We start from the raw sequence: 72,089 nt of genomic DNA, 5'->3' as shown, positions 1-72,089 counted from the left end.
ATCTCAGTCCTACACTAATGTTCTTCTGATGGTGAAAAGTAAAGTAATGAACCAACCAAACACATTTTGAAGGACTTGTTATGTAAAAAGATGACCAGTAGACTTGTGCACAGTGAAAAGAGAAATATTTTGTCCAAACCACTTAATCTGAAAATAAAAATGATTTTGTTCAAGAAATGTTTGTCCATTTGGCAGTTCAAATTTATTTTGTTAACAACAAAATAAAAACTGGGAATAGTAATCAGATGAACCAAAATATAAACATAATATAATAAATATGATGTATATATTTTGTAATATATTCATAGGTATATTTTCCCAATATTTAGTTCACAGATCAAGTTAGAAAAAGTAGCCAACATAAGAAAAGAAAGTGGAGGAGAAATAAAAAAAACAACAAAAAGAAAAAAAACAACAACCTATATTTATATACTTACTTGACCTGCCCAAATGCAGACAAATTGCAAAAAAGCTAATTTCCAAGTCTGGTGATCAACTCAACAATGAGTAATCAATTTTCATTCAGTTACTTGTAGCGCTTTCATTTTGGATTATACACTTTATTTTAGACTAAATATTTAGGCTGGTTAGAATTGTAGGAATTGATTCAGTGACTGAATGATTTAGATTTTTTTTTTTTTTTAATTAATAAAGTCAATACATGTAGAGGCTTAATGAGTTCTTTATTAGGATACCAGTGTAACATTCTTACATTTGATCAGAAACAGTGGCCTGCCATCATTTAAGAGCTAAGATTCATTAAGCTTATGCTGCATTAAGACCAGTTTATTTAGATCAGTGTAGCCCTACTGATTACTGGCAGAAAAAATAGTTAGTATGTCTTTGCTATGTATTTTATACCTCATAACATGCAAATCTTGCAAGGATTAGAGGTATTCAATTATTTATTTTAAAAAATTAAAAGAAATTATGCAACAATACTTGATCTTTCTAGATATCAACTTGAGTATGTGATTAACTCCCGGGGGTCTCTGTGCATAAAACCTGTCCCTAAGCCATGGCTCAGCTAATACAGAAGAAAACATGGACTTCCACGTTACTCTGTTCCAAGAATTCATCCCAGAGGGCCTCATGCTGTGTGGCCCTCAGGATAAAATCATTTACCCTGCTTAATATCCCCTTAGGGCTGCCATGTATGTTTTTATGCTTTTGACTCTTAAAGGAACACTCCATAGAAATGATATCAGTTTAGTACATATACCCCTAAAGAAAATTAGTATGTCATTTGTTTTGTATGGCTTACAATAATCACAGATATAAAATGAAATAAATTGCAAGCCCTCCCCTTCTCAGGGCCAACGCTACCATAAGGCAGCCCAGGCAAACACATTACGTCTCACCATCCCTGGGGGCGCAATGTCAGGCTGTCCGGCAGTAGGGAAGTGCTCTGCTCTCCCCTCCAGCTGGTTACTTTACTAAAGCATGGCTGAGTGCAAGCACCTCCCCTCAGCGCAGCCTAGCCTCTTACTGCCCTCCCAGTTTACTGCCACCAGAGGGGCCTCCTATACTGGTGTCCGGCACAGGCTGTGTGGAGGGGTGGGGATATGAATGACATCATATCCCTGCTCCCTGTGTACCACACAGCGTGGCTGGCACCCTGTGATGAGGTTGGGCTGCAAGACAGGACTTCACAGAGATAGCATGCACCCCAGGGATCTGTATGTACAGTGGGTATGTAATTGTGACTGTCTCTGTGTGCATGTATGTCTCTGTGTTCATGTATGTATACCTCTGTACGCATTTATGCCTCTGTACACATGTATGTTTCTGTATGTATGTATGTTTCTGTATGCATGTATATGTATGCCTGTATGTCTCTGCATGCCTTTATGTCTTTGTATGTATATTTCTGTATGCCTGTATGTTTTGATATGCATGTATGTATGCATGTGTCTATATGACTGTATGCTTGCATGTCTCTGTATTTGTGTATGCCTCTGTATGGTGTATGTCTCTGCTTGTATATCTCCATGTGACTGTGTCTGTATGTCTCTGTGTGACTGACTCTGTATGTCTGTATGCCTGTGCCTGCATGTATCTGTATGATGATGTCTGTGTTTGTATGACAGTGTACCTGTATGGCTTTGTTTGATAATGTGCCTGAAAAACAATGCCTGTGTGCCTCTATGATTGTGTAAGTATGTATGTATGTATTTTTGCCTGCATGTCTATATCTAAATGGCTTGGGAGAAAAGACAAACTAAGGGATCTGGAGGGGAGGGACACACAAAATGGACTAAGGGGAGAAAGAGCCACACAGAGGGACTGTGGTTGAGAAATAGACAAAGAAAGGGGCTGGGGGCAAGAGACTCCGAAAGCAGCTGGGTGTAAGATACATACAAAGGGGGTTGTAAGATATACTAAAGAGGGAATAATATACACTAAAGCACAAAAGGGGTAATACATTCAGAAGAGGGGATCTGAAACACTAAAAAGGGTAAGAAAGTAAGAAATTCAAAAGGGGGGGAGGAGGTTCCAAGACACGCCGGTGAAGATGTACTTTTTTTGCAGGGGAGGTGGGGGAGGAGAGGGCAGCAACATGCATCTTTGCCTGTGTAGCTAAAAATGCTTGCACTGGCCCTGCCCCTTCTCCCCCAGCACAGACTTTCAATGACTGTCCAATCACCGACATATCAATGAACTGCATTACTTGAACTAACAGGACCAGTTGTCTGACTAGTGGAGGTTCATTTACATATCTATTGAATCAGCGCTTTTATAAAATGAAATAAACAAAAACATAAAACACTTTAGCAAACTGAAGAGTTTTATGTATTTGGAGTACACCGTTATTTTAAATGTTGATTGCATTGTAATATTTGGTTTAGCAGATATTGCCTATGCTCGGTCAGAGCAATTTAGATTGCATTGTAATATTTGGTTTAGCAGATACTGTCTATGAAAAAAGCAACAACAATAACAAAAAAGCATTAATTTGATAAAGTTCCATTTCATGACAGTAAGGACCTATCAAAAGAGCCTTCTTAAAAAATGTATTCCTGAATTACTTCACTTTTAAAAAATGGCTATTGAGGGAACAGGAACAAAAAAATGCCAACGTACCAGCAATTACAAAATAATTGCTATATAAATATCATTCCCCTTATATTCATTCTTCATTTTGACATCAACAGTAACTTTTTAATTTCAAGAGCATTTAATTATCTTGCCTGCTGGATTCCACAAGTTAGTTATTTTTAATCACCCAGAGTTAAACCTAACTAAGCAAGAATAGAAGCGTATAAGTGAGAGAAGCCAATGTCTTAATTATTTACTAAGATTTCCTGGAAATCTTTCTGTCTGTATGTCTTTCATTCATGTCTATCCATTTAAAAGTAAGTAAAATGACAAAAGAACCACATGGAATGTTTCTACTTCTCTCCCTGCATTTCATTCACTTCTGTCTACCTGCCTGGGTTAGTAAAAGAGTTAATAGACAAACAAACAGACACAAATGCTGTCACATTATTTTGGTCCAAATAACAAGCAACAATTTTAAAAGACTCCAAGAAAGATTGCCTGTCGCATCAGCGCTTCAAAGGCACATGTATTTAAAAGACACATTATAACATTTGGATGTAAGAAGAGATTGCACTTACATTAAAGGGAAACTATAGTGCTGAGGACGTCCAGCATCAAAGTTGTATTCCTAGCACTATAGTACTCTAGTGCCCCCTTGCTCATGTGTCCACCTACCCCACAGTGCAGAATCCCTTGTGTCAAATACTTGCAACCAGCGCCGATGTCCGGTGGTGCTGTGTTAGGCTCCGTCTCTGCTCCTCCTCACCCAACTTCAACCAACATTGGCGACCTAATGCACGTGCGCAGCAAGTATCGAACTCAAATTAGGACGATCCCACAGGAAAGTACTGAGTCAATGATTTCCTATGTGGTTTTAGCTGACTCTGAATGTCCTTATCCAGAGCATGAGGACGTCCAGCATCAGTTAGGCAACCAAAAGTTAATCAATAGCTGCAATACTTACAATTGCATGGTTAAAGGGAGATAGGCACTGCACTCAGATCACTTTAATGAGATGGAGTGGTCTGGGTGACTACAATGTCCATTTAAGCTTACAGCTTTCGTCTGTCTCTTCATACATTATTTTGGCAACATGAAGTCCAAGCATAAGCAGAGTATTTCAAAACACAGGTCTATTTAAACTAAGTGTGGACCAAGGAATGGAATGTTACCTCTAGCTCAGAGAAGGTAGAGACTATTAAAAGGAAAACTTCAATTTGTCTAGAAATTTATAGTACATTAAATAAAACCACCTATAAATATTATTAGCAACTTTTTCTGTTTTCTTTTAAATGTATATGGTATGATTTTGCAAATTACATTATAATCCAGATCCACAGCCAGGACACACACTGCCTATGAGACGAATTACAAACTGTATTTTATTTCTTTTCTTTTCTGTATACATTCTCTATGCGGACTGTCACATACAAAGAATAGAGCTTATATCAATAACTGACTTGATCTAAGATGAAAGCAGGCTGTTCCCCTTTATTAAATTAGTAAAAAAATATATATATATTTGTAGATTACCAAATGCATTATTTTTCTTAAAGTGTCCTCCAGGCAGAAAACAGGTGATCAATCACAGACTAGGTTGTAAATCAATCTCCAAAGGAACAACTAAAGCTCTACATTATCCACTTTAAAAAGAGACAACAAATACAACTCAAAATTCAGATCTTTCTTTAAGAGAACACCAGGGATAATCACTAACCAACAAAAATAAATTAGCAGATTGGAAGGAATTTAAAGATTTTGGTTTTAATTCAATTGGTGGTAGTTCTGTATTTTCAGTGATGTACATTTTCTTCCGCTTCAATACTTGATTTTTAAATCTAATTGGAGTCAGGACCATGATGATGTATAGTACATTTTTGGCATACACAGGAGATTTATTGACAGTGATTGGACTTTATTTTTTGTATACTTTAATAGATTGCACTTGTAGCAATACTTAGGGAACTTTCGATAGGTCCGGTCTTGATATTTTCTTGCATGATTAGTCTCTCCAGATATAATGTATTCAAGATATGAATAGATGATCTAATATAATCAGCAGAATGTTTTGAATCTATATTTAACTACAGTGGAATGGAGTCTTCACCGCAGAGTAACTTGGAAATTTTAGTCTGTGAATAGATTACTATTATTTTGAACCAGACGGACCTGATAGGTTAAACCTCCACAGAGGCGTCACTAGTTGGGAATAGAAATTAACCAATTGATTAGAGAACTGAGCTCTTTAAATGGATGCATATGGCAATTCATAATTGACCCCTGGTGAGCATAGTGTGACTATGTTGGGGTACTTAGATTGCGCTCTACAGTTTAGAGCTTCATAAAAAGTGGTTTGGTCAGGGAGGAATCTTCAATATTTACATATTTATAACTTTATTTAGAATTATACACTCCGCTTATGGAATTGTTATTGTTAATGTCAATAATTTTTAATTGGCAACATTGATTATGTTATGAGTTTGTTATGATAAAAATATATGAAGAGTTGAGAGCTTTTGTTTCCCTTCTCTAATTTTACTCAAGCTATTTCCTTAATTCTGTATGGAAGCTCCGCCTGTTATCCCAGTCTGACAATATAATCATCCCTTTGATGTAGGTTTATTGTTTAAGGGGATATTATCAAAGCCACCCACTTTTTTTTGTTATTTGTTATTTGAATCTGATTTTAATATTAGGCTAACTATATGGAGGAGTTATCTCCCAAATTTTACATAGTTACATAGTTACATAGCTGAAAAGAGACTTGCGTCCATCAAGTTCAGCCTTCCTCACATATGCTTTTGCTGTTGATCCAAAAGAAGGCAAAAAACCCAGTCTAAAGCGCTTCCAATTTTGCAACAAACTAGGAAAAAATTCCTTCTTGGCCCCAAAATAGCAGTCAGATGTCTCCTTGGATCAAGCAGCTATTGATGTAGAATTATTAAAAATCTTTATTGAACTTGTACTGAATTATTGTACTAACTCCATTTTAACCTCACACTGTGACAAACCCTCCATTTTGTCCTCATTACCTGACAGATTCTCCATCTTAAACTACATTACATGACATAATTTCCCAGTACATTTAATACAATGAACAGAGACTGTATTTTCTATAAAGACATAGCTGACTCCGGAATTATTGAATCTCCTGTAACATGCAACAAAGTATAACCAAGGCCAGAGCCAAGGCCATGAGAACACTGTACTAATGAAATGTTCTATTCATAAAAGAACCTTGCACCTGACCACAAGACCTGACATCACTGACTGTGTAAAATGACGCTCAAGCCCCCCTTTCCACCGAGTAAACCTCATGCTGGGAAAGATGGCGCCTGAGCCTTCTGTCCACACCCTTGTCCAGAACAATATCACCTCCCGGTGGGAGGACACCTAGCTAGTCACTCAAACCCCTGAGCCAATTAATAATATTGATGGGTGGACACTGATATAGTCACATAACATTTAATCCAATTAATGATGTTTATTTGTTATTATCTGATATTCAATGATGATGTCATTTTGCCTTTAAAAAGGTCTGCATAACTGTTTTCCAACCGGAATGCCATTAAATTTTCTGAAGTGCTTTTAACCTGAACTCCATGTGTCAGTGTGAGCTTACTTCTGCGTATACGCAATTTAATCATCTCAGATTTGGACAGGAACAGATAGACATTTAAACATATTTGTTTATTTCTAAATTAATCTACATCAATTTGGCGCATCCAACGTGGGGCATCGGGCTATGTCTGGCCGGTGAGCCGTCCTAAGGAAGATGCTGTTGGACGGGGGAATCCTGGGGGTAGGAAAGGAGACTGATCACCTCCAGGTACACGGTAGAGACTTCTGCAGAGCCACCGGTATGTTCCGGCCCCTTTGATTGACCCGTCCACGTGTCTGTGACTGCTCCCCGGGAGGACATCAAAGACAGGTAATATCTTGCCCGGTGTCTCGTTACTCACTTGTTTACCTTCATTTAGTCTATCTGTTGCCTGGGTGTGTTTGAATTGGCCTGTTTTAGTTAAGTGCCCGGGTTGAGTGTTTATTTGGGATAAAAGGGGGGTGGACCTGTGGTAGTTTGCCTGGGGGTCCTGTGTTTGTCTGTTTGTCTTTTTACCCCTTTTGGGATAAAGGGGGTGGACCTGAGGGGACTTGCCTGGGTCTTCTGTTTGTCTGTTTGTCTTTTTACCCCTTTTGGGATAAAGGGGGGTGGACCTGAGGGGACTTGCCTGGGTCTTCTGTTTGTCTGTTTGTCTTTTTACCCCTTTTGGGATAAAGGGGGGTGGACCTGAGGGGACTTGCCTGGGTCTTCTGTTTGTCTGTTTGTCTTTTTACCCCTTTTGGGATAAAGGGGGGTGGACCTGAGGGGACTTGCCTGGGTCTTCTGTTTGTCTGTTTGTCTTTTTACCCCTTTTGGGATAAAGGGGGGTGGACCTGAGGGGACTTGCCTGGGTCTTCTGTTTGTCTGTTTGTCTTTTTACCCCTTTTGGGATAAAGGGGGGTGGACCTGAGGGGATTTGCCTGGGTCTTCTGTTGCCTGTTTACTCATTTTAGGAACCACGTGGCTGTGGTTGTAGGGAAAAAGGGTGGTTGACCTGTGGAAGTTTTCCTGGGGGTCTTCTTTGCCTGTTTACCTCTTTTAGGAGCCTCGTGGCTGTGGCTGTATGGAAAAAGAGGTGTGTTGGAACTGTGGAATTTGTGTAGACTCATAATTTCCTGTGATCCTTCTTGTGTCACTTTGATAGCCTAGCTAGCCTCATTGTGCACGTAACTCTGCTTGCAGAGAGGTGGTAACCCACAGCTTCGAGCGCTGAGGCTGGTGGAATTCCAATTTCTTTATTTGTGGCGGGGGGATTCAGGCAGGCATTGCTTGTCTCCCGCACCACGTGGTAGTGAGACCTATAAGTGGGTTTTATAGGGGCACTACGGGAGTGAGGATAGAGGTGGCCACTCTTTGTGGACTGCTGTAACGAGGGAGGCTAGACAGGATTCGGGTCGGAGAGGATTGCTGTTTCCTGTGGCCGCTGGTAGTGAGACTTGAGGAAGTCGTTCTCCGAGCGGGGACACTACGAGGTTGAGGGAGGTGACTTGGGTCACATGAGTAAAGGAAAGGAATTACTGTTGATTTCATTTGAACTGTGATGCATGCACTGTATTTCAACTGTATTGTTGTTTTGTTTGTCTAAATAGGAGTCATTCAAACTCCTGTGTCTGTCTCTAAGGATTTTTCCTTACCTTTTTACCTTTTCTACACTTCCTGTACTATTACACTATCCACTCCCATTCCTCTTAATAGAGAAGTGATTGGTCACACACTTCTCACCTCGCTCCAATCCGTGTCTACCACCCCGGGTAGGCGGATTCAGTGACTAGTCTACGTTTTGGGAAGACGCACTTGAGTAGGACCCACCATTCTCAAGTGGCAGTTGAGCATTGTAGACGCTCTTGTTCAATTTTCCTTATCTTTCCCTATATCTAGGACGCTGGTGTAGGGGAGGGGGGAATATGGGACAGGAATTGAGTAAGCCCAGTAAGGGCTGGCTAGCATGTGATTTAGTTGAAGACAGAGAGGGTGAGGAGATGGTTAAAGGTGTTGAAAAGATTGCTAGAGTATGTAAAATTGCTGTGCCTACATGTGGTAGATTGCAGCCAGAAAGCTGGCGTAGATTACTGACAGAGTAGCAATGCTATTCAGCAGGAAGGTTGGGCTGAGGAAGAACTAGATCACAAAGGGTTAAGAATATATGTATATTATAATAATTGTTTTTGTATTTTGTGTTAGCCATTACCCTGGTAGAGGGTGGGGGTTTTGTATTGAGTTTCACTGAGAGTATTATTAAATGTTGTGTGTTTGTGTCTCTTTGCTTTTGCAATAATTGTAACGTAACTGTCTTTCCAGCACTGACATGGTTAAAATGTCATGCTTGCTGTCCCTCTTGTTTCTTCCCCTCCCTTTTTGCCTTCTGTGAGACAAGGGAGGGAGGAGGAGGGGGGGGGGCGTGGTTGCGACTCAGTGCGATTCAGATTTGTGTTCCGTAGAGTTATTCAGAACTTAGCAATGGAATTTTTGCTAGAAAATATTCTAATTGTGTATTTTGTTATTTCAATTGAAGTTGATAGGATTGTGTGGGAGACTAGCTCACAAGATTACATTCCACCTTTCTGAGGCTGTATTTCCTTTCGCGGTGCAAAGTATTTTCTCCAAGACTGGTGTATAAGATAGGGAGTCGGGGATGTAGCTCAGTGTTGATTACGAAGGTTAGGAAATTGAATCTGATGCAGGAATAGAGAATTATTTGGACGAGTTAAAAATGTAAAGGCAAGTGTGATTTGTTGCAATACTATGCAATGTGGATAGAGGGAATATGCAAAGTTGTTAAGTGAGATTGTGAAGAGGAAAAGTGATTAATGGCTGTAGGTAAATTGTTTGAATCCCGTGAGTTTTTTTTTTGCACCATGTTATTTCAAAGCTTCACGGGCTGTTAAATGTATAATGCTTTCATTTGCCAGCTGAAATGCCCTAAAAGAAAATGGCCCCTAGAACAAAAGAAGGTTGTCCTTAAAGAGACACGTCAGTCCTGGCTCCTGCCCTCACTCTGCCCTTAGTGAGGTCATATCCGCCCATATATCGTGAATCCTACTATTAGTTTCCCTATATCAGGAAAGTGTCTGTGACAAGTAATGGTTAATATATATATATATATATATATATATATATATATAGATAGATAGAATATATATATGTCTATCGATTCACGTATAAGTAACAAGTGTGTTTTAACTTTGTATACAAAATTGATAACATGCTGGAAGAGGGGTTATTTTAAAGAACATTTACTAAAAGAAAGTTCTAATAAACAAAGATTTCATGAACAAATGGTAATACAATTAGGGATTGGTTTCAAAATGTTTTGATCTAATTGAAAAGGAACCAGTTAACATTCTAAGCATAACTATTAACAAATGAATAAGGTGGGAGTGTGTTCCAATCTGTTTTTTTTTACTGGATAATGTTTGCCTCCAGATTAAAAGACTGACTAACATAATTTTTGTTGTAAGTCCAGATATTTTATTATTGCATATGCATAGGAATTGAGACTTTGGGCATTATAGTATATTAATTCTAGATCTGTTACTAGCAGCAAGTGCTTAGCCTTATGCCTATCCCACGCATGCTTAAACACTTTTACTGAGTTAACCTCTACCACTACAGTTGGAAGGCTATTCCATGCATCCACTACCCTCTCAATAATGTAATACTGACTGATATTAGTTTTAAACCTTTGTCCCTCTATTTTTGAGACTATGTCCTCTTGTTATGGTAGTTTTCCTTCTTTTAAATGTAGTCTCCATTTTTACTGTGTTGTTTCCCTGTATGTATTTAAAATGCTTTTATCATATTTCCCCTGTCTCGTCTTTTCACCAAGCTATACCTGTCAAGATCCTTTAACCTTTCCTGGTGAATTTTACCCTGCAATCCATGAACCAGTTTAGTAGCCCTTCTTTGAACTCTCTCTAAGGTATCCATGTCCTGAAGATATGGTCTCCAGTACTGTATCCAGTACTCCAAGTGAGGTCTCACCAGTGTTCTGTACAATGGCATGAGCATTTCCCTCTTCCTACTGCTAATACCTCTCCCTATGCAACCAAGCATTCTGCTAGCATTCCCTGCTGCTCTATTACATTGTACATTGTCATTAACAGCCAGAAACTGGAGAACAAGAAATGTGGATTAATGTATAGCCATTTATAAGCTTAACAAAATTTCCATTATCTTTTCCATTTATTTTGCAGAAGACAATGTTATTTGTCTATTTTGTATGTTTTAAGTATACATTATCAGTGAAGAGTAGAATAAATTTTATCCCGTTTGCGAGACATAAAAATTATGATAATGTATATTTGTGATATAAGTAGGAATTACATTTTGAGATGTTAGATATAAATTAATAAAATAAAGAACGAGAGTCAGGGATAGCGTCTGTCTCCACGGGCACAAGTCTGGTGTGGGAGATGTGGTGGGCTAGCCGCTGCGGGACACCCACGGAGTGAAACGTTCAAGGCTTGTGGAGACAAGATGAGCATGTTAGCCTTTTATTATTTTTCTCTAGGGAAAGCATAGGGCCAGTTAATAGTTGTTGTACATGGGCTATTTGCAGCCTCCATTGCATTTCTACCTAGTCTTGATTTCTGATGTATCCTCCATTGCTACATCACCTGTCTGCTCCCTTACCTGCCCACCCCCGCTTACTCCTCCCACCGATCCCTCCCCTTCATCTACAGTCCCCCACTTTCTCCTACTACCCCTCCCTCTACTCCACCTTCTCCTCTCTCCTCCTACTTCTCCTCTTCTCCTCCTCCTACTCCTCCCTCTACTCCACCTTCTCCTCCTCCTACTCCTTCTTCGTGCTCTTACTCCTCCTTCCTCTTCCTACTCCTCCCTCTACTCCACTTTCTCCTCCTACTCCTCCCTCTACTCCACCTTCTCCTCTCTCCTCCTACTTCTCCTCTACTCCTCCTCCTACTCCTCCCTCTACTCCACCTTCTCCTCTTTCCTCCTACTTCTCCTCTACTCCTCCTAGTCCTTCCTCCTGCTCTTACTCCTCCCTCCTCTTCCTACTCCTCCCTCTATTTCTCCTTCTCCTCCTCCTACTCCTCCCTCTACTCCACGTTCTCCTTCTACTCCACCTTCTCCTCTCTCCTCCTACTTCTCCTCTATTCCTCCTTCTCCTCCTCCTACTCCTCCCTCTACTCCACCTTCTCCTCCTCCTACTTCACCTTCTTCCCTCTCACTCTATCCACTACTCATTCTTCCATCTCCCCACCACCATATCTATATCCTTTATATGCTTCCTCCCTTCTTATTCCTTACCAATTTCCTCCGCTCATAGACAACTCTGCCTCTACCTGACAACATTATATTTTGAAGAAAAGTTGCTCTGGCCACTCTTCCGCCACTTCCCAGGGGGGAATACCACACTAACGAAAAATTATTCAGACATGAAAGAACTGTTTTGGGCACTCTCAAGGAAATAGTGCGGTCCTGACCCAGATTCCCATGGAAGTAAGACACCTGTAAGGGAGGTGGCTGTCCCTCATGTTTTTTATTCACTAAGTCCCCAGAAATCTCATGAAAGGAACCTGACTCATTAGAACAAAACATGAACAATCAATTCACAACTCTCTACAGAGGGGGGTCAGCAAGAGAACTGTAAATAGAAAGACAAATACCCCCCAATCTCACACAGAAATAGGTGAGGAAACCTCTTCTACTGCTCCTCATGGTTGTTTTGAACAGATGAAAGAAGAAACAAGACACCTTTCAACAGAGCATGCAGTAGCTTTACCAGATCCTGACTCCACTCTGTTTGCGGATAAAGAGGAAAGGTACCATACTGGATTTGCTGTTGCTACAGAAGATCAGGTACGTCAAGCATCTTCACTTTCCTCACCCACATCTGCTCAAGACGCTGAATTGACAGCCTTCTCAGTGGCATACAAAATGCCTGAAGGAAGACATGCCAATACCTACACTGACTCAAGATATGCCCTGGGTGCAGCACATTATTTTGGATCAATCTAGAAAATAAGAAGCACCACTCAGCTGACTAAAAGCTGCCAACCAAGCCACAAGTGCACCAAGGCAAGTGGACAGAATGGTGTCCGCTAAAGAAACTTCTATACTCACCATGTAGATCCTACCTACAGATCTCAAGCTTCTGAAAGAATGACAAGCAGCTGCTGACCCTGAAGAAATACAAAGCTGGAAAAACAGAAAGGGGCAACCCTTGAAGACGGGCTGTACTCCAACACTCTCAAGCTCTGTTTACCCAAAAACATGTACTGGGCAGTGAGCCCATGGAACTTTATACCTATCCAAGACCCTCATGAACTCTTTGATCTCTAAATACTCCTAAGCACCTAGCTAACTCTCAATATCCCTTTCAAGAATCCAGGTGACAAAGAGCTACTGGGTCAAATATGCACTAGTTATAATAGACATTTTGTCAGGATGGCCAGAAGCCTAGCCGGTCATCAATGTGACAACCAAGACCATATACCCAATAGTGCATTGTGAAAGTTACAGAGATCACTCAGTGTATTCATTGTTCCAGATTCAAGACTCTCTCTCTCTCTCTGCAACATGAGAAGTAACATTTGTTGATTTTGACACACTTTTGACTCTAAAGAAAAAAATGACTTGTTAAATAAAAAAATAAAAAGATACCAACAAGTAGGTGTTTGATGGCCATAATAATGCCTGACCACCTGCCATCGATGGAAAGCCGAGGACCCCAAAAGGAGACCTCGTGAAGCTAAAGAGATCCAAACGCCAAGCTTCCTCAGGATTATTTGCCCATCCTGAGTTTGTGGTGATATTAATATTGACTAAATGATCCGAGTCCACCTACGCTGATGTAGCGTGGGACAGGTTTAATACTACAATGCATAAGCAAATGCGCCCTAGCCAAGGTTATTATGTCCATACACATAATACATGACAAGGTACTCTTGACACACCACATCCATGCTTCAGAACATAAAGAGGAGCACCCCTCTAAAGGGAAAGTTTGACATATATATATATATATATTGATGCCATAGGTGTGCCAAGGGGGGTACCAGATGATTTTGCAGTACAAGGAAAGTTTGAGTCCATTTTCCCAACCGTCACTGCTAATAATAATAATAATATTTTGATTTGCATTTATTATATCTATTGCAACCAACAACGTTTACCTGTCACCATGACTTGTTGTGCCTAATTCCAGATAACACAGGTCCATATGGTAATGTAAGCTTGTCTATTTATGATGTCCCTCTGAAGAACTAAGAAGACTTTAAGAACCGTTACTTCATAGGGTTTTGTGCCTTTGGGCTAACCTGTCTTCTGAAACTAACCAATAAAGTTTATCTTTTAGAATTTAACATTTCATAGGGGGGACTGATGTAGAATTATTAAAAATCTTTATTGAACATGTACTGAATTATTGTACTAACTCCATTTTAACCTCACACTGTGACAAACCCTCCATTTTGTCCTCATTACCTGCCAGATTCTCCATCTTAAACTACATTACATGACAGAATTTCCCAGTACATTTAATACAATGAACAGAGACTGTATTTTCTATAAAGACATAGCTGACTCCGGAATTATTGAATCTCCTGTAACATGCAACAAAGTATAACCAAGGCCAGAGCCAAGGCCATGAGAACACTGTACTAATGAAATGTTCTATTCATAAAAGAACCTTGCACCTGACCACAAGACCTGACATCACTGACTGTGTAAAATGACGCTCAAGCCCCCCTTTCCACCGAGTAAACCTCATGCTGGGAAAGATGGCGCCTGAGCCTTCTGTCCACACCCTTGTCCAGAACAATACCACCTCCCGGTGGGAGGACACCTAGCTAGTCACTCAAACCCCTGAGCCAATTAATAATATTGATGGGTGGACACTGATATAGTCACATAACATTTAATCCAATTAATGATGTTTATTTGTTATTATCTGATATTCAATGATGATGTCATTTTGCCTTTAAAAAGGTCTGCATAACTGTTTTCCAACCGGAATGCCATTAAATTTTCTGAAGTGCTTTTAACCTGAACTCCATGTGTCAGTGTGAGCTTACTTCTGCGTATACGCAATTTAATCATCTCAGATTTGGACAGGAACAGATAGACATTTAAACATATTTGTTTATTTCTAAATTAATCTACATCAATTTGGCGCATCCAACGTGGGGCATCGGGCTATGTCTGGCCGGTGAGCCGTCCTAAGGAAGATGCTGTTGGACGGGGGAATCCTGGGGGTAGGAAAGGAGACTGATCACCTCCAGGTACACGGTAGAGACTTCTGCAGAGCCACCGGTATGTTCCGGCCCCTTTGATTGACCCGTCCACGTGTCTGTGACTGCTCCCCGGGAGGACATCAAAGACAGGTAATATCTTGCCCGGTGTCTCGTTACTCACTTGTTTACCTTCATTTAGTCTATCTGTTGCCTGGGTGTGTTTGAATTGGCCTGTTTTAGTTAAGTGCCCGGGTTGAGTGTTTATTTGGGATAAAAGGGGGGTGGACCTGTGGTAGTTTGCCTGGGGGTCCTGTGTTTGTCTGTTTGTCTTTTTACCCCTTTTGGGATAAAGGGGGTGGACCTGAGGGGACTTGCCTGGGTCTTCTGTTTGTCTGTTTGTCTTTTTACCCCTTTTGGGATAAAGGGGGGTGGACCTGAGGGGACTTGCCTGGGTCTTCTGTTTGTCTGTTTGTCTTTTTACCCCTTTTGGGATAAAGGGGGGTGGACCTGAGGGGACTTGCCTGGGTCTTCTGTTTGTCTGTTTGTCTTTTTACCCCTTTTGGGATAAAGGGGGGTGGACCTGAGGGGACTTGCCTGGGTCTTCTGTTTGTCTGTTTTTCTTTTTACCCCTTTTGGGATAAAGGGGGGTGGACCTGAGGGGACTTGCCTGGGTCTTCTGTTTGTCTGTTTGTCTTTTTACCCCTTTTGGGATAAAGGGGGGTGGACCTGAGGGGATTTGCCTGGGTCTTCTGTTGCCTGTTTACTCCTTTTAGGAACCACGTGGCTGTGGTTGTAGGGAAAAAGGGTGGTTGACCTGTGGAAGTTTTCCTGGGGGTCTTCTTTGCCTGTTTACCTCTTTTAGGAGCCTCGTGGCTGTGGCTGTATGGAAAAAGAGGTGTGTTGGAACTGTGGAATTTGTGTAGACTCATAATTTCCTGTGATCCTTCTTGTGTCACTTTGATAGCCTAGCTAGCCTCATTGTGCACGTAACTCTGCTTGCAGAGAGGTGGTAACCCACAGCTTCGAGCGCTGAGGCTGGTGGAATTCCAATTTCTTTATTTGTGGCGGGGGGATTCAGGCAGGCATTGCTTGTCTCCCGCACCACGTGGTAGTGAGACCTATAAGTGGGTTTTATAGGGGCACTACGGGAGTGAGGATAGAGGTGGCCACTCTTTGTGGACTGCTGTAACGAGGGAGGCTAGACAGGATTCGGGTCGGAGAGGATTGCTGTTTCCTGTGGCCGCTGGTAGTGAGACTTGAGGAAGTCGTTCTCCGAGCGGGGACACTACGAGGTTGAGGGAGGTGACTTGGGTCACATGAGTAAAGGAAAGGAATTACTGTTGATTTCATTTGAACTGTGATGCATGCACTGTATTTCAACTGTATTGTTGTTTTGTTTGTCTAAATAGGAGTCATTCAAACTCCTGTGTCTGTCTCTAAGGATTTTTCCTTACCTTTTTACCTTTTCTACACTTCCTGTACTATTACACTATCCACTCCCATTCCTCTTAATAGAGAAGTGATTGGTCACACACTTCTCACCTCGCTCCAATCCGTGTCTACCACCCCGGGTAGGCGGATTCAGTGACTAGTCTACGTTTTGGGAAGACGCACTTGAGTAGGACCCACCATTCTCAAGTGGCAGTTGAGCATTGTAGACGCTCTTGTTCAATTTTCCTTATCTTTCCCTATATCTAGGACGCTGGTGTAGGGGAGGGGGGAATATGGGACAGGAATTGAGTAAGCCCAGTAAGGGCTGGCTAGCATGTGATTTAGTTGAAGACAGAGAGGGTGAGGAGATGGTTAAAGGTGTTGAAAAGATTGCTAGAGTATGTAAAATTGCTGTGCCTACATGTGGTAGATTGCAGCCAGAAAGCTGGCGTAGATTACTGACAGAGTAGCAATGCTATTCAGCAGGAAGGTTGGGCTGAGGAAGAACTAGATCACAAAGGGTTAAGAATATATGTATATTATAATAATTGTTTTTGTATTTTGTGTTAGCCATTACCCTGGTAGAGGGTGGGGGTTTTGTATTGAGTTTCACTGAGAGTATTATTAAATGTTGTGTGTTTGTGTCTCTTTGCTTTTGCAATAATTGTAACGTAACTGTCTTTCCAGCACTGACATGGTTAAAATGTCATGCTTGCTGTCCCTCTTGTTTCTTCCCCTCCCTTTTTGCCTTCTGTGAGACAAGGGAGGGAGGAGGAGGGGGGGGGGGCGTGGTTGCGACTCAGTGCGATTCAGATTTGTGTTCCGTAGAGTTATTCAGAACTTAGCAATGGAATTTTTGCTAGAAAATATTCTAATTGTGTATTTTGTTATTTCAATTGAAGTTGATAGGATTGTGTGGGAGACTAGCTCACAAGATTACATTCCACCTTTCTGAGGCTGTATTTCCTTTCGCGGTGCAAAGTATTTTCTCCAAGACTGGTGTATAAGATAGGGAGTCGGGGATGTAGCTCAGTGTTGATTACGAAGGTTAGGAAATTGAATCTGATGCAGGAATAGAGAATTATTTGGACGAGTTAAAAATGTAAAGGCAAGTGTGATTTGTTGCAATACTATGCAATGTGGATAGAGGGAATATGCAAAGTTGTTAAGTGAGATTGTGAAGAGGAAAAGTGATTAATGGCTGTAGGTAAATTGTTTGAATCCCGTGAGTTTTTTTTTTGCACCATGTTATTTCAAAGCTTCACGGGCTGTTAAATGTATAATGCTTTCATTTGCCAGCTGAAATGCCCTAAAAGAAAATGGCCCCTAGAACAAAAGAAGGTTGTCCTTAAAGAGACACGTCAGTCCTGGCTCCTGCCCTCACTCTGCCCTTAGTGAGGTCATATCCGCCCATATATCGTGAATCCTACTATTAGTTTCCCTATATCAGGAAAGTGTCTGTGACAAGTAATGGTTAATATATATATATATATATATATATATATATATAGATAGATAGAATATATATATGTCTATCGATTCACGTATAAGTAACAAGTGTGTTTTAACTTTGTATACAAAATTGATAACATGCTGGAAGAGGGGTTATTTTAAAGAACATTTACTAAAAGAAAGTTCTAATAAACAAAGATTTCATGAACAAATGGTAATACAATTAGGGATTGGTTTCAAAATGTTTTGATCTAATTGAAAAGGAACCAGTTAACATTCTAAGCATAACTATTAACAAATGAATAAGGTGGGAGTGTGTTCCAATCTGTTTTTTTTTACTGGATAATGTTTGCCTCCAGATTAAAAGACTGACTAACATAATTTTTGTTGTAAGTCCAGATATTTTATTATTGCATATGCATAGGAATTGAGACTTTGGGCATTATAGTATATTAATTCTAGATCTGTTACTAGCAGCAAGTGCTTAGCCTTATGCCTATCCCACGCATGCTTAAACACTTTTACTGAGTTAACCTCTACCACTACAGTTGGAAGGCTATTCCATGCATCCACTACCCTCTCAATAATGTAATACTGACTGATATTAGTTTTAAACCTTTGTCCCTCTATTTTTGAGACTATGTCCTCTTGTTATGGTAGTTTTCCTTCTTTTAAATGTAGTCTCCATTTTTACTGTGTTGTTTCCCTGTATGTATTTAAAATGCTTTTATCATATTTCCCCTGTCTCGTCTTTTCACCAAGCTATACCTGTCAAGATCCTTTAACCTTTCCTGGTGAATTTTACCCTGCAATCCATGAACCAGTTTAGTAGCCCTTCTTTGAACTCTCTCTAAGGTATCCATGTCCTGAAGATATGGTCTCCAGTACTGTATCCAGTACTCCAAGTGAGGTCTCACCAGTGTTCTGTACAATGGCATGAGCATTTCCCTCTTCCTACTGCTAATACCTCTCCCTATGCAACCAAGCATTCTGCTAGCATTCCCTGCTGCTCTATTACATTGTACATTGTCATTAACAGCCAGAAACTGGAGAACAAGAAATGTGGATTAATGTATAGCCATTTATAAGCTTAACAAAATTTCCATTATCTTTTCCATTTATTTTGCAGAAGACAATGTTATTTGTCTATTTTGTATGTTTTAAGTATACATTATCAGTGAAGAGTAGAATAAATTTTATCCCGTTTGCGAGACATAAAAATTATGATAATGTATATTTGTGATATAAGTAGGAATTACATTTTGAGATGTTAGATATAAATTAATAAAATAAAGAACGAGAGTCAGGGATAGCGTCTGTCTCCACGGGCACAAGTCTGGTGTGGGAGATGTGGTGGGCTAGCCGCTGCGGGACACCCACGGAGTGAAACGTTCAAGGCTTGTGGAGACAAGATGAGCATGTTAGCCTTTTATTATTTTTCTCTAGGGAAAGCATAGGGCCAGTTAATAGTTGTTGTACATGGGCTATTTGCAGCCTCCATTGCATTTCTACCTAGTCTTGATTTCTGATGTATCCTCCATTGCTACATCACCTGTCTGCTCCCTTACCTGCCCACCCCCGCTTACTCCTCCCACCGATCCCTCCCCTTCATCTACAGTCCCCCACTTTCTCCTACTACCCCTCCCTCTACTCCACCTTCTCCTCTCTCCTCCTACTTCTCCTCTTCTCCTCCTCCTACTCCTCCCTCTACTCCACCTTCTCCTCCTCCTACTCCTTCTTCGTGCTCTTACTCCTCCTTCCTCTTCCTACTCCTCCCTCTACTCCACTTTCTCCTCCTACTCCTCCCTCTACTCCACCTTCTCCTCTCTCCTCCTACTTCTCCTCTACTCCTCCTCCTACTCCTCCCTCTACTCCACCTTCTCCTCTTTCCTCCTACTTCTCCTCTACTCCTCCTAGTCCTTCCTCCTGCTCTTACTCCTCCCTCCTCTTCCTACTCCTCCCTCTATTTCTCCTTCTCCTCCTCCTACTCCTCCCTCTACTCCACGTTCTCCTTCTACTCCACCTTCTCCTCTCTCCTCCTACTTCTCCTCTATTCCTCCTTCTCCTCCTCCTACTCCTCCCTCTACTCCACCTTCTCCTCCTCCTACTTCACCTTCTTCCCTCTCACTCTATCCACTACTCATTCTTCCATCTCCCCACCACCATATCTATATCCTTTATATGCTTCCTCCCTTCTTATTCCTTACCAATTTCCTCCGCTCATAGACAACTCTGCCTCTACCTGACAACATTATATTTTGAAGAAAAGTTGCTCTGGCCACTCTTCCGCCACTTCCCAGGGGGGAATACCACACTAACGAAAAATTATTCAGACATGAAAGAACTGTTTTGGGCACTCTCAAGGAAATAGTGCGGTCCTGACCCAGATTCCCATGGAAGTAAGACACCTGTAAGGGAGGTGGCTGTCCCTCATGTTTTTTATTCACTAAGTCCCCAGAAATCTCATGAAAGGAACCTGACTCATTAGAACAAAACATGAACAATCAATTCACAACTCTCTACAGAGGGGGGTCAGCAAGAGAACTGTAAATAGAAAGACAAATACCCCCCAATCTCACACAGAAATAGGTGAGGAAACCTCTTCTACTGCTCCTCATGGTTGTTTTGAACAGATGAAAGAAGAAACAAGACACCTTTCAACAGAGCATGCAGTAGCTTTACCAGATCCTGACTCCACTCTGTTTGCGGATAAAGAGGAAAGGTACCATACTGGATTTGCTGTTGCTACAGAAGATCAGGTACGTCAAGCATCTTCACTTTCCTCACCCACATCTGCTCAAGACGCTGAATTGACAGCCTTCTCAGTGGCATACAAAATGCCTGAAGGAAGACATGCCAATACCTACACTGACTCAAGATATGCCCTGGGTGCAGCACATTATTTTGGATCAATCTGGAAAATAAGAAGCACCACTCAGCTGACTAAAAGCTGCCAACCAAGCCACAAGTGCACCAAGGGAAGTGGACAGAATGGTGTCCGCTAAAGAAACTTCTATACTCACCATGTAGATCCTACCTACAGATCTCAAGCTTCTGAAAGAATGACAAGCAGCTGCTGACCCTGAAGAAATACAAAGCTGGAAAAACAGAAAGGGGCAACCCTTGAAGACGGGCTGTACTCCAACACTCTCAAGCTCTGTTTACCCAAAAACATGTACTGGGCAGTGAGCCCATGGAACTTTATACCTATCCAAGACCCTCATGAACTCTTTGATCTCTAAATACTCCTAAGCACCTAGCTAACTCTCAATATCCCTTTCAAGAATCCAGGTGACAAAGAGCTACTGGGTCAAATATGCACTAGTTATAATAGACATTTTGTCAGGATGGCCAGAAGCCTAGCCGGTCATCAATGTGACAACCAAGACCATATACCCAATAGTGCATTGTGAAAGTTACAGAGATCACTCAGTGTATTCATTGTTCCAGATTCAAGACTCTCTCTCTCTCTCTGCAACATGAGAAGTAACATTTGTTGATTTTGACACACTTTTGACTCTAAAGAAAAAAATGACTTGTTAAATAAAAAAATAAAAAGATACCAACAAGTAGGTGTTTGATGGCCATAATAATGCCTGACCACCTGCCATCGATGGAAAGCCGAGGACCCCAAAAGGAGACCTCGTGAAGCTAAAGAGATCCAAACGCCAAGCTTCCTCAGGATTATTTGCCCATCCTGAGTTTGTGGTGATATTAATATTGACTAAATGATCCGAGTCCACCTACGCTGATGTAGCGTGGGACAGGTTTAATACTACAATGCATAAGCAAATGCGCCCTAGCCAAGGTTATTATGTCCATACACATAATACATGACAAGGTACTCTTGACACACCACATCCATGCTTCAGAACATAAAGAGGAGCACCCCTCTAAAGGGAAAGTTTGACATATATATATATATATATTGATGCCATAGGTGTGCCAAGGGGGGTACCAGATGATTTTGCAGTACAAGGAAAGTTTGAGTCCATTTTCCCAACCGTCACTGCTAATAATAATAATAATATTTTGATTTGCATTTATTATATCTATTGCAACCAACAACGTTTACCTGTCACCATGACTTGTTGTGCCTAATTCCAGATAACACAGGTCCATATGGTAATGTAAGCTTGTCTATTTATGATGTCCCTCTGAAGAACTAAGAAGACTTTAAGAACCGTTACTTCATAGGGTTTTGTGCCTTTGGGCTAACCTGTCTTCTGAAACTAACCAATAAAGTTTATCTTTTAGAATTTAACATTTCATAGGGGGGACTGATGTAGAATTATTAAAAATCTTTATTGAACATGTACTGAATTATTGTACTAACTCCATTTTAACCTCACACTGTGACAAACCCTCCATTTTGTCCTCATTACCTGCCAGATTCTCCATCTTAAACTACATTACATGACAGAATTTCCCAGTACATTTAATACAATGAACAGAGACTGTATTTTCTATAAAGACATAGCTGACTCCGGAATTATTGAATCTCCTGTAACATGCAACAAAGTATAACCAAGGCCAGAGCCAAGGCCATGAGAACACTGTACTAATGAAATGTTCTATTCATAAAAGAACCTTGCACCTGACCACAAGACCTGACATCACTGACTGTGTAAAATGACGCTCAAGCCCCCCTTTCCACCGAGTAAACCTCATGCTGGGAAAGATGGCGCCTGAGCCTTCTGTCCACACCCTTGTCCAGAACAATACCACCTCCCGGTGGGAGGACACCTAGCTAGTCACTCAAACCCCTGAGCCAATTAATAATATTGATGGGTGGACACTGATATAGTCACATAACATTTAATCCAATTAATGATGTTTATTTGTTATTATCTGATATTCAATGATGATGTCATTTTGCCTTTAAAAAGGTCTGCATAACTGTTTTCCAACCGGAATGCCATTAAATTTTCTGAAGTGCTTTTAACCTGAACTCCATGTGTCAGTGTGAGCTTACTTCTGCGTATACGCAATTTAATCATCTCAGATTTGGACAGGAACAGATAGACATTTAAACATATTTGTTTATTTCTAAATTAATCTACATCAATTTGGCGCATCCAACGTGGGGCATCGGGCTATGTCTGGCCGGTGAGCCGTCCTAAGGAAGATGCTGTTGGACGGGGGAATCCTGGGGGTAGGAAAGGAGACTGATCACCTCCAGGTACACGGTAGAGACTTCTGCAGAGCCACCGGTATGTTCCGGCCCCTTTGATTGACCCGTCCACGTGTCTGTGACTGCTCCCCGGGAGGACATCAAAGACAGGTAATATCTTGCCCGGTGTCTCGTTACTCACTTGTTTACCTTCATTTAGTCTATCTGTTGCCTGGGTGTGTTTGAATTGGCCTGTTTTAGTTAAGTGCCCGGGTTGAGTGTTTATTTGGGATAAAAGGGGGGTGGACCTGTGGTAGTTTGCCTGGGGGTCCTGTGTTTGTCTGTTTGTCTTTTTACCCCTTTTGGGATAAAGGGGGTGGACCTGAGGGGACTTGCCTGGGTCTTCTGTTTGTCTGTTTGTCTTTTTACCCCTTTTGGGATAAAGGGGGGTGGACCTGAGGGGACTTGCCTGGGTCTTCTGTTTGTCTGTTTGTCTTTTTACCCCTTTTGGGATAAAGGGGGGTGGACCTGAGGGGACTTGCCTGGGTCTTCTGTTTGTCTGTTTGTCTTTTTACCCCTTTTGGGATAAAGGGGGGTGGACCTGAGGGGACTTGCCTGGGTCTTCTGTTTGTCTGTTTGTCTTTTTACCCCTTTTGGGATAAAGGGGGTGGACCTGAGGGGACTTGCCTGGGTCTTCTGTTTGTCTGTTTGTCTTTTTACCCCTTTTGGGATAAAGGGGGGTGGACCTGAGGGGATTTGCCTGGGTCTTCTGTTGCCTGTTTACTCCTTTTAGGAACCACGTGGCTGTGGTTGTAGGGAAAAAGGGTGGTTGACCTGTGGAAGTTTTCCTGGGGGTCTTCTTTGCCTGTTTACCTCTTTTAGGAGCCTCGTGGCTGTGGCTGTATGGAAAAAGAGGTGTGTTGGAACTGTGGAATTTGTGTAGACTCATAATTTCCTGTGATCCTTCTTGTGTCACTTTGATAGCCTAGCTAGCCTCATTGTGCACGTAACTCTGCTTGCAGAGAGGTGGTAACCCACAGCTTCGAGCGCTGAGGCTGGTGGAATTCCAATTTCTTTATTTGTGGCGGGGGGATTCAGGCAGGCATTGCTTGTCTCCCGCACCACGTGGTAGTGAGACCTATAAGTGGGTTTTATAGGGGCACTACGGGAGTGAGGATAGAGGTGGCCACTCTTTGTGGACTGCTGTAACGAGGGAGGCTAGACAGGATTCGGGTCGGAGAGGATTGCTGTTTCCTGTGGCCGCTGGTAGTGAGACTTGAGGAAGTCGTTCTCCGAGCGGGGACACTACGAGGTTGAGGGAGGTGACTTGGGTCACATGAGTAAAGGAAAGGAATTACTGTTGATTTCATTTGAACTGTGATGCATGCACTGTATTTCAACTGTATTGTTGTTTTGTTTGTCTAAATAGGAGTCATTCAAACTCCTGTGTCTGTCTCTAAGGATTTTTCCTTACCTTTTTACCTTTTCTACACTTCCTGTACTATTACACTATCCACTCCCATTCCTCTTAATAGAGAAGTGATTGGTCACACACTTCTCACCTCGCTCCAATCCGTGTCTACCACCCCGGGTAGGCGGATTCAGTGACTAGTCTACGTTTTGGGAAGACGCACTTGAGTAGGACCCACCATTCTCAAGTGGCAGTTGAGCATTGTAGACGCTCTTGTTCAATTTTCCTTATCTTTCCCTATATCTAGGACGCTGGTGTAGGGGAGGGGGGAATATGGGACAGGAATTGAGTAAGCCCAGTAAGGGCTGGCTAGCATGTGATTTAGTTGAAGACAGAGAGGGTGAGGAGATGGTTAAAGGTGTTGAAAAGATTGCTAGAGTATGTAAAATTGCTGTGCCTACATGTGGTAGATTGCAGCCAGAAAGCTGGCGTAGATTACTGACAGAGTAGCAATGCTATTCAGCAGGAAGGTTGGGCTGAGGAAGAACTAGATCACAAAGGGTTAAGAATATATGTATATTATAATAATTGTTTTTGTATTTTGTGTTAGCCATTACCCTGGTAGAGGGTGGGGGTTTTGTATTGAGTTTCACTGAGAGTATTATTAAATGTTGTGTGTTTGTGTCTCTTTGCTTTTGCAATAATTGTAACGTAACTGTCTTTCCAGCACTGACATGGTTAAAATGTCATGCTTGCTGTCCCTCTTGTTTCTTCCCCTCCCTTTTTGCCTTCTGTGAGACAAGGGAGGGAGGAGGAGGGGGGGGGGCGTGGTTGCGACTCAGTGCGATTCAGATTTGTGTTCCGTAGAGTTATTCAGAACTTAGCAATGGAATTTTTGCTAGAAAATATTCTAATTGTGTATTTTGTTATTTCAATTGAAGTTGATAGGATTGTGTGGGAGACTAGCTCACAAGATTACATTCCACCTTTCTGAGGCTGTATTTCCTTTCGCGGTGCAAAGTATTTTCTCCAAGACTGGTGTATAAGATAGGGAGTCGGGGATGTAGCTCAGTGTTGATTACGAAGGTTAGGAAATTGAATCTGATGCAGGAATAGAGAATTATTTGGACGAGTTAAAAATGTAAAGGCAAGTGTGATTTGTTGCAATACTATGCAATGTGGATAGAGGGAATATGCAAAGTTGTTAAGTGAGATTGTGAAGAGGAAAAGTGATTAATGGCTGTAGGTAAATTGTTTGAATCCCGTGAGTTTTTTTTTTGCACCATGTTATTTCAAAGCTTCACGGGCTGTTAAATGTATAATGCTTTCATTTGCCAGCTGAAATGCCCTAAAAGAAAATGGCCCCTAGAACAAAAGAAGGTTGTCCTTAAAGAGACACGTCAGTCCTGGCTCCTGCCCTCACTCTGCCCTTAGTGAGGTCATATCCGCCCATATATCGTGAATCCTACTATTAGTTTCCCTATATCAGGAAAGTGTCTGTGACAAGTAATGGTTAATATATATATATATATATATATATATATAGATAGATAGAATATATATATGTCTATCGATTCACGTATAAGTAACAAGTGTGTTTTAACTTTGTATACAAAATTGATAACATGCTGGAAGAGGGGTTATCTTAAAGAACATTTACTAAAAGAAAGTTCTAATAAACAAAGATTTCATGAACAAATGGTAATACAATTAGGGATTGGTTTCAAAATGTTTTGATCTAATTGAAAAGGAACCAGTTAACATTCTAAGCATAACTATTAACAAATGAATAAGGTGGGAGTGTGTTCCAATCTGTTTTTTTTTACTGGATAATGTTTGCCTCCAGATTAAAAGACTGACTAACATAATTTTTGTTGTAAGTCCAGATATTTTATTATTGCATATGCATAGGAATTGAGACTTTGGGCATTATAGTATATTAATTCTAGATCTGTTACTAGCAGCAAGTGCTTAGCCTTATGCCTATCCCACGCATGCTTAAACACTTTTACTGAGTTAACCTCTACCACTACAGTTGGAAGGCTATTCCATGCATCCACTACCCTCTCAATAATGTAATACTGACTGATATTAGTTTTAAACCTTTGTCCCTCTATTTTTGAGACTATGTCCTCTTGTTATGGTAGTTTTCCTTCTTTTAAATGTAGTCTCCATTTTTACTGTGTTGTTTCCCTGTATGTATTTAAAATGCTTTTATCATATTTCCCCTGTCTCGTCTTTTCACCAAGCTATACCTGTCAAGATCCTTTAACCTTTCCTGGTGAATTTTACCCTGCAATCCATGAACCAGTTTAGTAGCCCTTCTTTGAACTCTCTCTAAGGTATCCATGTCCTGAAGATATGGTCTCCAGTACTGTATCCAGTACTCCAAGTGAGGTCTCACCAGTGTTCTGTACAATGGCATGAGCATTTCCCTCTTCCTACTGCTAATACCTCTCCCTATGCAACCAAGCATTCTGCTAGCATTCCCTGCTGCTCTATTACATTGTACATTGTCATTAACAGCCAGAAACTGGAGAACAAGAAATGTGGATTAATGTATAGCCATTTATAAGCTTAACAAAATTTCCATTATCTTTTCCATTTATTTTGCAGAAGACAATGTTATTTGTCTATTTTGTATGTTTTAAGTATACATTATCAGTGAAGAGTAGAATAAATTTTATCCCGTTTGCGAGACATAAAAATTATGATAATGTATATTTGTGATATAAGTAGGAATTACATTTTGAGATGTTAGATATAAATTAATAAAATAAAGAACGAGAGTCAGGGATAGCGTCTGTCTCCACGGGCACAAGTCTGGTGTGGGAGATGTGGTGGGCTAGCCGCTGCGGGACACCCACGGAGTGAAACGTTCAAGGCTTGTGGAGACAAGATGAGCATGTTAGCCTTTTATTATTTTTCTCTAGGGAAAGCATAGGGCCAGTTAATAGTTGTTGTACATGGGCTATTTGCAGCCTCCATTGCATTTCTACCTAGTCTTGATTTCTGATGTATCCTCCATTGCTACATCACCTGTCTGCTCCCTTACCTGCCCACCCCCGCTTACTCCTCCCACCGATCCCTCCCCTTCATCTACAGTCCCCCACTTTCTCCTACTACCCCTCCCTCTACTCCACCTTCTCCTCTCTCCTCCTACTTCTCCTCTTCTCCTCCTCCTACTCCTCCCTCTACTCCACCTTCTCCTCCTCCTACTCCTTCTTCGTGCTCTTACTCCTCCTTCCTCTTCCTACTCCTCCCTCTACTCCACTTTCTCCTCCTACTCCTCCCTCTACTCCACCTTCTCCTCTCTCCTCCTACTTCTCCTCTACTCCTCCTCCTACTCCTCCCTCTACTCCACCTTCTCCTCTTTCCTCCTACTTCTCCTCTACTCCTCCTAGTCCTTCCTCCTGCTCTTACTCCTCCCTCCTCTTCCTACTCCTCCCTCTATTTCTCCTTCTCCTCCTCCTACTCCTCCCTCTACTCCACGTTCTCCTTCTACTCCACCTTCTCCTCTCTCCTCCTACTTCTCCTCTATTCCTCCTTCTCCTCCTCCTACTCCTCCCTCTACTCCACCTTCTCCTCCTCCTACTTCACCTTCTTCCCTCTCACTCTATCCACTACTCATTCTTCCATCTCCCCACCACCATATCTATATCCTTTATATGCTTCCTCCCTTCTTATTCCTTACCAATTTCCTCCGCTCATAGACAACTCTGCCTCTACCTGACAACATTATATTTTGAAGAAAAGTTGCTCTGGCCACTCTTCCGCCACTTCCCAGGGGGGAATACCACACTAACGAAAAATTATTCAGACATGAAAGAACTGTTTTGGGCACTCTCAAGGAAATAGTGCGGTCCTGACCCAGATTCCCATGGAAGTAAGACACCTGTAAGGGAGGTGGCTGTCCCTCATGTTTTTTATTCACTAAGTCCCCAGAAATCTCATGAAAGGAACCTGACTCATTAGAACAAAACATGAACAATCAATTCACAACTCTCTACAGAGGGGGGTCAGCAAGAGAACTGTAAATAGAAAGACAAATACCCCCCAATCTCACACAGAAATAGGTGAGGAAACCTCTTCTACTGCTCCTCATGGTTGTTTTGAACAGATGAAAGAAGAAACAAGACACCTTTCAACAGAGCATGCAGTAGCTTTACCAGATCCTGACTCCACTCTGTTTGCGGATAAAGAGGAAAGGTACCATACTGGATTTGCTGTTGCTACAGAAGATCAGGTACGTCAAGCATCTTCACTTTCCTCACCCACATCTGCTCAAGACGCTGAATTGACAGCCTTCTCAGTGGCATACAAAATGCCTGAAGGAAGACATGCCAATACCTACACTGACTCAAGATATGCCCTGGGTGCAGCACATTATTTTGGATCAATCTGGAAAATAAGAAGCACCACTCAGCTGACTAAAAGCTGCCAACCAAGCCACAAGTGCACCAAGGGAAGTGGACAGAATGGTGTCCGCTAAAGAAACTTCTATACTCACCATGTAGATCCTACCTACAGATCTCAAGCTTCTGAAAGAATGACAAGCAGCTGCTGACCCTGAAGAAATACAAAGCTGGAAAAACAGAAAGGGGCAACCCTTGAAGACGGGCTGTACTCCAACACTCTCAAGCTCTGTTTACCCAAAAACATGTACTGGGCAGTGAGCCCATGGAACTTTATACCTATCCAAGACCCTCATGAACTCTTTGATCTCTAAATACTCCTAAGCACCTAGCTAACTCTCAATATCCCTTTCAAGAATCCAGGTGACAAAGAGCTACTGGGTCAAATATGCACTAGTTATAATAGACATTTTGTCAGGATGGCCAGAAGCCTAGCCGGTCATCAATGTGACAACCAAGACCATATACCCAATAGTGCATTGTGAAAGTTACAGAGATCACTCAGTGTATTCATTGTTCCAGATTCAAGACTCTCTCTCTCTCTCTGCAACATGAGAAGTAACATTTGTTGATTTTGACACACTTTTGACTCTAAAGAAAAAAATGACTTGTTAAATAAAAAAATAAAAAGATACCAACAAGTAGGTGTTTGATGGCCATAATAATGCCTGACCACCTGCCATCGATGGAAAGCCGAGGACCCCAAAAGGAGACCTCGTGAAGCTAAAGAGATCCAAACGCCAAGCTTCCTCAGGATTATTTGCCCATCCTGAGTTTGTGGTGATATTAATATTGACTAAATGATCCGAGTCCACCTACGCTGATGTAGCGTGGGACAGGTTTAATACTACAATGCATAAGCAAATGCGCCCTAGCCAAGGTTATTATGTCCATACACATAATACATGACAAGGTACTCTTGACACACCACATCCATGCTTCAGAACATAAAGAGGAGCACCCCTCTAAAGGGAAAGTTTGACATATATATATATATATATTGATGCCATAGGTGTGCCAAGGGGGGTACCAGATGATTTTGCAGTACAAGGAAAGTTTGAGTCCATTTTCCCAACCGTCACTGCTAATAATAATAATAATATTTTGATTTGCATTTATTATATCTATTGCAACCAACAACGTTTACCTGTCACCATGACTTGTTGTGCCTAATTCCAGATAACACAGGTCCATATGGTAATGTAAGCTTGTCTATTTATGATGTCCCTCTGAAGAACTAAGAAGACTTTAAGAACCGTTACTTCATAGGGTTTTGTGCCTTTGGGCTAACCTGTCTTCTGAAACTAACCAATAAAGTTTATCTTTTAGAATTTGACATTTCATAGGGGGGACTGATGTAGAATTATTAAAAATCTTTATTGAACATGTACTGAATTATTGTACTAACTCCATTTTAACCTCACACTGTGACAAACCCTCCATTTTGTCCTCATTACCTGCCAGATTCTCCATCTTAAACTACATTACATGACAGAATTTCCCAGTACATTTAATACAATGAACAGAGACTGTATTTTCTATAAAGACATAGCTGACTCCGGAATTATTGAATCTCCTGTAACATGCAACAAAGTATAACCAAGGCCAGAGCCAAGGCCATGAGAACACTGTACTAATGAAATGTTCTATTCATAAAAGAACCTTGCACCTGACCACAAGACCTGACATCACTGACTGTGTAAAATGACGCTCAAGCCCCCCTTTCCACCGAGTAAACCTCATGCTGGGAAAGATGGCGCCTGAGCCTTCTGTCCACACCCTTGTCCAGAACAATACCACCTCCCGGTGGGAGGACACCTAGCTAGTCACTCAAACCCCTGAGCCAATTAATAATATTGATGGGTGGACACTGATATAGACACATAACATTTAATCCAATTAATGATGTTTATTTGTTATTATCTGATATTCAATGATGATGTCATTTTGCCTTTAAAAAGGTCTGCATAACTGTTTTCCAACCGGAATGCCATTAAATTTTCTGAAGTGCTTTTAACCTGAACTCCATGTGTCAGTGTGAGCTTACTTCTGCGTATACGCAATTTAATCATCTCAGATTTGGACAGGAACAGATAGACATTTAAACATATTTCTTTATTTCTAAATTAATCTACATCACTATTATCCCACTAATTAGAAATTATATCCCTGTATGTTATGTTTGTGCAAGTATTTATTCAATTGCAGTTTAAACATCTGTAATGACTCTGACAAAATCACCTCTTCAGGCAAAGAATTCCATATCCTTATTGTTCTTACTGTAAAAAAAACTTTTCTTTGCCTTAGATGAAATCTCCTTTCTTCAAGCCTAAATGTGTGACCTCGTGTCCTATGTATAGCCCTGTTTATGAATAGATTTCCAGATAATGGTTTGCATTGACCGAATATATTTGTATTATGTTATCATATCCCCTCTCAGGCGCCATTTTTCCAAACTGAAGAGATTTACATTTTTTAACCTTTCTTCATAACTAAAATGCTCCATTCCTTTTATCAATTTTGTAGCTCGTCTCTGCACTTGTTCTAGTGCTATAATATCTTTCTTTAGAACAGGTGCCAAAATTGCACAGCATATTCAAGGTGTGGTCTTACCAGCGATTTATAAAGAGGCAAAATTATATTTTCATCGAGAATTTATGCCCCTATTTATATATGACAAAACCTTACAGGCCTTAGCAACGGCAGATTGACATTGCATATTGCTACCTAATTTGTTGTTTATAACAATTCCCAAATCCTTCTCGTGTGTGGTTATCCCTAGTTCACTACCATTTAGGGTGTAAATTGCTTGTGCATTCTTAACCCCGAAGTGCATAACTTTGCATTTTTCTACGTTAAATTTCATCTGCCATTTTAGTGCCCAGTCCCCCAATCTATCCAAATCCCTGTGCAGCAAGGCAATATCCTGCTCACATTTTATTACTTTACAAAGTTTTGTGTCATCCTCAAACACTGATACATGGCTTTCAATGCTCATTTCAAGATCATTTATAAATATGTTAAATAGAAGCGGTCCCAAAACAGAACCCTGAGGGACACCACTTACCACTTTTGTCCAACTTGAAAATTTACCATTTATGACAACTCGTTGTACTCTATCCTTAAAGGGACACTCCAGGCACCCAGACCACTTCTGCTCATTGGAGTGGTCTGGGTGCCAACTCCCACTATCCTTAACCCTGCAAGTGTAATTATTGCAGTTTTTCATAAATTGCAATAATTACATTGCAGGGTTAACTCCACCTCTAGTGGCTGTCTGTTAGACAGCCACTAGAGGTCACTTCCTAGTTTCTAGCACAGGTTTCCTGTGCTAGAGCATCGCTGGACGTCCTTACGCTGTGTGAGGACCTCCAGCGTTGCTCAAAACCCCATAGGAAAGCATTGAAATGATTTTTCAAGGCTTTCCTATGGGGAGACGTAATGCGCATGCGCGGCATTTCCGCGCATGCGCATTAGGTCTCCTCGGCCGGTGGGCGAGATTAGTCTCGCCCACCGGCCGACGTAATCACAAGGAGGAGCGTCGCGGAGGCGGAGACAGCGGCGAGGGACATCGCCGCTGTCCCAGGTAAGTCACTGAAGGGGTTTTTCTTCAGTAACCGGGGATTGGGGGGTGGGAGGCAGAGGGACCCTCCAGTGCCAGAAAAACAGATCGTTTTTCTGGTACTGGAGTTTCCCTTTAAGCCAATGTTCTACCCAAGAACAAGAATATTCATCTAGACCAATTTCTTTTAGTTTGAAGACTAACTTATTGTGAGAAACCGTATCAAATGCCTTGGCAAAATCCAAGTAGATCACTTCCACTGCAACACCCTGATCTATATTTCTACTTACTTCTTCGTAGAATGCCATTAGGTTAGTTTGACATGACCTATGTTTCTTAAAACCATGCAGATTATTGCTAATTAGTGATGTACCGAACTGTTCGCTGGCAAATAGTTCCCGGCGAACATAGCGTGTTCGCGTTCGCCACGGCGGGCGAACACATGCGCGGTTCGATCCGCCCCCTATTCGTCATCATTGACTAAACTTTGACCCTGTGCCTCACAGTCAGCAGACACATTCCAGTCAATCAGCAGCAGACCCTCCCTTCCAGACCCTCCCACCTCCTGTACAGCATCCATTTTAGATTCATTCTGAATCTGCATTCTTAGTGAGAGGAGGGACAGTGTAGCTGCTGCTGATTTAATAGGGAAATCGATAGCCAGGCTCGTGTATTCAGTGTCCACTACAGTCCTGAAGGACTCACCTGATCTCTGCTGTAAGGACAGCACCCCAAAAGGCCTTTTTAGGGCTATAACATCAGTCTGCTTTTTGTGCCAGCGTGTGTGTCAGGCTCACAGCGTATACTGTGCCCACTTGCCCAGTGCCACCACTCATATCTGGTGTCACAATGCATTTAAAAACAAAAAAATGTTTTTCACTGTAATAGATTGAATAGCAGTTAGTTGTCTGCAAGCGTCTGTGTGTCAGGCCAACAGCGTGTACTCTCCCAACCTCTGCCAGTGCACATTGCCACTCATATCTGGTGTCACAATAGCGTGCATTTAAAACCAAAAAACTTTTTCCACTGTTATAGATTGAATAGCAGTTAGTTGTCTTCAAGCGGGTGTGTCAGGCCTACAGCGTGTACTCTGACAACCTCTGCCAGTGCACATTGCCACTCATATCTGGTGTCACAATGGCGTGCATTTAAAAACCCAAAAACTTTTATTTCACTATTATAGATTGAATAGCAGTTAGTTGTCTTCAAGCGGGTGTGTCAGGCCTACAGCGTGTACTCTGCCAACCTCTGCAAGTGCACATTGCCACTCATATCTGGTGTCACAATAGTGTGCATTTAAAACCCCAAAACTTTTTCCACTGTTATAGATTGAATAGCAGTTAGTTGTCTTCAAGCGGGTGTGTCAGGCCTACAGCGTGTACTCTGCCAACCTCTGCCAGTGCACATTGCCACTCATATCTGGTGTCACAATAGCGTGCATTTAAAACCCAAAAACTTTTTTCACTGTTATAGATTGAATAGCAGTTACTTGTCTTCAAGCGGGTGTGTCAGGCCTACAGCGTGTACTCTGCCAACCTCTGCAAGTGCGCATTGCCACTCATATCTGGTGTCACAATAGCGTGCATTTAAAACCCAAAAACTTTTTTCACTGTTATAGATTGAATAGCAGTTAGTTGTCTTCAAGCGGGTGTGTCAGGCCTACAGCATGAACTCTTCCAACCTCTGCCAGTGCACATTGCCACTCATATCTGGTGTCACAATAGCGTGCATTTAAAAACCCAAAAACTTTTATTTCACTATTATAGATTGAATAGCAGTTAGTTGTCTTCAAGCGGGTGTGTCAGGCCTACAGCGTGTACTCTGCCAACCTCTGCAAGTGCACATTGCCACTCATATCTGGTGTCACAATAGTGTGCATTTAAAACCCCAAAACTTTTTTCACTGTTACAGATTGAATAGCAGTTAGTTGTCTTCAAGCGGGTGTGTCAGGCCTACAGCGTGTACTCTGCCAACCTCTGCCAGTGCACATTGCCACTCATATCTGGTGTCACAATAGCGTGCATTTAAAACCCAAAAACTTTTTTCACTGTTATAGATTGAATAGCAGTTACTTGTCTTCAAGCGGGTGTGTCAGGCCTACAGCGTGTACTCTGCCAACCTCTGCAAGTGCGCATTGCCACTCATAGCTGGTGTCACAATAGTGTGCATTTAAAACCAAAAAACTTTTTTCACTGTTATAGATTGAATAGCAGTTACTTGTCTTCAAGCGGGTGTGTCAGGCCTACAGCGTGTACTCTGCCAACCTCTGCCAGTGCACATTGCCACTCATATCTGGTCTCACAGTAGCTTGCACGCATAGTACCACTAATCAAAAAAAAATGACAGGCAGAGGCAGGCCACCCCGCAGGGGCCGTCGTGGTCGTGGTGCTGTGATTCCTTTTTGCCCTAGAATAATGCCCAATTTTCAGAGGCCACGTACCCTGAACTTGAAAAGTTCTGAGGACATAGTTGACTGGCTAACACAGGACACCCGATCTTCTACAGCTTCCGCTCGGAACCTTGACGCACCATCCTCCTCCAGCTTAGCTTCGGTCACCTCTCAAGACACCACTTACCCGCCTGCCGCCACCACCAACACTAGCACCACAGCCGCTTCACTTTATCTGTCAGAGGAGTTATTTACACATCCGTTTGAAGAAATGAGTGATGCGCAACCATTATTGCCAGAGGATGTAGATAACAGGGATATGTCTCAGGCAGGCAGCATTACACACATGGACGTACGGTGTGATGATGATGATGTTGTACCCGCTGCTGCTTCCTTTGCTGAGTTGTCAGATACAAGTGAAGCGGTTGATGATGATGATGCGTTCATGGATGTCACGTGGGTGCCCGCTCGGCAAGAAGAAGAACAGGGCGAAAGTTCAGATGGGGAGACAGAGAGGAGGAGGAGACGAGTTGGAAGCAGGGGGAGGTCGTCGCAAGGAGCTAGTGGCACAGTCAGCCAGCATGCATCGGCACCCGGGGTCAGCCCGACAGCACGCCAATCAACGCATGCTGTGTCCACCACCAGAATGCCGTCATTGCAGAGCTCAGCAGTGTGGCATTTTTTTTGTGTGTCTGCCTCTGACAACAGCGATGCCATTTGCAACCTGTGCCAAAAGAAACTGAGTTGTGGATAGTCCAACACCCACCTAGGTATAACTGCTTTGCGTAGGCACATGATCAACCATCCGCCACTCAATCTCTCGCCTTGAGCAGTTCCCGCTTATCTGACCACAGTCAGGTGTCTGTCAAGGACATGTTTGAGCGTAAGAAGCCAATGTCAGAAAGTCACCCCCTTGCCCAGCGTCTGACAGCTGGCTTGTCTGAACTATTAGCCCGCTAGCTTTTACCATACAAGCTGGTGGAGTCTGAGGCTGTATTGGTTATGGGCAATGATAAATGTTCTATTATTGTGTTCCCATTCATGTGCAATAACTTATGATACCTATGTGACGTTGAGTGAATAAAGATGGCTGCCGCATAGTCAATGAGACATGTGCTTTAGGGAGGAAGTGACCTATAGGTGGCCTAGTGAGCACTGTGACGTCGAGTGAATAAAGATGGCTGCCGCATAGTCAATGAGACATGTGCTTTAGGAAGGTATTGAGAATTCTTAAGTCACTTCCTTTCACAAATGACCACATGTAGTATCCGCCTCCTAGAGATGACCATTAGGTATTGGTTATGTTACCTCTGTGGGCGGATACTAGATGGGAGGTTATTCAAGGGGTTACCAGAAACCTGAGAGCAGTTTCATGACTGGGTCGGAAGAAGCCAGGTGTCTTTAGAGGTGCCCATGTAAATCCATTTAACATGTGGCAAGGAACTCACCTCATTGTTCTGTGTGTTATGCTGATTCAATTATCCTGTGTAAGCTGCTGAATCTCCATGAATAGAGCTAAATAGATTTCTTACCTGCATGTATTGTTTATAGCAGTGTGTGTTTTTTAAAAGTATTTTTTTTTGTGTGCTTGATAATTGTATTCCCAGTAAAGTTTTGTTTATACTTTCATCAAAACTTTGCCTCTTGTCTGTTCATTCAAGATATTCACTAATATTTATGTGATTGACCAGTATACCTTTTATTATTTTATTTGTGGTATTATTTCATATTTATGAAATTCAGAACTTCATAAATATAAAGAAATTACTTAATTTACCATTACAACTGGTGCTGTGAACAGGATACTGCACAATCACTAAATATAGAATATTTGAATGTGTGTATAGATTGAATAAGCCTATAGCACAGTCACGTTGCACAGTGAAAAGAGATATAGTTAACAAGCATTGTCTTTGATTGGTATATTTGCATTTTTGTGTTCCCCCTGAGAGTAAAGATGCTTACTCTGTTTAAAAAAAGTAATAGAGCAGGAGGGAAGGAGGCGTCTAAGTATGGGACAATTCCATTGTGGGCCAGTTTAGAAAACTGGAAACCCATTGCTGAGGAGCTGATCAAGTATGCAGCTCCTGTCTATCCTGATGCTGGTACTGAACTTGGTGCTCAAGCATTACGGTTAGACCTCGGAGTATACTCCAAAAAAGTGCGGAAAGCCGCTGCCACCACAGGGTGGATAGTTGTGCAGGCCCTTAGCCGCGAGGTGCAAAGAAATAAAGTGCTCGAGGAAGAGTTGCAGGATGTAAAAGATTTATTAGTTATGACTAAAGAATGTATGCGTAGTAATGCATGCCAGGTGGCTGCCCTAGAAGAAAAGTGTACTACTTTAGTGGTAAGCAAGATTAACCGCAGGAGGTCACAGAAAGGAAAAAAGCCAGTGCCTGTAAGTAAAGTGCGAGCAATGGTTGCAAACCCCATATGGGATCCTGAAGCACCGCTACAGTCATCTGATGATGAGTATGTATCCTTTTCTGATGATGATAATGATGTGGACAGGCGACAAGCCCGTCCTATCATTACACAGCAGCGGAAAAGGAGACTACAAGATAGAGCGCATGTTTTGAGAAATGGTGTACATGAAGAGATGAATGAAGTGGTAAAAAGTTACACACAAACAGAGCTCATGGAGCTGGCAAAGGTGTATAAGCATGAAGTTGGTGAAAATGTGGGAGAATGGTTATTGCGCATGTGGGATGGAGGAGCTGACAGTGTGCAGTTGAATGCAAGGGAAGCATTATGTATGGGGCAGCTGACGCTGCATCCACAGTTCATGCAGGTATTACGGAGGGTGAGGGAGATTGGAGGTAATTTTTCATTATTTGATATGGTGCGGCATGCCATAATTGTGGCCTTCCCATCTAGCAATGACATTGAGCCCATTTTACCCTGGTCAAAACCGAGGGATGCTATTACCCGCATTAGAGTTATGGGTTGTGTGGTGGGATTAAACAAGGATAACTGGGAAGGTCCAGACATGGAGGAATTCACAGCCAGCATGCGGTCTCGGTTTTTAAAAAGTGCACCCCAGGAAATGAAGGCATCTTTATTGTCTTTGCTGGGCAGTTTGGGGAATAATGTAAAGGTACATCAGCTCACCACTTATTTAGCTGAAATTGGGGAATTAGAGTCAGAATCTAACCCTAGGAAAGGTGTTTTTGCCGCTAACAGGACAAGGGAGGAGATGGTGGAACCAATAGAGGGAAAAAATCAGGGAAAGTTTAGGAATAAAACAAGGCTGAGAGTTAATCGTTTTCAAATGTGGAATGATTTGATTGAGGCTGGTGTACCTAGAGAACAAATTAATGGAATTTCAACACCTGCCATGTTTAAAAAATGGTTAGAACTAAAAAAAGAGTCTAATAAAAAGGTACAGGTGCATTTGGCATGCAAGGATCAGGCAGACAATACCATGCCCTCTGCCCCATTTGTCCCAAAGTCTCCTCCCCCTAGTTATTTAAAAAACACTCCTCTTATGCCTACAGACACACCTCCTCTGTCCATACCTCTATTCCAACATTGTGCTCCTTATGCTGTGCCCCCACCCTCACTTCAAGCCCAAGATAACACCCCCCCACATTCATACCCACATATGTCCTCACTGTTTCCAACAGAATATCGTGCTAGGACTTACTCTCATACTAAACCTAGTGAGAAACAAGCACTGCCAGAGAGTGATGGTAAAGTCAGATCCTTGTATCCTGTAAAAGATCTGATGACACATGATTTGATGGATTGGGACAGTGCTGTAGTACAATGACAGAATGGTGGGCCTCCGGCGGTACATGTGTCCCCTTTAACCGCCGGGGACCGACGCCCTTATGTACCTTTGACTGTGTGGTGGGGGACAAGACCAGGACCAACAAAGATTTTAGCTTTAGTTGACACAGGAGCAGAAGTCACAGTACTGCATGGTAATCCATCAAGGCTATCAGGACCCTGTGTGAGAATAGAAGGTTTAGGAGGTAGAATTACCAAAGCAGTACAAACTGTTGTGGCTATGTCAATTAACAAAGGACCAAGATTCAGTGCTAAAGTTTTGATTTCAGAATTGCCAGACAATATCTTGGGAATAGATGTGTTACTAGGGCAGAGTATTGAGACACAGTGGGGGGTGTTCACGTTTGGATTCCCTCATAAGCCATACTATCTCAGACCAGTAAAAGACATTGTGCGAGGGAATACAAATTGGACACCTGTCATTGTTCCTCCTCCATGCAACCCGGTAAGACTGAAGCAATACCGTTTGCCCGGAGGATGTCAAGAAATTAGTGAGACTATCGACAAGCTTTTAAAGTCAGGTGTAATTCGTCCAGCTGTCAGTCCGTTCAATGCTCCAGTATTCCCTGTAAAGAAGATGGATGGTTCATGGCGAATGACGGTGGATTACCGGGGACTCAACAAGGTAGCACCACCATTGAGTGCTGCTGTCCCTGATATTATAACCATTGTGGGAAACATTGCCAAACAGGCCGGGGAGTGGCATGCGGTAATAGATTTAGCTAATGCGTTCTTTTCAATTCCTATTGCACCTGAGTCGCAAGATCAATTTGCTTTCACTTGGGAAGGACGCCAATATACCTTCCAAGTTGTGCCCCAGGGATATATACACTCACCTACGATTTGCCATGGACTAGTTGCACGGGATTTAAGCCACCTCACTCTACATCTTCCAGTATTTCACTACATTGATGACATCATGATCTCTGGATCTAAAGAGGAAGTGAAAGAAGCATTACCTGTTCTAGTGAATTACATGACTGGACGGGGATGGGCAATAAATAAAGACAAAATTCAAGGTCCAACCCAAGAAGTTAAATTCCTAGGAATGATGTGGTCTGGGCCTGTTCGGAAGATACCTCAGCCTGTGCTGGATACAATCCAGAATTCTCCAGAACCTAAGACGTTAACAGAAGCCCAAAAGTTTTTAGGTGCAGTTGGTTACTGGAGAGCATTTATACCGCATCTAGGATTGCTGCTACGCCCCATATACAATGTTACCAGAAAGAAATCAGCATTTGTATGGGGAATTGATCAAGCTACAGCATCCCAAGCAGCAAAGGAAGCAGTATTACAGCATCAGGGCTTGGGCCCGATTCAAATTGGAGCTCCGTTCATATTGGATGTGATGGTGAACGACAATGTAGCATCATGGGGACTATGGCAACCGAGCGAAGACAAAGGCAAGCGGGCAGTACCAATTGGGTTTTGGTCCAAGCAATTGACTGGGGCTCAGCAAAGGTACACACCTTTGGAGAAGAATCTTCTGGCAGCATACCTCGCACTGCAGCATGTGGAGACAATGACTGAGAAAAGCATAGTATCAGTGAAAACAGATTTACCAATAGCAGGATGGGTACGAGATGAAGGATTATCTGCAAAGACAACAGTGGCACAAAGTCAGACATTATTAAAATGGAAGTGGTACCTGCAGGAAAGAGGAGGGATCCAAGCAGGTGAAATGAAGGAACTGACCAAACTCCTTACTGGGTTAGTGACATATGATACACTTTCACATCCCAATGTACAAGAAGTCCCAATTTTACAGCCCTCACCCATCAAGACAGCTCCTTCATTTGGAGAACTGGGTGAAGAACAAAAGAAAAACGCATGGTTCACAGATGGGTCTGCAATCATGACCCACAAAGGACGACATTGGACTGCAGTAGCTTACAACCCTCAGCAACAAATTGTGATTCAAGAGAAGGGAATAGGAGGATCTAGTCAATATGCTGAATTGACTGCCATAGTCATACTGATGAAGGAACCACAGATCCAGAGCTCTACATCTATACAGATAGCTGGGCTGTGTACAAGGCTTGTGTTACATGGATGCCTACATGGAGAAACAACAGGTGGCAAATACATGGCAAGACAGTATGGGGAGGAGAAGATTTATGGGAAAATATATGGAAAACAGCCCAATCAAGATTAATACACCTCGGACATGTTAATGCCCATGTGAAAGACAGTACTGGAGAAGAGAACGCGAATAAGATAGCCGATGAATTGACCCGAATACGAGAAGCAAAAATAACACCAGAACCTGTTGATCCAGTATTACTTAGGATGGCAGACTGGGCCCATGAGACCGCGGGTCATAAAGGAAAAGCAGCTACGCTGGAGTGGGCGCGAGCCCGAGGACTACCAATAACTCTCCAGATGATTGTCCAAGCTCAAGAAGTATGCGAGACCTGCAACGAGGTGAAGAAATGGCCCCTCACGAAGCAAGCCCGTGGACATTTAAATAAAGGAACAATAGCAGGACAGATCTGGCAGATGGACTACATTGGTCCCATGCCTAAAGGAAGAGGGGGGCTGATGTATTGTTGTACTGCTGTAGACACCTTTTCCGGAATTCTGAAAGTATTACCCTGCAAACATGCAAACCAGGCCTCAACACTTCAGATGCTACAGACTCTTGTGATTGCTTATGGACTGCCATCTGAGATTCAGACAGACAATGGAACCCACTTCACTGGACAGCTCGTACAGCAGTGGGCAAATGACTCAGGGATAAAGTGGATCTTCCACATCCCCTATCATCCTCAAGCTTCGGGGTTGATTGAAAGGTGCAATGGGCTTTTAAAAGAACAGATTTGGAAGCTATCCCCAAGTAGGACATTGAGGGGGTGGGACCGGGTGATCACGCAGGCAGTTATGATACTAAATAGTAGACCAATAGGACAGTTTTCACCATATGAAAGATTGACTGGACAGGTAGGGACACCAACTGTGTCAGTTCGATTAAGGTTCAAGGGATCTTTCCCCCAACAGGTGGGGAAGAACAAATTGAAAGTGGTCAGCCAGAACCTAGTTGAGATTGTACAGGGTGATGAATGGATGACATACATCCTTCCCATGGGTGGGATATTACCAGAAGGGACTGAAGTGACCTTCGCCCTAACAGAGGAGCTAAGAGATGATAAATGGTTGACCACAGGGATGGTAAATGTGTTATCAGATTTGTGGGAAATCCCATTGACCAGGGGGTGTCCAGGCCAGATTTTCTCACACACTGTATTAGGCGTGGTATCCATTTGGATCCCACGGAAAGTATTAGTGACATGGGAGGAAAGCAATACCTTACAGACAGGTTCCAAAGTATGGGTGCTACCACGAGCAGGTGAGCAGGTCAAACAGAAGGGAGAAATACTGTCCAATGGACCTGGTGACACTAAAGTTGTATTACTAAGTGGAGGTACTCACCCTATTTTCTTTCCTTCCAACAGATTGGTGCCTATATAGACAAGTCGGATCCCTGGTCCTCCAACTCATACCTGAATCTATTAGCAAGTTATTCGAGAGTGTCAAACAGCACGGATTGCTGGATTTGTGGGGCCATATCATTCAGCGAGGAGAGCAGTTACCCATATGTTGGTGTTCCATGGACATTGGAGGAGTTAAAACAATATAATAATACAGGATTCGGCTGGTACCGAGAAGAAGGAAAGCCACAATCATTGGACAGATTGCATATTATAAACCACCCCCAGGAAGGTGCTATTTGTATCAGTTCACATAACAACGGAGGCAATGCCACTAAAATGGGATATTCTAACTGTACATCTGCCTGGGTAAAGGGCTATGGTAATGAACAACATTGGGCAATGACTGTCAAAGACTCCAGCCCAGTGGTGAGAGTAATAAGTATGACCTCTCATGGTGCAATAAAAAGACTGAGCTTTCCCTTTATTTCTATACTCCTGGACACTTGTTTTAGTGGGGCCCCAGATAATAGTTACAGTGTCCTTCCCAGAGGTGTGTATTTTCTGTGTGGTAATTGGGCCTATAGATGGTTACCTAGTCAATGGGAAGGAGAATGTTACATTGGATCAATCATCCCCGCCATAAGGCATAGAAATAGCTTTCCAGAAGGCATGATTAGAAATAAACGGTGGAGTTCATTTATCGGAGAACATGAAGCTAATTCTGGAATTGTATTTCCCGGCTGGGGAGTATATTGGTCATTAACTCGAATAGAAGCTTTAAAAAAGCTAGTGGATGAAGCTTTAGATGCAACCGTGGATGCTATTAACAAACTATCCCAAGAGCAGGTACAAATGAGAGCAGTGGTGTTGCAAAATAGACTGGCATTAGATTATGTCTTGGCCGCCAAAGGAGGCGTTTGTGCGTTGGTAGGGACAGAGTGCTGCTCATATATTGTCAATAACTCTGGCACAATAACACATGATATTTCAAAGATAAATGATACCAGGAAGAAGCTCCAGAATCCACCGGATAGTGGACCTTTTGGGTGGTTGGGTAATTTAGGGTTTAAAGTAATGCAATGGGTAGTAGTGGGTGTTGTTTTATGTATAATATTGTATTTTTTTGTAAATTTGATTATATGTGTGGGAAAGCAAGCTATGAAGAAAGTAAGACCTATCCGGGAAATATATGAGTTATAGTTATTACTCATGTAATGGGATCAACAGGTGGATTGTATTGGTTATGGGCAATGATAAATGTTCTATTATTGTGTTCCCATTCATGTGCAATAACTTATGATACCTATAGGGGGTGTAGTGAGCACTGTGACGTTGAGTGAATAAAGATGGCTGCCGCATAGTCAATGAGACATGTGCTTTAGGGAGGAAGTGACCTATAGGTGGCCTAGTGAGCACTGTGACGTCGAGTGAATAAAGATGGCTGCCGCATAGTCAATGAGGAATGTGCTTTAGGAAGGTATTGAGAATTCTTAAGACACTTCCTTTCACAAATGACCACATGTAGTATCCGCCTCCTAGAGATGACCATTAGGTATTGGTTATGTTACCTCTGTGGGCGGATACTAGATGGGAGGTTATTCAAGGGGTTACCAGAAACCTGAGAGCAGTTTCATGACTGGGTCGGAAGAAGCCAGGTGTCTTTAGAGGTGCCCATGTAAATCCATTTAACATGTGGCAAGGAACTCACCTCATTGTTCTGTGTGTTATGCTGATTCAATTATCCTGTGTAAGCTGCTGAATCTCCATGAATAGAGCTAAGTAGATTTCTTACCTGAATGTATTGTTTATAGCAGTGTGTGTTTTTTAAAAGTATTTGTTTTTTTGTGTGCTTGATAATTGTATTCCCAGTAAAGTTTTGTTTATACTTTCATCAAAACTTTGCCTCTTGTCTGTTCATTCAAGATATTCACTAATATTTATGTGATTGACCAGTATACCTTTTATTATTTTATTTGTGGTATTATTTCATATTTATGAAATTCAGAACTTCATAAATATAAAGAAATTACTTAATTTACCATTACAGAGGCGTTCACAAAATTTGTGGCTATTGGGATACCGCAGTGGAAGGTACCCGGACGAAATTTCTTTGCACAAAAGGCAATCCCCAACCTGTACTCAATTGTGCAAAAGGAAGTAATGGCATGTCTGGCACACAGTGTTGGGGCAAGGGTCCATCTGACCACGGATACGTGGTCTGCAAAGCATGGTCAGGGCAGGTATATCACCTACACTGCGCATTGGGTAAACCTGCTGACGGCTGCCAAGCATGGAATGTGTGGCTCTGCAGTGGAGTTGGTGACACCGCCACGACTTGCAGGCAGGCCTGCTGCCACCTTCTCTACTCCTCCTACTCCATCCTCTTCCACAACCTCCTCGGCTGAGTCCTCTTCTGCTGCTGCGTCTTGCTCCACATCAACGGCACCCCTTCAGCTACCCAGGTACTATTCCACATCCTGGATACGGCAGTGTCACGCCGTCTTGGGGTTGACTTGCCTGAAAGCAGAGAGTCACACTGGACCAGCACTCCTGTCTCCTGACTCCGCACCAACTGGAGATTGGCAAAGTGGTTTGTGACAACGGACGAAATTTGTTGGCGGCATTGAATTTGGGCAAGTTGACACATGTGCCGTGCATGGCACATGTGTGTAATCTGATCGTACAACGCTTTGTGCATCAGTACCCAGGCCAGTAAGGTGTGTGGCCATTTCAGGTGTTGCTACACGGCCATGGCGCACTTTTTTTTTTGTTCAATATTTTTGATTTAGTTTTCAAGTATATAATACCGTTTATACAACTGAACCTTGACAATGCATGCGGTACATTCCATTCAACATTTAGGATATTATTTCACAGATATTTAAACTTTAAACATATAGAGATTGAATATGTAAATTAGTAATGGATTTCACAGAGGAGATCAACACAAGTCTATAGTATTTTACACCATAGCCATACTAACGAAGTTATTTAATACATTAACCAAAAATTTTGTTACTATTATGTTTAGCTGCCGAGTTTCCGAATGCTAGACATTTGCCGCTCTGCATTAATGAGGTAGGTTCAGTTAGCACCTGTTATTAACTTTAACCAACTGGTGGGAAAGGGGAAGGGTAGAGGGTTGAGGAGGGGGGGGAGGGGAAGGAAAGGAGTTTTAAGACCGGTCTGTGCTGAGGAATCAACTTTACTCAGGATTCCCTGAGTGCACATTCTATTGGGCTGGTTTTCTCCAAATATCCCACTTTTCCCATGCTATTTGCCAAAATGGATTCTTTGTTTGTATCTGCCGTGCTGCTATTTCATATGATTTAGTGGTCTCTACTGAATCTAGACACTTATCAATGTCCGGGGAGTTTGTTGTTAGCCACAATCTACCTATGCACATAAGAGCTGCAACAATGACATGGTACATGAGATACCGGTCTATTTTCTGTAAGCCCTGAGGAAATGCTAGTAACAGGTACGTTTCTGGTGTGAATGGTATGTTCCTGCCAGTAAGGCCTTCAATGGCTCTCGAGGTATTTTCCCAGAAAGGTTTCAGATTGGGGCATGTCCACCATATGTGGAGCATCGTGCCCAGTTCACTGTTGCACCTCCAGCAGAGTTTAGACTTCCCCCTGTCGTATTTGTGTATTATAGTTGGTACTACATACCAACGATATAGTACTTTTCTACTTGTTTCTACGTGGGATGCGTTCAATGTTAGTTGTTTGTGGGCTAGTAGTATTCTTGACCAATCTTCGTTTGATATATCTACCCGTAACTCTTGTTCCCACGCCCGTACAAATTGTAGAGTTTTGGGTGGGGTATTAGTACTAAGCATTTTGTACATAATAGACAGTAGTTTTTGTGGTTGTGTGGTAGTGACACATACTTTCTCTAATAATGATAGGGTACCGCTTTGGCCACATGTCCTATCTGCCGTAACATGTTTCTGCACCCATGAGTGTAGTTGTAAGTAAGCGTAGTATGTTTTATGGGGCAAGTTAAACGTTTTGGAAAGTGAGTCATAAGTAAGCAATTGGCTTCCCGACATTAATTGGGATAGGCATCTGACCCCATGGTTTTGCCATAGGCCATGGTCAAATCCAGGTATCAGAATGCCAAATGCTTGGATTGGTAGTGCTGGGGAAAAATAGGCAGCTGGATAATGTTTTGTAATAAACTTGTCCCAGACGGCCAATGTAGCCGTTATAGTTGGGCTGACATTCCTGTATTTTGGCCTTTTGTCTTTGGGAATCCAGGCCAGTGTGGACATCGCTATGCCGCCCACCTGTGCCTTTTCGATCTGGTGCCATGGTGGTGTCTTTACATGGTGGAATGTCGCTACGAGCGTACTCGTGAGAGCTGCCGTGTAGTACCTCCTAATCTCTGGTACCCCCATCCCCCCTTCTCTGAAGGGTTTGTACATAGTGGTTGCGGCCACTCTGGAGCGCTTTCCTCCCCAGATATATCTATTTAGTAAGCGTTGTGTGTCAACAAAAAAGTTATTCGGTACATGGATTTGAAGCGTCCTGAATAGGTATTGCAGCTTGGGTAGGATCATCATCTTTATTGCTGCTATCCTGCCCATCCAGGAGACATATTTGCCCTTCCAACTGCATATCTGTTGCTTAATATTATTGAGTAATGGTAGGTAGTTTGCTTTATATAACTGCCCTGTCAAGGGTGTGAGGTGAATTCCCAAGAAAGTTAAGTGGTCTCGTCTCCAGTCAAATGAGTGTTTTTTTTGTAGGCTAGCAATTTGGGTAGCCGAGAGATTGAGGCCCAGGGCTTGGGTTTTGCTAACATTAAGTTTGTAATAGGAGAAGTTCCCAAACTTTGTTAGTATATCTTGTAATTTTGGCAATGATTTATCTGGTTGTGATACGGTCAACATTACATCGTCGGCAAACAGGGTGATCTTGTGCGTTTTCCCCCCTATGGTTATCCCTTCAATAGCAGTGGAGTCTCTAATATGCTGGGCCAGCGGTTCCAATGCCAGGATGTACAACAGTGGGGATAGTGGACATCCCTGTCTAGATCCATTTGAGATCCTAAAAGGTTTGGAGGTAAAACCCCCATTAGCTATCTTTGCTGACGGGTTGTCATATAGCGCCGATATTAGTCTAATTAAACTCTCCGGGAAAGCGAATTTCTGTAGTACTGCCGTCAGATATCCCCAGTGTAGCCTGTCAAACGCTTTCTCCGCATCTAATGACAGTGCCACACTGGGTACCCCAGACAGCTGGATACTGTGGAGGATGTTGACCAGTTTCCTGGTCCCATCTGAGCCCAGTCGGCCCCGTACAAACCCCACTTGGTCGTCTTGGATTAGCTTGGGCAGGAGCGTCCCTATTCTATTGGCATATATTTTAGTTAATATTTTTAAATCCGTGTTTAGGAGCGATATAGGTCTTAGATTTTGGCTTTTGTGTGGTGGTTTCCCAGGTTTAGGGAGAGTGGTAATATGCGCTAACAACATTTCTTGCGGTATTTTACCTGTCTGGATGATCGTGTTATAAAGTTTCTCTAGCATAGGGGTTAGTGCGTGAGAGAAGCTTTTGTAATAAGCGTTAGTAAACCCATCAGGGCCTGGGGATTTCCCTTTCGGGAGTGCCTTAATTGTAGTTGCTATTTCATTTTGGGTAATGGGTTCTTCTAATAAAGATCTCTCTTGTTGTGTGAGTTGTGGTGTGCGTATACCTTCTAAGAAGGAGTCAATGTCCGAGGGAGTTGGCTGGTGCGTATGGACATCTTTTTTTAGGTTATATAATGTATCATAATAATCAGCTAGTAGGTTATTAATATCACAGGGGTCGTATACTCTATTTCCTTGTGGATTAAGTAAAAACGGTATTTTGGAATTTTGTCTTTTGTGACGCAAAAGAGTTGCTAAAGCTTTCCCCGCCATATTGCCCTGTGTGTATGTTCGGAGCTGAAGTCTATTGGCAATAGTGGATGATGTGTGGAGGTGAATTTCGTTCAATTGTTGTTTAATTTGATCTATATTTTGTTGGGTGGCCATGGACGGGTTGGATGTCTGTATGAGCGTTTCGTTTCTAAGCTGTCTCACAAGGGAAACATAATTTGCTTTTGCTTGTTTATGGAGGTAGGACGCCTGGCTAATCAGGAGGCCACGGATGAACGCTTTGTGCGTTAACCATGCCGTGGCCGAGGAGACATCTGGTGTGTCATTGATATCAAAAAATGTGGTAATCTCTTCTGTGAGTTTAGCTGTGAATTTAGGGTCTCGCAGGAGGGCCTCATTCAGACGCCACTGGGATGTTGCACGTGATTTGAATTTATCTAGTAGTGTTAGCGTGATGGGTGCGTGATCAGACCAAACTATATTGCCTACGTCACTTTGTAAGGCTGTCGGTAGTAGGTCCCCTGATACGAATATAAAATCAATTCGAGTGTACGTTTTATGTACGGAGGAGTAATAGGTAAACTCCCGATCATTCGGATGGTGTGTTCTCCACACATCATATAAATTATATTCCATAAGGAGTTTTGTTAAGGCCGTGGCCTGTTTGCATAGTGATTTACATCGTAAGGGACCTGCTGTCTGTGTGGAGTCTAGTTTAGGCTGTAGAATGTGGTTTAAATCACCACATACAATTGTGGAGGATGGGTATGTAGTGGGAATTTTGTGTAATACTCTCTGAAGGAAATTCTTCTGATTAGTATTTGGGCCATATATCCCAACCAAAGTATATAAATCATTGTTAATACTACAGTGCAGTATTAGATATCGGCCTTGTGCGTCTTTTCTGAGGCTCAAAAGTTCGAATGTGACCGAAGCGTGGATAAGAAAGGACACCCCCCTGGATTTTGAGGAATATGTGGAGTGGTATTGTATTGGATACTCTTTGCCTGCAAATGTAGGAACCTTATTGTGTATAAAATGAGTCTCCTGTAAGCACAGTATATCAGCTTCAGTATGTTTTGCTTCCTCTATAAGGAGTCTCCTTTTATGCGGCGTATTCAGGCCTCGTGTGTTAATAGACATTATTTTCACCATTTATGAATAACAAGTGAGCTCTGCTGCAGAATGGTCTAATATTAAAATACCTCCACCTCCATGTGGAGGGGAGGTCTGTTGCACCTCGTGCAACGACTTTTTAGGCAGATAATAGTGAAGTACTTGGCAATGTAGCACTGCATTTTTAAGGTGGTAAAGGAAAAGATTGGGTATAGGATTCGGCCCTGTATGGGTTGGTTGCCGGTCTATGGCATCTTGGGGTGGGGTGGATAAACTGGGGTAAAAACTGAGAACTATGTACAGAACGTCTCGCGTGGAGACAGTAAGTGGTGTTACCACTAACGAGGGATGGAAGAAATAGTTTTCAACCATATACGTGGCTATTGGGCGCCTATGAGTATTTTGATAGGTGCATCCACTGGGTGTAGGGTGTGCCGTGTGAATGGCTTAAGCGCCTCATTGTATATTGGGTTCTGGGGACTTCCGTCCGAGTTTGGGCCTACTTTCCGCCCCTGTCTAGAGGCCTGTAGTTTGTTAATTGTCCTCGGTCACCAGAGGAGACTAATTATGGGTGGTGTGGGGATGATTTGCCATAGTATGGGGTTACCTTGTTATGCATTACCCCCTCTTAACCTAACACATGAGCGATTTTCTAGTTTACATAACACAACATAACCGACTATCACTCCTATCGCTAGTTTCCCCCTCTATGCTTCAAAAGCCCTACATAACAAATCCCAATACACTGAAGTGCAGGTCTCCGTTACCTCGGGGTCACCCACGACCCAGGTGAGCCCCAATTATTGGAGTGTGTCCTTTAGCAGGAGTCTCCTGCTCAGTCCGTTTAGCAGGCCGTTCACTCTGCAGTTTGCATGCTCGCAACATCCGAGCGTGAGTGGGTTCAGGGTGCTCGCCTTCCGAAGGTTTGCTTCTTTAAAGGTAGTGTCGGGTCGGAACGAAGGTATTCCTCCACTACTGGCAGACGGCCCGACCAGGCCCCCCCGCGATTGCCACTGCTCTGCGTACGCTTCGTCACAGGGATGGCGGGAGAACCTGGTCCGACCTCCCCTGGCCGCCAAGACCCCCTGAGGGATCCCGCGCCCGGGACACTCCAAGCCCGTCGCTGGAAGCCATAAAAAAAGAAAAGTCTAAGAAAGGAGGAAAAGTCACAGTGTCTCTATAAAGTTTTTTAGTCCTTGTTATAAGGCCATAAACATTTGTAGACCAGGCCTTCAACTGGTATCAAATTAGCGCTTAGGTTTGTCCCAGTCCCGTTTTAATGTACCTGCTTGACTCGTAGAGTTGGTCACTGGTTCCATCGGTATATTCCATGCGAGTAATTTCGTTGTACCTTCTGCAGGGGTGTTCATCACCGTCGTGCCGCCATCTTTAGTAACAATCAGTTTAGTGGGGAAACCCCAGCGGTATCGGATGCCTCGCGACCGCAGTGTGTTAGTGACTTGGGAGAACTCCCTCCGTTTTTTGAGGGTAGCAGCTGACAGGTCCGCATAGATTTTGATATCGGGGTAATCCGTTGGAGGCTGTTCCCGCATTCTGCTGCTTCTGAGTACATGCTCCTTAATGTGGAAATAGTGTGCCCGAAGTAGTATGTCTCTGGGCGTCGTCTGTGGGAGATGCCGGGGCTTTGGAATACGGTGTACTCTATCTACCAGTAGCATGTCTGCCGGTATTTCTGGAACATAAGCGTGCAATAGCTTCCTCACATAGGCCTGCAGTTCGTCGGTGGCAACATCTTCGGGGACTCCCCTTAATCGGAGGTTGTTCCGGCGTGACCTATCCTCCAAGTCGGCTATTTTGTCCTCCAGTCTAATAATTTCTGTCGCCATGCGTTCCACATTTGTGGCCAGATCATTGTGCGCGGTAGCGAACTCGTCGCACTTGTCTTCCATGTGCGACGTCCGCTTGCCAAGTTCTTGGATGTCCTTGCGCATAGAGTCCGCCGTGTGCTGCCATGTGGTGATGAGCTTAGTGGAGAGTATCTCCAGGGCTGCTGTTAGATCTGCTTTCGTGATCGGTGACTTGTCTGGTGATTGTGATGGGTTAGTGACCTGGTCGTCATCCTCCATCTCAGGATCCGTGGGGTCCGTCGAGGCCTGTGCCGCCAGAGACGCATGGGCGCTTTTCTGGCTAAAAAAATTGAGCTTGTCCGGTTTTGCCGAGCTCCTCTTATTCCTGTGGTGCGACATCGTTGATTAATTTCAGTGGATGCTGCTTAGTTCGCTAGGATAGCATTGGATTAGGCGCCCTGTTGGTGGAGCAAAGGGTTCATGCGACCATCTTGCTCCGTGGTTAGCCACGCCCCCCCATGGCGCACTTTTAAGATATCCAGCGGCGAAACAAACAGTGAGGCGCTTGATTTGCGACAGCCCGACACTTTGGAATTCAACACTCCTAATGTTTGACCGCCTGCTCCAACAAGAAAAAGCCGTTAACGACTATTTGTATGACCGGGTTGCTAGGACAGTCTCTGCGGAGCTGGGAATTTTTTTTGCCACATTACTGGACGCTCATGCGCAATGCCTGTAGGCTCATGCGTCCTTTTGAGGAGGTGACAAACCTAGTCAGTCGCACCGAAGGCACCATCAGCGACATCATACCATTTGTTTTCTTCCTGGAGCGTGCCCTGTGAAGAGTGCTGGATCAGGCCATAGATAAGCGTGTAGAGGAAGAGTTGTGGTCACCATCACTACCAGAAACAGCCTTATCAGCATTGCTTGCTGGACCTGCGGCAACGCTGGAAGAGGATTGTGAGGAAGAGGAGTCAGAGGAGGAATGTGGCTTTGGGGAGGAGGAGGAAGACCAACCACAAAAGGCATCCCAGGGTGCTTGTTGTCACCTATCTGGTAGCCGTGGTGTTGTACGTGGCTCGGGGGAAGAACATACCTTCAGTGAGATCACTGAGGACGAGGAACGGGACATGAGTAGCTCGGCATCCAACCTTGTGCAAATGGGGTCTTTCATGCTGTCGTGCCTGTTGAGGGACCCTCGTATAAAAAGGCTGAAGGAGAACGACCTGTACTGGGTGTCCACGCTACTAGACCCCCAGTATAAGCAGAAAGTGCCTGAAATGCTACCGAATTACCGCAAGTCGGAAAGAATGCAGCAGTTCCAAAATAAATTAAAAAGTATGCTTTACACAGCGTATAAGGGTGATGTCACAGCACAATGGGTATTTACTGGTATTTACTGGTATTTTATTACCGCAGAACAGTTTTCCCTTGTAAGTGACTGACCAGGAGAGAGTGTTATATCTGTCTCTAGGACTCTCAGAGAAGAAGTTATATGTGTAGCCACCAGAAAAGAGAGGACGCTTCCATCACACAGCTTTTTAATAGCTTAGTTAAATCCTATCGTTGAATTCTTTCATTCATCTTCCACTCCACTATTTGATTTTGTAGGCTGCCAGTTCCATAATCTAATTTTTTTACACCAGTGCCTAAATTTGCATCACATATTAAAGTAAGGATCTTACAACTGATTTATATAAAGACACATTTATTATGTCATCATGTGAATCATTTCCCATATTTTTATGGATGACAGAATCTTACCAGCCTTTGTAGCTGCTGACTGACATTGCATATTGCTGTCCAGCTTTGCTTCACTTTAATGGTGAATTTTAAAAGTGGCCGATTTAGACATTATCGAATTACCATATTCTGTGCATTCCAATTAATAGGTAAAATTGCCAAAGGGACCAGAGTATAATCAAGTGACTACCTTTTGCAAAGAGACATAGAAATTGCAGTTTAATCACATAATCACTTCACTTTGACACTCTCTTACTAGATAATTTCTTCTCTTGCCTCATTTCACCAAGTCGGCAGGATGAATCCTAATGAATAATGTTCTATGAATATTAAACAATTTGATCAATCAGTTTCCCTTCACATGCTCCCTGCGAATCTAAATCATTTATTTTGCAGAACAATATCTAGTGGTTTCTCCTTTTGTTTTTAAAGCATATCCCCTTGTGGTTAAGTATGCCTTATGAGTCTTTAGATATGTATTAATATTATAATACAAAAATCTAAATATTGTATAATAATTTACTGGGAAAATGAGAAATGTAAAAAACATGTATTTTCTTCAGCAATGCATTCATCACTTAGTTGTAGACTTTCAATTATATGCAATACATAATTGTGTCTTAATTGTCTTTAAATTGGAACTGTCATGGAAAACTATTAATATGGTGAAGACCCTACCAAGCCTGTCCCTATATATGCTGGCTAGCTTTGTAATTCAAAGTAGGAAAATTAGCCTATAAAGCTCCTGCATTGGTCTTGCCTTGGCAGAAAAATTAAATGATTTGCCAGTGCTCCAATCTCTGCAGAGGGTTGGTAAATGCTGCCTCTTTTTCCTCTACTGGCACTGTTCAGAAGTATTTGTAGGTTAGTGTCTACAGTTTATTCCCAATCCCTAGCTAATAGAATGAAAGAGCACAATGAGTGCTTGGAGTATTCCTTTAAGAATTGTTTCCTTGTCTGCTTAATAAATAGAGCCACACTATAGCTATTCAATGGGAAACAAAGAGTAGACATAAAAAGACAATATAAACATTGTATTTGGAATTAAGGGTTATTACTTGATTAAATCCTCTCATCTATACATCTATACATAGATGGGTGTTGAAACCTCACACCAGAAGTTTAGTTGTTTAATGCTCGCTTGCCATAAGAAAACATATATGACTTTCTAATTATTTTCAAAACTAACAAGAAACTCACATGTCATGGGTACATCAAATCAAATGACTTCTCTACAGTAGTAATAAGCATTTCAGTGTAACAACAATTTAATTGTAACTTTGTAACCGATAGTAGGGAGAAGGGGGGGGGGGGTAACTGGGTAGGGGGAGAGGTGAGATGGTGAGATAATTTTGGGAAAATAGATTAGAAAAATGATCTTCCTCCACTACCAGATGGAGGAGGATATTTTGCCCCACCAAAACAAAATGTAAATTATTTTAACATTGTATTTGCTACATGTCTCTCGATTCTGGAAATCCTGAAAGGGGAGCTTCCTCATAAGCAAAATCAGGACTTGGAAAACAATAAGGTATTTTAAAATTGGTGAAGCTGTGCTGCCTGCACACCTCAGAAGAATACCAGACCATGTAGTCAGGCAGGGTGCTTACTGTATTTTGGAATATGCAAGCTATAGTTAGTATATATCTTTTCCTAGTTTGGAGAAAAGGTTTTGCCATTGTCTCTCATTAATCTCGATTATCCTTTTAACTTAGGTTAAAACTTAGGTTACAAAGTAAATGCATTGGAAGAAAAACAGTGATTATGAGAACTCTAAGAATGGGCAAAAGCTCAAAGAAAACTCAATAGTTTGCCCTTTGAGTTTAGTCCACACTTGGGTCTCAAATATACTTTTGCTCGCTTGTACCATTACAGATCAAGCCTATACAACTTGCATATTAGACTGATCCTGTCCACAGTCCAGAAGGATCAAAGAAGGCCAAAATTATCCTTCGGGGTTACTGTATCTCTTATACAGAGGAAACTGGGTGTTTTGGTCTAAATTTGTAATTCTCTGGTCTATTTCCTCCAATTCCCAATTTAATTGCAAATTGTAAAAAACACTTTATATGTAAAAAAAAAAAAAAAAATAGCATAAACCAGCCAGCATATATGTTTCTCCTACTTGTGCTAACAAAATTAATTTGTAAATTTTTGTATTCTAAGAGATTGAAAAATAGACTTTAATAAGTAATTGAGAATGATTATAAGTGTCATGCTAGCCACCATTTCAGTATGTTTTGTAGTTTTACTTGCAAAAATATTCACTTAACACAAAGGTAGCGAATTAAAAACTAAATTGCTAGATGCATGAAATAGCCAAAATGTGAGCATAGTTGAGTTGGAGACTTTTTCTAACAGCTATTTTGGCATACATTTTTCCAATTTTATTTTAAGTTCACTAACATTTTATGTCTAGTGAATACACCACTAAGTCTTATATGCATACAGAAACAAATCATTTTAGTGTTCATCAATAAATAAAAGGTGTATAGCATAACATGCAATTTGGAAAACTTCAAGTAACAGATCACATGATATGCTTATATGTGTTTCTATATGCTTATATGTGTTTATTTCCTATTGTTAAGTGATGTCCACTGGTCAATTATTTACACTTCCAATGGTGCATTTCTTCTTTATAGTTTTTACAGCTTGATTACATAAGAACGTCTTTACATAATGTCTATTGTCTTCTCTGTGTATTGACATCTGGTCAAATTTTATAGCCATAAGAATTATAATGATCTATTCTAGCCATGCATATCTGTAAAATCAAATATGACAAGCTGTCAAAGAAACAATACTGAATGTGTGAGCACATATATAGTATTTTACAATAAAAGTTTCCTCGATCAGTTTTCTCCACTCTAGACTGTAAGTGAACTAGGTTCTCAATATTGTTTGCCTTATTTACATATTGTAATCAAGTCTCTTTCTAACGTAAAATTGGAATAAAAAATCTATTTGGAAAGCCTAACCTTAATTGAAATATTGGTTCTCTTTAATTCATGGTGTTGATAGTCTCCACACCCTTTTAGTTTTATAACTTCTTCCTCACCAAGGAGACATTATTATATTTTAATAAAAGGAACTGATTCTGGAATTCACATGAGAAGAATCATTACAATCATTAGCCATCACTCGACATTGGGCATATATTCTAATCCACTGAAAACTATAAGCAACTTCCCCAACAGATACACATTTATTGTATAATTGGCATGCTAAACGTAATATTACATCATCTTAAGAAAGTGTTGAAAGCTAAATCTGTTGATTATGTCAAATTCCCACCATAGTTTTTGGTTACATTAAAGGTTCAGTCTAGGCCCCGTAGCCATTACAACCTTCTATAGTTGTTATCCATTGGCACCATTCATCGTGTAAGAGTCAAACCATTTTAAACCAAATTTGTCATGATCACCTCTTCTGATTTATCTCAAGGAGAAGTTCCCCATCTGAAGAGATTTATCAATTTAGTCCTTATTTTCGATAACATTTCTTGATTGAGAAAGCATATTTTTTTTTTTTTTTTTTAATATAATTTTTATTAGAAGAATTTCTTTTTTTTTTTTGTACATATATAACAATATACTGGTCTCACATTTTATCCAGCAAACAGCACAAATCGCATAGCAATCCATTAAATTTTACATCATCGAGATTTGTCTTATGTTCAGTTATAACTCAGCATATATCATATATCACATACAGACAGAATTACAAACATAAAAAAAAAAAAAAAAACCCCACCAAATCTAGAGCACCGGATCAATTAATTTGAATATTTGTATAATCGCTTTTGTGTATTATATTGTATTATATTGTCACTAATCAATATTCATCGCTTTCCCTATGCCAACTACTAAATTTCGAGTAGTGGTATAATCACGAAAGACTATTAGAGGAGCAAAATATTGTCTTATATTTATCCAGCCAGTCCCCATACCATTGTTTTTTCTTCGAATTCTCATTGCTGATCATCTCGTGTTCCATAGATATTTGGAACAGGACCTGATCAATCAATAGTCGTTTGTTATATGGCTTAGATGATTTCCATTGTCTCGCTATGATGATTTTGACAGCGACTAAACAATGAATCGCAAAACAAATGTCTTTATTAGAATCAAATGACAAGTTTAGATGTAAAAGAGCAGAAGCGGCATTCTCCATAATTCTATTAGTGGTCACCGTTGTAAAAATATTAAAGGCCCAAGACCATAGATTTTTGACAGCTGGGCATGCCCACCAAATATGTATATAAGTACCTGGGTACGTACCGCATCTCCAGCAAGTTGGATCGGAATTATGGAACATTCTCGCCAATCTTGCCGGAGTATAATACCATCTATAGAGGACTTTAAAGTGGCATTCAGACAAGTTCAGACAGTGAATATATTTATTCACCAGACTCAAAGAGACATTCCAATCATCCAAAGAAATTTGCAGTTCTAGTTCTTGTTCCCACGTCTTAATCAGGCTGTGGGGAGACTCCTTAAGAGCTTCCAACATTGCTGCTGCAGCGGACATAATCCTGTGAATAGATTGGAAATTGAATATAACTTCTAACTTTTTGGAAATAATGGACGATGATTTAATCACATTTTTGTGAATAAAGTTTTTTATGCGGAGATAAGTAAAAAATTCTCTGCGCGGGATATGCAGAGTGTCCATAATATTCTGGAAGGGTAGTATGTTATCTCCCTGCATAATTTCTGCAATTCTTATTTTATCCGCTCGGACCCAATTCTTTAACGAAAAATCTTGTATAAGTAATTGCATTATATCCAAGGCACATGTCTTAGGTATCATATTTATTAGGCCTAGTTTTTTTTTAATTAGTATCCACTCTTCTAATATTTGAGATAGTATCGCTGAGTTATTTATAGACGAATTTATTAAGTTTTTACTTGTAACTGTCCACATCAAATAGTGTAGTTTGTCTACATAGGCCACCTCAGCCTCCATAATATACCATGGTTCCAGGACCTGTTTAGGGTCCTGAAGGAAATATATATGCCTGATAATGCTAGCATGATAACTATAAACAATACTAGGAAAATGTAGGCCTCCATTTGTCAATTTTTTGGTTAAAATCTTTTGGGCAATTCTTGGTTTTTTATTATTCCAAATAAAATTATTAAAGTATGTTTGGATCATTGCCAACCAAGGTCTAGGGACCCCAAGCGGAATCATTGTAAATAAATATAGCCATCTGGGCAAAATATATGAATTAATAATATTAATTTTTCCTTGCCAGGAATTTTCTAGATTTCTCCATTTTCTAAGTTTGTGATTCATATTTCTCATGAGAATCGCAATATTCCTCCATTATTTCTGACACTTTAGATGTTATGACTAGTCCCAGATAATTTATTTGTGAATCAGTCCATATAAATTTATAGCTAAAGGCTAAACTGTTTACTGTCTCCTTATTCAGATTCATAAACATTGCCGTGGATTTATTTATATTTAGCTTAAAATTTGAGATAGCCGAGTATCTGTCAATCTCAAACATTAAAAATTTTAAAGACGACTCAGGAGCTGATAGCGTGAGTAACGCGTCGTCCGCATAGAGAGATATTTTAGCATTCAGCGAGTTGATTTGTACACCTTTTATCAATGCGTTGTTCCTAATGTTAATGGCCAATGGCTCAATAGACAAGATATACAACAGAGGAGAGAGAGGGCATCCCTGTCGTGTGCCATTTTTGAGTGCAAACCACCCTGCTGTAATGTTCGGACCCACAGTTCTGGCAGAGGGAGAAGAATAGAGGGCCAAAATGGCGTTGTGTATCCATCCCGTAAAGCCAAAAGCATTAAGGGCTTCACTAAGATAACCCCACCCGACCCTGTCGAATGCTTTCTCGGCATCTAATGACAGGGCCAGGAGGGGAAGCTTGTTTCTATTGGCCCAGTCTATAATGTCAATTATTCTCCTAGTATTGTTGGACGCTAACCTACCGGGAACAAATCCAATTTGATCAGGGTGAATCAGTGACGAAATGATTTTCTTAATTCTTTCGGCAATTATTGCCGCATATAGCTTCATGTCAGTGTTAATTAACGCTATGGGTCTATAGTTACTGGGATCAGAACTTAATTTATTTTGTTTCAGTATTGGAATAATGTTCGCCTGCAACAATTCAGATGGAAAAGTTTTATTTAGGGCTATCTGATTAAACATTTCTGTTAAGGGATTAATTAACAAAGGCTGCATCTGTCTATAATAGACATTCGAAAAACCATCTGGTCCCGGAGTTTTATTAGTAGGGAGTCTATTTATTTGCAATTTGACTTCCTCCACCGAAATGCTCCTATTTAGAGTTATCAGCTCTTGAGATGTAACTTTAGGAATCTGAGTACCAGCTAGATAACTTTGAATATCGTTTAAATTAGGAGACAGTTTGAGATTATATAGATCTTCATAAAATTGATTAAATCTCTCCCCAATTGCCGAGGGTGTCGAATATATCTTTTGTCCGTCGGTCAATTGTTCGACTCTATTTTTTGTGTATTGATTTTGCAGTCTTTTTGTCAAATTTTTATTTGCCCTGTTTCCCGTATAGTAATTGTTTAATTTTAGTTTGTGAATATTTAATTTAATTTTTTGTTCAACCTTAGAATTGATCTGTTTTTTTAAAATGTTTAGCTTGGTTTTTAATACTATAGATGGATTCTGTTTATTTAATTTAGATAAATTATAGAACTCAATGTATAAATCAGTCAGGGTCTTGCCATTAAGGACCCTCATTTTATGGGCTAATTTAATTAAATAACCACGCATAACAGCTTTATGTGTACACCAATTATTTGCCGGTGATGTATCCGAAGGACTATTTTCTGACCAGAAATTTTTTAGTAATTGACTTAATTCTTCTTTATTCTTTAAATCATTAAGGAGAGCATCATTTAGTCTCCATGTAGTACGGGCCATAGGGGGTTTATTTCCAAGGTCCATTAATATGAGGCTGTGGTCTGACCATAAACTCTCTTTAATTTCAATTGAGTTGCACAAAGATATCGTGTTTGCATCCAGGAGATAAAAGTCAATGCGTGCAAACGTACCATGCACACACGATTGATGAGAATAGTCTTTATCTGTAGGATGTAGTAATCGCCATATATCATGGATATTATACTGTTGAGAGATGTTATAGAGTCTTTTGGCCTGCTTAATAGTTCTTTTATCACAAGGATTTCCAAAAAGATGCGTCTTATCCATTTTAGGATCCCATATACAATTAAAATCGCCCGCTATGATTAAGTGTCCCTTAGATACTTTATCAACTCGATCCATGATGTTTGCAAATTTAGTCATAGGATCGACATTCGGGAGATAGACATTGACAAAAGTATAGGTCAATTTATCAATAGTACAGACAATAATTATGAATCTCGCTTCTGGGTCTAATTCGATATATTCAATTTCCAAGTCTAAATTACAGTTGAACACAACTGCAACTCCCCTTTTTTTATTATCTCTTAATGAAGCATGAATAATATTATGATATTTATGCCCTCCCCATCTCTGTTTGATATCTTTGAGCCAGTGAGTTTCTTGTATGAATGCCACCTGTACATTGTACTCATTAAGAGTGTTATACAGTCTTCTCCTTTTTTTGTTAGTATTCATACCCTGCACATTCAGAGATAGGAACCTAAGCATCTAGAGTTATCGGGGGTTCAACATATGCTCCAATATTCAAAATCCTGACCTCTGGAAGCAGAATAGCGTTAATATACTTAATATACTTAATTGTGATAGCTTTATTAAAGGTATCATGTGCTCTCAAAAAAAGAAACAAACAAAACAAAAAACACAAAAAACTAACAAAAAAAAAACACCCCTAAAAAAAAAAAAACAAGAAACACATACTTCGCTGAATCTCTGCGAATAAAATCGTAGTAGATCCAGCGTCAACAAACCACATAAAACAAAATTGAGAAGAACAAAGTTCTTTCTTCTCTTTTTTAAACCGTAAATTTCTGATTGTAGTAGAAATCAACGGAAACACTGCAGTAGTACTGCACCAAGAGGGGCAACCCATCAAAAAGCAGGAAGAGGGGAAGAGAAAAAAAAAAAAAAAAAAAAAATCCGGCCTCTAGGGATCATGTAGTTTATAGGAAGATGAAGATAGCATAATAACCTCATCCCATATCCCATAGCGAAGATTCCTTTTGTTTCGATTAATTTCACGGGACATGAGCAAAATACTTATCGGCTTATGATATATAGCCCTTTACATTGCTTCCAGGTGGCATAGTATATGGGTACTGTATTCTGTATTGTCTATTTATGCCCGCCACTCAGGAGTAAATAGGCAGGACCTTGCAGAGTTTGTCAAATAGAATAAATAAATCGACAGATAAAACATAAATAAATAACCACCACATTGCATCAGACATTGCATTATCTAAAGTGTCCCCACAACTAGACCATAACCATTACTTGAGTGTCCCCGCCACTAGATCATAACACATAGGGTCTAGCATATCACCCTTCTAGATCGTAGCCATTGCTCTACTTATTCTACAATAGTGCTGTTGGATATATTATATTATAGTCCTTCCCACACACATCGATACCCATTAGTATTGAACTGTGAAATCCTTAACTATCAGTGTGTGCTTATATTATATTTTATCAGAATATCTGTACATAGTGCACGTATCCTTATTCAACCACAATGTACACCTTATGTAGACCCATCGTTAAATCAACCCTAAAAATTAATTATTCTGTGAAATCTCCATTTCACGTACTATGTCATATTTAACACCGTGCCAAGAAGTCAAGCGTTCTACAGCTTCAAGTTATCTCAAACCCCTATGTCATTATATTTACATCGTCTCCGTAAGTCTCCACCCACACCTGTCCCAAATTCTCTATAGTGTTGTTAAATTAACTATAATAGTGATTATGTAATATTTCTCAATTAGCAAATCTTAACTCTACATCAGCCCCTTAGTATATTTATCACATCAATTTAAATCGTCCAAGTGGACTAAATTATTTTATATATAAGTGCATTACCAGTATAATCCTATATTAGCCCCCCGATACTATGTCATCTTTATCACCGTGCAGAAATATCAAACATTTTGCATCTACAGAGTTATATCAAACCCCTATATCATTATATTTACATCCAATCCAATTCAGTCCATAAGTCTGCACACAGACCTGTGCCAGATTCTTTATAGTGATGTTGAGTTAACTAGACTAATAATTCTATAATTTTTCTCAATTGACACATCTTAAGCCTAAGTGAGGCCCGTTGTATATTTATCACATCATTTAAATCATCCCAGTGAGCTAAATTGTTTTGTGTAAGTGACTTTACATGTATTATCCCATAATCAACCCATATAAAATTATAATATGAAAAACCTATAGATATCAATCGTTGTTCTATTTTATCGCTCTGACTGTACATAATCCCCAAATAGTATAGATATTCATCTTTCTTTCCTTTCCTTTTTATTTCCCTTTTTCTTTCCCATATGCTCTATAGTGGTGTGGTTTAGGCTATTAGACATTGAGCAATGTCTGTTGACTGATGTACATTAAAAGGAAACCAAAAACATAAAGGGATTGCAACATACCCCCAGTGCGGAGTTTATCTATCGTTAACCCCCTACTTAAAAACCATACTAGAAGGTTAAATTATTCTATTATTAATTAACTATTCTCTTAATCCTCATGATTGATCCCCCCCTCCCTCCGACCCCACCCAGGTCTTGTATTCGCTATGGTAGTTTCTTGCCCCTCAACCATTCAAGTAAATCAGAATTTGAGTCAAAAGTCTCTCTTTTGTCTTCGTATGTCAGAGACAACTTGCATGGATATAGCCACCTATATCTTATGTTATGAGCTCTGAGAATTTGAGAAAGCATATTTGATGTCTCTACTGTGAATGTATACATTTCTGCATTAGCAATACTAGAGAAAAAGGCTGATAAGTCTTCCTTTTATTGAAAATCCAAGAAAAAGTATTTCATCATGAGGATATAGAAAAATATGAATAAGGCTATGAATAAGTTACTGAGTATCACACAACTTGTAAGGCGTGTGGTGTGCTCAAGGTGATGTTAGTTTGATAAATTTGTGTGCACAATTTTCTATATCCCTGCCATGGAATACTTTTTTTGACATTCTTTATTTTTGGTAGTGCATGTTTGACAGATAAGCTTTCGTAGACATTATACAAAATGCGTTTGAAGTAATGGATTATATAAAGTCTGAGGAACTGCACTTTTTTATAATAACATTACAAACAGGAAGCTATGCGTGTAGGTTCTGTCATATTAACGGGTACACATTAGCTAGCGTGTGTATAGAAGCGTAAACAGTACTGCACTACCAACTGTATAGTATAACTTAACATGCATGAAACAGGATGAGTAATATGTCAGTCGAGAAGTAATCTAGTTATAGCATCAGGTCATATTAACTGACATGTAGTGTGGTCGTTGCGTGGGGGTCGTAGATAAAAACAACATACAGTGATAAGAGTAAACAGCCTATCATGGGTCAGAACTGGCTACACTGAGAGTTAAGGTCACTGTGGTCTGGTGCTCCATGTGAAGAAAAAAGAGTTCTGCTCCCTAAATTTAACAGTCCGGGTCATGCTGGATAACAGGTCTAAAACAAATGCTTATGGATCTAGCATTGAAAGTTCAAGAGGCCTGAGAGAGTCTCTGTAAACCACCTCTGTACAGAGTTTGTCACGAGCTTATTCTCGGCAAGTCCATTCAGCCTGGAAGCTAGGCTCTGCCCCCATGAAATACTTTTTAATGGGTTTTCAATACAAGAAATATTTTTATCCTTGAAGTGTTGGTTTTCACATGTAGGATGCTCATCAACTTCAGCACTGGCTGCTACACCAACCTTGGATAATCTTTTTCTAAACTGAGTCTAAAGCCATAGGCACAACCTCATTCCTGTTTTGAAGTATACAATAATATCTTCATGCTTCACTACACTATGATTGGTTTAAAGTTATAAAGACATAAGAATTTACAGCAAGATAAGTTTGAGTGTTAGTTACTGTGAAGTCAACTCCTACTACTCCTGGGTGGCAGCAATGACATTTGTACCCATCAGCCTAAATACCTACAAGAAAAAACTAAGACATTTTTTTACATATTCACAATCACAAATTCCTGAGCACATTTAAATAACTGGAGTTTTTTCAGTATCACTTTAATGGCCATTAAGGTGTAAGCTCACCTATCACATCAAGCAGGGTTTAATTTTGTATGTTTATATTTGCTTTTGTATTACACCGCCATGTTACAGTGCTGCTGCTCACCCCATGTGTTCCCTATTAAGGGTTAATAAGTGTGTATGGCTTTAGAAAAATACCCCTCTAATTAGAAAATGTGCCTTTTAGCTGAAAACAGCAAGGTGAATTGTTGGTGTAGGATACATGTAAGAGGTTTTGCCTTTCCGTCGCAGGTGAGCTTACACTTTAAAGGCCATTGCAGTGATACTAAAAAAACTCTAGTTATTTAAATATGCATTGGGATTTCGGGTAGTGTGCAGGTAACTCTTTTCTTAGTTTTTCATTGTATGCATTGGGGCTGGTGTATACTATAGTCATTGCTGCCTCCTGGGAGTAGTGGGAGTTTGAGCGCAGGACTTAATCTTGTATGTATGTATGAAATAGCTATAGCGCCTGTTGTCCTTTGTTAGATAATTTACTGTAATTCCTATATTAATTTATGTGTCAAATGTATAGCAAATTCATTTTTGTTTCTGAGTTGGAGTTTTATGTTAAACCTTGTTTAATTGTAAGAAGTAAATGCATTGCAGTGTTCATAAATTTAGCACTAAAAGGGGTTAACCGAGTGGTTCTCAAACTTTTTAGGTTCAAGGTGCCCTTAATATTTCAATATTTTTTCAAGGTACATAAAGTCAAAAAATTTTCTAGGTTGTATATATGTGTGTGTGTGGCAGTTTGTGTGTGAGGGGTACAGTGTGTTTGTGTGTTTGTGGGGGGGGGGCAGCGTGTGTGAGGGGGCAGGTTGTTGGAGGGGTACAGTGTGTGTGTGTGTGTGTGTGGAGGGGCAGTTTGTGTGAGGAGTACAGTGTGTGTGGGGGGGCATTGTGTTTTTGAGAAGTGCAGGTTGTGGGAGGGGTACAGTGTGTGGGAGGGGTCAGTGTGTTTGAAAGATACAATGTGTGTGAGGGGCACAGTGTGTGTGGGTACATTGTGTGTGAGGGGTGTGTGTGTGAGGGGTGTGTGTGTGTGAGGGGTACAGTGTGTGTGAGGAGTGCAGTGTGTGGGGGGCATTGTTTGAGGAGGGCAGGTTGTGGGAGGGGTACAGTGTGTGGGAGGGGTACAGTGTGTTTGAAGGATACAGTGTGTGTGTGTGGGGCAGACTGTGTGAGGAGCACAGTATGTGTGGGGGGGGTCAGTGTGTGTGAGGTTTACAGTGTGTATGTGTTTGGGGTCAGTGTGCGGTGTACGTGAGGGATACAGTGTGTCTGTGAGGGGCACAGTGTGTGTGGGGATAGTGTGTGAGCCGTACAGTGTGTGTGTGTGTAAGCGGTACAGTGTGTGTGAGGGCATTGTGTGTGTGAGGGGTACAGTTTGTCTATATGGAGGGGCAGTGTGTGTGTATGGGGGAAGTTATTGTGGGTCTGTGAGGGCAGGTTCATAAACATATACTTTTTTTTAAATAAAAAAAAAAATAATTGATAACCCCCCCTGCCTTTTTGCCTGGGAGGGGGGACAGTACTAAACCCTGGGGGTCTGATGGAGAAGACCTGTGGTCCAAGTGGTGAGTGAAGTCTAACAGCTCCTGAGGCTAGAGTTCATCTCGCGGGATTTGGAGCATTGCCATTATAACTGTAGCAACAAATCAATCTCATGAGAGGCGAACCCGACAGAGCTGCAGGTCCTCTCTCCCTCCCCTGACACCTGCAGCATTTCAGTGCTGTCAGACCAGTGAGGAAAATCTCTGATCCCTCTCTCTATCCCTGCAGAGCTGGCAGGGGAGAGTGAGGCACCGATGATTACCGGTGCTATGATCATAGCACCAGGGAAACATTCTGTGTGGGTTAACCCATTTCTTAAAGTCAAGAGTACTGTAATAAAAGCAATGCTATATGTTGTCCCCACCTCTTTCAAAAAAGGTGGTTATTAAAGGGACACTATAGGCACCCAGATCACTTAATCTTTTTAAAGTAGTCTGGGTACACTGACCATGTCACCTTAACCATTTAACCTAAAATGTTGCAATTTCAGAGGAAATGTAATATTTTTATTGCAGTGTTAAGATGGACTGTAGTGGTTGTCTATTAGACAACTACTAGATATGCGTCACTATTTCACAGAGTTCAATGCGATGAAACAATGCTGGATATCACACACATGCATGTGGACATCCAGCATCTTCAAATTCCCTGTAGGAAAGCTTTAGGTTCCCCCTCTGCACTGATATCAAAGAAGATGAGAATAAGGTCAGTGTTGTAAAGGGCTTTTAACAACTTGACTGCCATGTGGGGGCAGAGGGAAACTTTAGTGCTTGCAATAAAGCGTGCTTCTTTAACAAGTAGTCAAGCATAGGGTCTGTTTTTATTTGCAGCTTCTGTTTTTCATGCATTAAAGATCTAAGTCATGTTCGTTTCATGCACTCTCTTTGAAGAGTAAACCCACTCCAAACTTTTCTTCATTTAATTTTTTATAAGGCAGGATTTTATTTATTTCTTTAAGTTTGCTTGTATTTTTAAACTATTTACTTCAGGCTAGATCATTGTGTGCTATATGATACTGCACTATTGTAATATCATTGAATTGTACCTGTAAGGCTATCTTTTATTTTTTTTACCTATTTTTTTTTTTCAAGGAAGAGAATTTAACAAAAAAAAATTTTTTGTATGATTTCCCAAAAGAATTACAGATAACAAAAAAGGAAAAAAAATGTAATCATTCCTTTTTTTTTTTTAAATAAAAACGTGAATCCTAGTGGGGTTTACAAAACATCGATTTTGAGAGGTGTAGTAATTACAACATAGTTAGAATTAGTTATAGGATAAAGGTGTGAGATATATATACACACTATACTATCAAGGGCATATGTAATAGAAATTGCAATCAAATAGAACTTTATGCACACAGCTAGAAAACTCCTCAAAATGACTTCTAAAGTATGGTCAATTTACACTATTTTCTTTTTTTACTTCCTTCCAACACACAATCATCAGCCATGCAATCTTCCTAACGCACCTAGGTAACCATAAAATAGTTGCTAAATTCAGATTGCCATACCAATTTAGACTCTTCACCAAACTGAATTTAACTTCTAAAGTAATTGAAAAGGCCAGATTAATTTTAACACTGCATAGAGCTGGATAACACATGGGATGGCATATCACGTTGTTAGGTGTTATTTACTATTTTACAAGCTCTCTCTATAGCCTCCAACCTCCTGACTAAGGAAAAGATTATTAGATACATAAAGGAAGTTGCTGACCTACAAAAGTATAGCAGTAAAGTGGATGTGTCACGATTCGGGAACCTAACACACTGACAGGTCACAGAGAGGAAGGGTGCAATACCGGTCCTTAGAATGGCCGGGTTAAGCACACTAAGAATATTCAGGAGACAAGCCAAGTAAAGGGGGACAGAAAACAGGAGAGCGAGAAACAAGCCGAGGTCAAAGGAATGGAGAATGCAGGAAAGTCGGAATAACAAGCCAAATAATCAGTAACCAGAGAGAAACACGAGCAAACTGCAATACAGGTATCACAAGACCACAACAGGGCACTGAGAGACAGAAAAGGTAAGTATATAAATCCTGTGCTTAATTCTGATTGGATAACTTCCAATCAGAATTCACAATCAACGTGGGAGATATTTACTCCTCCCACTGTGATTATGGTCACGTGACTGACCCCGGCGTTCGCATAAATGCGCAGGCTCCCAGCGTGCAGTGTTATACATGCTGCCACTGGGAGGCGAGTAGGAGGACGGGACTCGCCGACAGGTAGGGGAAGGGGAGACCGCGGGCGGCGAAGGACTGAGGGTGAGTGCTGCAAGTGGATTGCAGCCTCCCCTCACAGCCGCTCACGGGGCCCTAACAGGATGACCGACTTCTTGCACAACTGCATCCAACCAGTAAGGAATGTGCAATCCTATATGGCTAGATATATTCTTATTTACCATTTAACAACTCTCAACTCAGAGATAAAGTTCTGTCCTTCTGCCTATAAGCTAAAATGAAGACACAGCACTGAAGAGTCATGGAGAAGAAGAGCGCATGCAGAATATATACATTTTTGTTTTTGTGGGGCCTAATCATTATCGATGGGTACAGACTCATTATTGTTGCTTTTATTTATGTATTCACTTACCACAAGAAACAACTTGCTTGGCTATTAATATAGGGTTGCTTACTCGCAATGTAATAGAAAATATCTTCAAAGCTATCTTGTTGTTATCTCAGCTTCCTAAAGGTTTTCCAGTGACGTATATGGCATAATATTTCTGAAAACGAACTTGATGGCTTCACCTGGACTGAGCAAAAACCCTGCTACATTTTACAACATCTCATGTGTCTCCATCAGTAGTCTGTGGCATCAGAAAGTCCCATTTGGGACTGAATATCTGCCTGGTCATTTTATTTTTGTTTTCAGATATGTTAGTCCATGTTTCCTCGTTTTCTCATTTAACAGCTAAAACCCGATATAACGTTAAGTAAGGCATATTTTTCTTCTTATAATATTTTTTATATTCATCACCCACATATCAAAATACATAAAAGACAAGATAATATGATAAAGCTGTTTTTCTTTCCCCTCTGATAATCTGTGCAGAATAATATTCCTGAGTAACTTCCCACAGACTGTTCCAATAATGTTATATTATTCTGGAAAGAGTATGGCTGTCAGAAATGTCATGTTAAACATATTTAAAGAAAGATCAGTATATTTTGGAGTAGGGTGGATCACAGAGAGTGATTGTTCCAAAACATCCCAAAACCACAAAAAGAGCAAATGAACAAAAAACAAAAACAAGAAAAGAAACCTAAATCATACATTAAATTCAACTAAAATCATATATAGAATTCAACTCTAAAAAAAAAAAGAGGGTCAGAACTTGTTTCTGAATATGATACAGGTTTCCACAAATGTGGATATTGGTTGAAAAAAAATAAATAGATTTTGAATGCAAAGGAAAAACTATATTAAGATAAGATATTCAATTACATGGCATTCAGCTTAATATATATGCCTAAAAAGTGCAAAACAGACACAGGCATCCATACTGAATATTAACATTTATAAAAATATTGACAAATGGTGATTAAACCCCCTGATTACCTCCCCCCTCCGATATACTGTACTCACAAAAAGGAGTGTTCACAAAGAGGCATAAAAAAATGGAGCTAGAGCCGTCCTATAGAGATGTAGAATAAAGGCTAAGGGAATGTTCTGTAAGGAACAATTACCTATATATCCCTGATAATCTTCGGTCTTACCGTCTTAAAGAGACATGATACAGTTGCCCAATTTATATATGATAAACATTACTTGGTTTGCTAGTTACAAAGTGTCTATCACTACCTCTTATTGCAACATTGGAATATTTGACTAGATATTTAGTAGCGACAGCATATAGTAAAAATTACATTTGTTGGGGGGGGGGGGGGGGGGGGGAAGCTAGCTGCAGACTCATTTTGATGAGCTCCATGCTATTTACCTGATTTTTTGGGTGCTGAATTTGGGTACTCATTCTATTGAGGATCTGACTCCTGTCTTGGGTGCTCGAAATGAGCTGAAAAAAAAAAAAATTTCATGGCTGATAAGGGCACAAACAACCGGGACATCAGTGACCTCTCTGCAGCTTGCAGAGGGCCACGTGGGAGAAGATGGCGCTGGAGGACGAGAACTCCTTACACTTGTCTGAGGATGCCTCCTTTGATCCGGGAAATGGGCTTTGTCACGGCTGATTTGCTAAAACGTATGCTGGCCGAACTTTCGCTAAAGCATGTTATTATATCTGGTCTACTTCAAGCACATCTGGTCTACTTCAATGACGCCATAGAAGGTGCCAGCATGAGGCTTACTCTCTTAGAAGCCTCAGCTAGTACTAAAGTAACCCATCTCACCTTGGTGGAGCAAAAATAGCCTATCTCCACAGTGAGTAACTCAGTAATACTAAGATGATTAAGGCACGATAGCAGTGCTCCTGGACCCTATCCTCAAGGCACACCTTACAGTCCAGGATTTAGGGGTTAACCGGATGTGTCTAAGGTGTTTAGAAAAAGAAAAGAAAACACCTTAGACACAAATGGGTAATCCCTAAATCCTGGACTGTAAGGTGTGCCTTGAGGAGAGGGTTGGGAGAAAAGTTGTTTCAAGGGGACTAACACCTGGACTGTGGCATGCCGGAGGGGCATACATGGCAAAACTCCCATGGAAAATTACACAGTTGATGCAGAGTCTGGTTTGAATCCATAAAGGGCATAAATCACCTAACATTCCTAAGTCACAATGGATATGGATTGACACCTGACATATGACATATTGACACCTTGACACATGGATTGAGACCTGTCCTCAGAGACCCTGATACACACTGACACAGAGCAGAATAGGGACTGTTCCCCCTACATAGGGTCACTTGGCAGATATGGATTGACACCTGTCCTCAGGGACCCTGATACACACTGACACAGAGCAGAATAGGGACTGTCCCCCCTACATAGGGTCACTTGGCAGATCTGGATTGACACCTATCCTAATGATCCCTGATACACACTGACACAGAGCAGAATAGGGACTGTTTCCCTTACATAGGGTCACTTGGCAGATATGGATTGACACCTGTCCTCAGAGACCCTGATACACACTGACACAGAGCAGAATAGGGACTGTTCCCCCTACATAGGGTCACTTGGAAGATATGGATTGACACCTGTCCTCAGGGACCCTGATACACACTGACACAGAGCAGAATAGGGACTGTCCCCCCTACATAGGGTCACTTGGCAGATCTGGATTGACACCTATCCTAATGATCCCTGATACACACTGACACAGAGCAGAATAGGGACTGTTTCCCTTACATAGGGTCACTTGGCAGATATGGATTGACACCTGTCCTCAGAGACCCTGATACACACTGACACAGAACAGAATAGGGAATGTTCCCCCTACATAGGGTCACTTGGCAGATATGGATTGACACCTATTTTAATGATCCCTGATACACACTGACACAGAGCAGAATAGGGACTGTTCCCCCTACATAGGGTCACTTGGCAGATATAGATTGACACCTGTCCTCAGGGACCCTGATACACACTGACACTGAGCAGAATAGGGACTGTTCCCCCTACATAGGGTCACTTGGCAGATATGGATTGACACCTGTCCTCAGGGACCCTGATACACACTGACACAGAGCAGAATAGGGACTGTTCCCCCTACATAGGGTCACTTGGCAGATATGGATTGACACCTGTCCTCAGGGACCCTGATACCCACTGACACAGAGCAGAATAGGGACTGTTCCCCCTACATAGGGTCACTTGGCAGATATAGATTGACACCTGTCCTCAGAGACCCTGATACACACTGACACAGACCGGAATAGGGAATGTTCCCCCTACAGAGGGTCACTTGGCAGATATGGATTGACACCTATAATAATGATCCCTGATACACACTGACACAGAGCAGAATAGGGACTGTTCCCCCTACATAGGGTCACTTGGCAGATATGGATTGACACCTGTCCTCAGAGACCCTGATACACACTGACACAGAGCAGAATAGGGACTGTTCCCCCTACATAGGGTCACTTGGCAGATATGGATTGACACCTATCCTAATGATCCCTGATCACACTGACACAGAGCAGAATAGGGACTGTTCCCCCTACATAGGGTCACTTGGCAGATATGGATTGACACCTGTCCTCAGAGACCCTAATACACACTGACACAGAGCAGAATAGGGACTGTTCTCCCTACATAGGGTAATTTGGCAGATATGGATTGACTCCTATCCTAATGATCCCTGATACACACTGACACAGAGCAGAATAGGGACTGTTCCCCCTACATAGGGTCACTTGGCAGATATGGATTGACACCTGTCCTCATGGACCCTGATACACACTGACACAGAGCAGAATAGGGACTGTTCCCCCTACATAGGGTCACTTGGCAGATATGGATTGACACCTGTCCTCAGAGACCCTGATACACACTGACACTGAGCAGAATAGGGACTGTTCCCCCTACATAGGGTCACTTGGCAGATATGGATTGACACCTGTCCTCAGAGACCCTGATACACACTTACACAGAGCAGAATGGGGACTGTTCCCCCTACATAGGGTCACTTTGCAGATATGGATTGACACTTGTCCTCAGAGACCATGATACACACTGACACAGAGCAGAATAGGGACTGTTCCCCCCTACATAGGGTCACTTGGCAGATCTGGATTGACACCTATCCTAATGATCCCTGATACACACTGACACAGAGCAGAATAGGGACTGTTCCCAGTACATAGGGTCACTTGGCAGATATTGATTGACACCTGTCCTCAGGGACCCTGATACACATGGACACAGAGAATAATAGGGACTGTTCACCCTACATAGGGTAATTTGGCAGATATGGATTGACACCTGTCCTCAGAGACCCTGATACACACTGACACAGAGCATAATAGGGAC

Source organism: Pelobates fuscus, chromosome 1 (genome assembly GCF_036172605.1).
Source record: "Pelobates fuscus isolate aPelFus1 chromosome 1, aPelFus1.pri, whole genome shotgun sequence".
Lineage (NCBI taxonomy): Eukaryota > Metazoa > Chordata > Amphibia > Anura > Pelobatidae > Pelobates > Pelobates fuscus.
Note: the sequence above shows the minus strand (reverse complement) of the source record.